The sequence below is a fragment of the Salmo salar genome, chromosome ssa06, assembly GCF_905237065.1.
Source record: "Salmo salar chromosome ssa06, Ssal_v3.1, whole genome shotgun sequence".
NCBI lineage: Eukaryota > Metazoa > Chordata > Actinopteri > Salmoniformes > Salmonidae > Salmo > Salmo salar.
In genome coordinates, this window is record NC_059447.1 from 9,439,089 (window position 1) to 9,511,177 (window position 72,089).

Here is a 72,089-nt window from a genome sequence, read left to right on the forward strand (position 1 = left end):
CAGGACAGTTCTACCACCTGGACAGATAACAACAACACAGGACAGTTCTATCACCTGGACAGATAACAACAACACAGGACAGTTCTACCACCAGGACAGATAACAACAACACAGGACAGTTCTACCACCAGGACAGATAACAACAACACAGGACAGTTCTATCACCTGGACAGATAACAACAACACAGGACAGTTCTACCACCAGGACAGATAACAACAACACAGGACAGTTCTATCACCTGGACAGATAACAACAACACAGGACAGTTCTACCACCAGGACAGATAACAACAACACAGGACAGTTCTACCACCAGGACAGATAACAACAACACAGGACAGTTCTATCACCTGGACAGATAACAACAACACAGGACAGTTCTACCACCAGGACAGATAACAACAACACAGGACAGTTCTATCACCTGGACAGATAACAACAACACAGGACAGTTCTATCACCTGGAGAGATAACAACAACACAGGACAGTTCTACCACCAGGACAGATAACAACAACACAGGACAGTTCTATCACCTGGACAGATAACAACAACACAGGACAGTTCTATCACCTGGACAGATAACAACAACACAGGACAGTTCTATCACCTGGACAGATAACAACAACACAGGACAGTTCTACCACCAGGACAGATAACAACAACACAGGACAGTTCTATCACCAGGACAGATAACAACAACACAGGACAGTTCTATCACCTGGAGAGATAACAACAACACAGGACAGTTCTATCACCTGGACAGATAACAACAACACAGGACAGTTCTATCACCAGGACAGATAACAACAACACAGGACAGTTCTATCACCTGGAGAGATAACAACAACACAGGACAGTTCTACCACCAGGACAGATAACAACAACACAGGACAGTTCTATCACCTGGACAGATAACAACAACACAGGACAGTTCTATCACCTGGAGAGATAACAACAACACAGGACAGTTCTATCACCTGGACAGATAACAACAACACAGGACAGTTCTACCACCAGGACAGATAACAACAACACAGGACAGTTCTACCACCAGGACAGATAACAACAACACAGGACAGTTCTATCACCTGGACAGATAACAACAACACAGGACAGTTCTACCACCAGGACAGATAACAACAACACAGGACAGTTCTATCACCTGGTCAGATAACAACAACACAGGACAGTTCTACCACCTGGACAGATAACAACATCACAGGACAGTTCTATCACCTGGTCAGATAACAACAACACAGGACAGTTCTACCACCTGGACAGATAACAACAACACAGGACAGTTCTACCACCTGGTCAGATAACAACAATTTCACAGGACAGTTTCATCAACTTGACATTTAATGCATCTCCCTGATATGGTATCGCTGCTTTAGGGGCCTCAGTCGCTCCTTTAGAGCACAACAGGAGCCTAATAGCCAGTAAGTGACGTTATCTGAAGGGCAATTCTACGGTAACAGAGACTCCAATTTTTCACTTTAAATGTATGCCAAACAAAAACCTTTGATTTCGAAGTTTAACAAACCATACAACTCTATGCACAAGGGCTACTTTTAACAATTTACCTCTGAAGGTAACCCAGTACTGGTTAAAAAAAATGGTATCAAAGTAGTTTTGTGCCAACAATAAAAAGGGGTTTAAGGCGCACTATGTAGACAGAAATCACTCCGCCAATTCCTGGTTGCAAAAATCTTAGTTTTTCTAATTTCAGTTTGTGACAAAACATGCAAGTATATTGTAAAAAAAAAAATCATTATAAATCAAATCAAATCAAATTGTATTGGTCACATACACATGGTTAGCAGATGTTAATGCGAGTGTAGCGAAATGCTTGTGCTTCTAGTTCCGACCGTGCAGTAATATCTAACAAGTAATCTAACAATTTCACAACAGCTACCTTATACACACACAAGTGTAAACGAATGATTAAGAATATGTACATATAAATATATGGATGAGCGATGACCGTGCGGCATAGGCAAGATGCAGTAGATGGTATAGAGTACAGTATATTCATATGAGATGAGTAATGTAGGGTATGTAAACATGATATAAAGTGGCATTGTTTAAAGTGACTAGTGATACATTTATTACATCCAATTTTTTATTATTAAAGTGGCTAGAGATTTGAGTCTGTATGTTGGCAGCAGCCACTCAGTGTTAGTGATGGCTGTTTAACAGTCTGATGGCCTTGAGATAGAAGCTGTTTTTCAGTCTCTCGGTCCCTGACGCACCTGTACTGGCCTCGCCTTCTGGATGTTAACGGGGTGAACAGGCAGTAGCTCGGGTGGTTGTTGTCCTTGATGATCTTTTTGGCCTTCCTGTGACATCGGGTGGTGCAGGTGTCCTGGAGGGCAGGTAGTTTGCCCCCGGTGATGCGTTGGGCAGACCTCACTACCCTCTGGAGAGCCTTACGGTTGTGGGCGGAGCAGTTGCCGTACCAGACGATGATACAGCCCGACAGGATGCTCTTGTACCATCCAAACTGCTGTGAAATATATTTTCCATAACCAAAAATATTGTATTTTCAGCTGGTGTACAAAACCGAAAGTAAAAGACGCAAAAAACTAAACTTAAGAACTGGAAGCACTGCAATAGCACACATAGAACATATCTACAGTTTTTTTAGACTTGCTTTCAACGACAAATCTATAACTACATTTCTATGTGAATTTGTTCATGTCAACCAGAAAGATACATATTGCAGCTTTAACTGTGTCAATTTTTTTTAACAAATATTTCCTGAGCTTTCCTAGATACAGCACACACACTTAATTCGTATTCCTTATGATTTATTTTTTGACTGTCTGGTTTGACATTTATAAATGTGTTATTCAATATGTTTCTATGGGCTATAGTAGTAAAGGCCAAATTAAATATTTAGTCAAATAATTTTTCTATATTATTTTTTGATACCTACAGTGGTCTTACAATTGAAAATCAAATAGGTAAATGATCCTACCCCCAAAAGGCTTAGACGTCTAGTGGTTAAAGTGCATTTCCTACTGAGCCGACATAAGCAGCGTTTACCGTGAATGCAGTCTCCGTTAACTCGGGAACATTGCGTTTCAATTTTAATCACACTGTAACGCTGAACTTCAGCGAAACAGATTGAATCCAGCCCCTAATGTGATCAGTGTCTACTAATGTTCACTGATTTAACCTCTACTCATGTAAACACACTGACCTTAATTGTGAGTAGACATGTAACTGCACCGCCCTGCAAGGTGAGGAGGCTAAACATTCCTAACAGGAACAATGAAAGTCTTCAATAGGAAATGGCCATGAACACTGAAGTCTGTCTGTGGGCGTTCTAGGTTGGTTTTGTCCTTGATGATTTGGTTTGTTTAAATATATATATTCACTTCACACACACGTGTGTGCACGCACGCACGCACGCACACACACACACACACACACACACACACACACACACACACACACACACACACACACACACACACACACACACACACACACACACACACACACACACACACACACACACACACAACGCGATGTTCCAAGGAATACAACTTTTAATCACACACAAAAAAGGGGGTTTATAATTCAACAGCCTGAGGACATAATAAAGACTGTAAATTGCACTTCTACATTTTCATAAAAACAAAATAAATCACAAATAAAAAGCAGGCTTTTAATGTATACATTTCTTTCATAAGAAACATCTTCAAAACTGTACATGAAGCTTTTCACAAAGCAGTTGGATCCTCTGTTTCAGAAATGTTCATCGTTCACATCTTCTACACATCAGTTCCAGAGAGGGTCTGCTACATTAGAAACCTCACATCGTCTGACTGTTGATGTACGTCTCAGAGAATGGAAGTCTGAGAACATTCCAATGGAACGTCAATGGAACAGTTTTAGAACATTCCAGAACGGTCTTAGGACATTCTGGAACAGGCTATGAACATTCCACAACAACAACAATGTTGGCTTTGAGAAATTAGTCCAACAGTCGCAATGCTGCTTGGCAACATTCAGGAGCACCAGAGCAGGAAGACAGTAGGATCAGAAGGTATCTGTGTGTTGGCCAGTCTGTCTGTCCATCTGTCTGTCTGCCCCCCTCTCAGTTAGTGTCCACGTTAGGCTCAGACCTGGGTCTGCTGTCCATTCCGGAAGAGGCCTGTTGTTGTGGGTGTGGCCAGGTAGCTCCCTGACACTCAGTCTGTGTCCACATGACAGGGGTTAGTCCCACTCTGCTCTGCCTCCTGGTACAGTCTGAGGAAGTCCTTGTATCTTGGGGCACACCCCATCCAGGCCTCCCCGAACCTTACGCTCCCCGTGAACAGGAAGTCTCCGTCCCCCTTCCCCGGGCCGGGCCTCACCCCACACTGCCTGGGCATCCTCACCCTGCCTGTCCACCTCCTCACTCTCACTCCCCCTGACACAAACACCTGAGTCTTCTGTCTGTACAGGCGGCTTATCGCCACGGTGACCGACAACTGCTCCGCCTCCTGCTCCACCCCCTGGATGGTGCCCCTCCCCACTGCAGAGAGGAGAGGAGAGTGATAATATATGTTAGAATACTACAGTACAGTATACTGATACAGTATAACAAATACTACAGCACAGTATACTTATAAAGTATAACAAATACTACAGTATACTGATACAGTATAACAAATACTACAGTACAGTATACTGATACAGTATAACAAATTCTACAGTACAGTATACTAATACAGTATAACAAATTCTACAGTACAGTATACTGATACAGTATAACAAATACTACAGCACAGTATACTTATAAAGTATAAAAAAATACTACAGTATACTGATACAGTATAACAAATACTACAGTACAGTATACTGATACAGTATAACAAATTCTACAGTACAGTATAACAAATAGTACAGTACAGTATACAGATACAGTATAAAGTATAACAAATACTACAGTACAATACAAACTCTGCCATAACCACAAGAGTAACATTTCACATGTAATGGTTAAAGTTTGTAACGTTGTGTGCGACCCAACCAAATGCACATAGAAATATGAATTATAGATCTCTCATTCTCATTGAAAGCAAGTGTAATAAGCAGTAGATCAGTTAGCAACCAGAAAACTGTCATTTTAACCTACTGTACCTTTAATAAGTATACATAAAAGGATGCATAAAGGGTTTGTAAATTGTTCTTACCAAAGTCGCTGGTGCAGACTGCTAACAGCACCTCAGCATCACTGCAGGGCTGACAGGGAGCTGTGGAGAGAGAAGAGACAGAGAAGGATGAGTCCCGGGACAAAAGACAGAGAGAGAGAGAAAGAAGAGATGAGCTGCAGGACAAAAGACAGACAGTTCTACCAGGGATCAAAGTGAGGCCTTCATTATTTAATGTCATACAACCCTATCAAAAAGTAGCCATCAACTCTAGCACTTAACTTCCAACTACTTCAAAAAACAGTCACACAGCAGGTCATTGAAGACACGTGCCGCACACGCACAGGAAGTGGGCTGTGGCCCGTAGGGAGGCACGTGCTGTAATTCATTTCAGCTCTCCCAGATGGTTGCTTATTTACCCAGCAGCCCAGGCAGAACAGGCAGGCCAACAGGGAGGCAGTAGGACGGGAGTCTCCTGTCATGGACTATGACTTTACACCAATCAGAGAGGACCTGGTCCTGTCTGTCTTCCTGTCTGTCTGTCTGTCTGTCTGTCTGTCTGTCTGTCTGTCTGTCTGTCTGTCTGTCTGTCTGTCTGTCTGTCTGTCTGTCTGTCTGTCTGTCTGTCTGTCTGTCTGTCTGTCTGTCTGTCTGTCTGTCTGAGGTACAGGACAGGGGCTACTCATTAAACAGGCCTAGTGCTGGGGGGATGTGTGGGGTAGGGGGAGGATGGGGGAGGTGAGGGGGAGGACGGGGTGTGAGGGGGAGGGAGGATGGGGAGGTAGGATGGGGGAAGTGAGGGGAGAACAGGTGTGAGGGGGAGGTGGCTGCCCCAGGAGGCACCTCACAGGCTACAGAACCCCCCCCCAACACACCCTGCCTGACACTCCAAAACCAATGACAACCAGATGCCCAGGATGAGGAAAGACAAGGCTAAGCTGACCTGGTCTGGCTGGCTGGCTGGCTGGCTGGCTGCACATGGTGTCTTTCTACAAAGTCCACTGGGAACAGACGTTTACGATTGTTGACCTCATGTTCACATAGTTGTAGGCCTGGTTTTGACCTCATGTAAACATGGTTGTAGACCTGGTTTTGACCTCATGTAAACATGGTTATATGCCTGGTTGTGACCTCATGTAAACATGGTTATAGACCTGGTTTTGACCTCATGTAAACATGGTTATAGGCCTGGTTTTGACCTCATGTAAACATGGTTATAGACCTGGTTGTGACCTCATGTAAACATGGTTATAGACCTGATTGTGACCTCATGTAAACATGGTTATAGACCTGGTTTTGACCTCATGTAAACATGGTTATAGGCCTGGTTTCGACCTCATGTAAACATGGTTATAGACCTGGTTGTGACCTCATGTAAACATGGTTACAGGCCTGGTTTTGACCTCATGTAAACATGGTTATAGGCCTGGTTTTGACCTCATGTAAACATGGTTATAGACCTGGTTGTGACCTCATGTAAACATGGTTACAGGCCTGGTTGTGACCTCATGTAAACATGGTTATAGACCTGGTTTCGACCTCATGTAAACATGGTTATAGACCTGGTTTTGACCTCATGTAAACATGGTTATAGACCTGATTGTGACCTCATGTAAACATGGTTATAGACCTGGTTGTGACCTCATGTAAACATGGTTATAGGCCTGGTTTTGACCTCATGTAAACATGGTTATAGACCTGGTTTTGACCTCATGTAAACATGGTTATAGGCCTGGTTTTGACCTCATGTAAACATGGTTATAGGCCTGGTTGTGACCTCATGTAAACATGGTTATAGACCTGGTTGTGACCTCATGTAAACATGGTTATAGACCTGGTTGTGACCTCATGTAAACATGGTTATAGACCTGGTTTTGACCTCATGTAAACATGGTTATAGGCCTGGTTGTGACCTCATGTAAACATGGTTATAGGCCTGGTTGTGACCTCATGTAAACATGGTTATAGGCCTGGTTGTGACCTCATGTAAACATGGTTATAGACCTGGTTGTGACCTCATGTAAACATGGTTATAGACCTGGTTTCGACCTCATGTAAACATGGTTATAGGCCTGGTTTTGACCTCATGTAAACATGGTTATAGACCTGGTTGTGACCTCATGTAAACATGGTTATAGACCTGGTTTCGACCTCATGTAAACATGGTTATAGACCTGGTTGTGACCTCATGTAAACATGGTTATAGGCCTGGTTTCGACCTCATGTAAACAAAACGGAAAGAGAAAGGGAGCGTTTAGAGTGTGGGGTAGTGGTCCGGTTATCCACAATGCTGGCTGACTGGCTGGCTGGCTGACTGGCTGGCTGGCTAGCTGACTAGCTGGCTGACTGTGTATTCTGTCTGTTAGCCCAGGCGGACTGAACACTTCCTCTCTCTCACAGTGCTGAGAACAACTCTCTATTCAAACAGTCCAGTGAAATAATATCAAGGAGACATTCTAATTCAAGGATTCACATGAACAGATATATCTGTTACATTCAGATATAAAAATGGTAACACTTTATACAACACTTTACATACTGGATAAAAACTAATGATTAGCAGTCTTTAAAGTACTTACAAGCCCTATATAAAGTAGACCTTGGTGTTACTGAGACGAGAGCCCCATCTCTACAGCCCTGCGCTGCTCTGCCACCTCTGACCTGTCCACAAACCACTTACAGAGACCATGACCCTGAGGCATGTTTCCAGACAGCGAGATTATTTTTTAGACAGGTTTGTCTGAAGTCCAGATTGAGGTCACTGAAGAGGGGGTGAGGGGAGGGTGAGTTGAAGAGGCGTTGAGGGGAGGGTGAGGAGGGGTCAGAGGTTACCCAGCCACAGGCTCAGGGGCTTAGGAACAGCTGGAGAGGAGGGTGACATCAGAGTACCGACCTCACCCCCCTCGTCCCCAGAGCAACGAGTAGGGAGCAGGGCCTTTAATGAGAGGATTGAGACTGCCACCATAGCATCAGAGAACCTCTAGGATATGGTGCACCACAGGCTCCAAACCCTGACCCTGGGATCTATCCCAAATGGCACCCTATTCCCTTTATACTGCACTACTTTTACCAGGCCCTTAGGGGATAGGTTGCCATTTGCAAGGCAGCTCCAGTTGTTGCAGCTAGGTGCTCTCCTCTCTCTCTCTGGTCTCTCGCTCTCTCTGGTCTCTCTCTCTCTCTCTCTGGTCTCTCTCGCTCTCTGGTCTCTCTCTGGTCTCCCTCTCTCTCTGGTCTCCCTCTCTCTCTGGTCTCTCTCTGGTCTCCCTCTCTCTCTCTGGTCTCCTCTCTCTCTCTGGTCTCCTTCTCTCTCTCTCTGGTATCCCTCTCTCTCTCTCTGGTATCCCTCTCTCTCTCTCTGGTATCCCTCTCTCTCTCTCTCTGGTATCCCTCTCTCTCTCTGGTATCCTTCTCTCTCTCTCTGGTATCCTTCTCTCTTTGGTATCCTTCTCTCTCTCTGGTATCCCTCTCTCTCTCTCTGGTATCCCTCTCTCTCTCTCTGGTATCCTTCTCTCTCTCTCTGGCATCCTTCTCTCTCTCTGGTCTCCTTCTCTCTCTCTCTCTGGTATCCTTCTCTCTCTCTCTGGCATCCTTCTCTCTCTCTGGTATCCTTCTCTCTCTCTGGTCTCCTTCTCTCTCTCTCTGGTATCCTTCTCTCTCTCTGGTATCCTTCTCTCTCTCTGGTCTCCTTCTCTCTCTCTCTGGTATCCTTCTCTCTCTCTGGTATCCTTCTCTCTCTCTGGTATCCTTCTCTCTCTCTGGCATCCTTCTCTCTCTCTCTGGTATCCTTCTCTCTCTCTGGTGTCCTTCTCTCTCTCTGGTCTCCTTCTCTCTCTCTCTCTCTGGTATCCCTCTCTCTCTGGTATCCTTCTCTCTCTCTCTCTGGCATCCCTCTCTCTCTGGTATCCCTCTCTCTCTCTCTGGTATCCTTCTCTCTCTCTCTGGTATCCTTCTCTCTCTCTGGTATCCTTCTCTCTCTCTCTCTGGCATCCTTCTCTCTCTCTGGTATCCCTCTCTCTCTCTCTGGTATCCTTTTCTCTCTCTGGTATCCTTCTCTCTCTCTCTGGTATCCTTCTCTCTCTCTCTGGTATCCTTCTCTCTCTCTCTGGTATCCTTCTCTCTCTCTCTCTGGTATCCTTCTCTCTCTCTCTCTGGTATCCTTCTCTCTCTCTCTGGTATCCTTCTCTCTCTCTGGTATCCTCCTCTCTCTCTCTGGTATCCCTCTCTCTCTCTGGTATCCTTCTCTCTCTCTGGCATCCTTCTCTCTCTCTCTGGTATCCCTCTCTCTCTCTCTGGTATCCCTCTCTCTCTCTGGTATCCTTCTCTCTCTCTCTCTGGTATCCTTCTCTCTCTCTCTGGTATCCTTCTCTCTCTCTCTGGTATCCTTCTCTCTCTCTGGTATCCTTCTCTCTCTCTCTGGTCTCCTTCTCTCGCTCTCTGGTATCCTTCTCTCTCTCTCTGGTATCCTTCTCTCTCTCTCTGGTATCCTTCTCTCTCTCTCTCTGGTATCCTTCTCTCTCTCTCTGGTATCCTTCTCTCTCTCTCTGGTATCCTTCTCTCTCTCTCTGGTCTCCTTCTCTCGCTCTCTGGTATCCTTCTCTCTCTCTGGTATCCTTCTCTCTCTCTCTGGTCTCCTTCTCTCGCTCTCTGGTATCCTTCTCTCTCTCTGGTATCCTTCTCTCTCTCTGGTATCCTTCTCTCTCTCTCTGGTATCCTTCTCTCTCTCTCTGGTATCCTTCTCTCTCTCTCTGGTATCCTTCTCTCTCTCTCTGGTCTCCTTCTCTCGCTCTCTGGTATCCTTCTCTCTCTCTCTGGTATCCTTCTCTCTCTCTGGTATCCTTCTCTCTCTCTCTGGTATCCCTCTCTCTCTCTCTGGTATCCCTCTCTCTCTGGTATCCTTCTCTCTCTCTGGTATCCCTCTCTCTCTCTGGTATCCTCCTCTCGCTCTGGTATCCTCCTCTCTCTCTGGTATCCTTCTCTCTCTCTGGTATCCTTCTCTCTCTCTGGTATCCTTCTCTCTCTCTCTGGTATCCCTCTCTCTCTCTCTGGTATCCCTCTCTCTCTGGTATCCTTCTCTCTCTCTGGTATCCCTCTCTCTCTCTGGTATCCTCCTCTCGCTCTGGTATCCTCCTCTCTCTCTGGTATCCTTCTCTCTCTCTGGTATCCTTCTCTCTCTCTGGTATCCTCCTCTCTCTCTGGTATCCTTCTCTCTCTCTGGTATCCTTCTCTCTCTCTGGTATCCTTCTCTCTCTCTCTGGTATCCTTCTCTCTCTCTGGTATCCTTCTCTCTCTCTCTGGTATCCTTCTCTCTCTCTGGTATCCTTCTCTCTCTCTCTGGTATCCTCCTCTCTCTCTCTGGTATCCTTCTCTCTCTCTGGTATCCTTCTCTCTCTCTCTGGTATCCTCCTCTCGCTCTCTGGTATCCTTCTCTCTCTCTCTGGCATCCTCCTCTCTCTCTCTGGTATCCTCCTCTCTCTCTCTGGTATCCTTCTCTCTCTCTCTGGTCGGGGCTCAGATGTCAGACATGAAACGTTGCCACAGGAATGGCCTGGCATGATCTGAGTCGGAGTCAGCTTTCTCAACCCAGCCAAACACACGCTGTACTGCTCCCATCACAACCACTTCACAGAGAGGGGATGGAGGGATGGGAAGAGCGGTGGAGGGAAGGAGAGGGGGAGATGGTGTCCCCAGCTGCAACATCTGGTCCCAGATGCATTCTCCTCTGATGGAGGGCAACTCAGCAATACCACCCCTCTCTGATCACAACCACTACAGTAGGACGGTGGAAGAGAGGGGAGACAGGACGCATAGATGAAGGGAAGAGGAATGAAATACAAGAGTAGACAGTGGGAGAAATATAGATGTAGGAAAGATATATAGAGAGAGAGAAGGCAGTGAAAGAGAGGAGGCAGAGAAAAGGGAGAAAGCGTGAGGAATAAAGTTCCTTCTCTCAACATCTGGTGTGAGATACATTCCAGAGAGATGGAGAGAGCAACTCAATCCCAGCAGAGCAGGTCTGACAGAGACAACTGGAAAGAAGTGGAGAAAAACAAACAGGGAGAGAGAGACAGAGAGAGAGACAGAGAGTGAGAGAGAGAGAGAAGGAAACCAGAGAGAGAGCGAGAGAGAGAGACAGAGAGAGAGAAGGAGACCAGAGAGAGAGCGAGAGAGAGACAGAAGGAGACCAGAGAGAGAGCGAGAGACAGAGAGGAGACCAGAGAGAGAGAGAGAGAGAGACAGAGAGACAGAGAGAGAGAGACAGAGAGAAGGCGACCAGAGAGGGAGACCAGAGAGAGAGAGAGAGAGAGAGACAGAGAGAGAGAGAGACACAGAGAGAGAGAGAGAGAGAAGACCAGAGAGAGAGCGAGAGACAGAGAGAGAGAAGGAGACCAGAGAGAGAACGAGAGACAGAGAGAGAGGAGACCAGAGAGAGAGAGAGAGAGAGAGACAGAGAGAGAGAAGGAGACAGAGAGAGAGGAGACTAGAGAGAGAGAGATAGACAGAGAGAGAGAGACAGAGAGAGAGAAGAAGAAGGAGACCAGAGAGAGAGAGAGAGACAGAGAGAGAGAAGGAGACAGAGAGAGAGCGAGAGACAGAGAGAGAGAAGGAGACAGAGAGAGAGAAGGAGACAGAGAGAGAGGAGACTAGAGAGAGAGAGAGAGAGACAGAGAGAGAGAAGGAGACAGAGAGAGAGGAGACTAGAGAGAGAGAGATAGACAGAGAGAGAGAGAGAGACAGAGAGAGAGAAGAAGAAGGAGACCAGAGAGAGAGAGAGAGAGAGACAGAGAGAGAGAAGGAGACAGAGAGAGAGCGAGAGAGAGACAGAGAGAGAGAGACAGAGAGAGGAGACCAGAGAGAGACAGAGAGAGAAGGAGACCAGAGAGAGAGAGAGAGAGAGAGAGACAGAGAGAGAGAAGGAGACAGAGAGAGAGAGGAGACAGAGAGAGAGGAGACTAGAGAGAGAGAGAGAGAGACAGAGAGAGAGAAGGAGACAGAGAGAGAGGAGACTAGATAGAGAGAGAGATAGACAGAGAGAGAGAGACAGAGAGAGAGGAGACTAGAGAGAGAGAGAGACAGAGAGAGAGAAGGAGACAGAGAGAGAGGAGACTAGAGAGAGAGAGAGATAGACAGAGAGAGAGAGACAGAGAGAGAGAAGAAGAAGGAGACCAGAGAGAGAGGAGACTAGAGAGGGAGACCAGAGAGGGAGACCAGAGAGAGAGAGAGACAGAGAGCGAGAGAGAGAGAGAGAGAGAGAGAGAGCGAGAGACAGAGAGAGAAAGAGACAGAGAGAGAGACACAGAGAGAGAAGGAGACCAGAGAGCGAGAGAAAACAGAGCCAAACAAGTGCAATCAGATCACCAAGCCCTCCAGACCCTGCTGCCGAGTCGACGACAAGACCCCGGGCTCCCCCCTCCCTCCCTCTCCCCCTGGGCTAGGGACCTGTCGCCACATCGCACCACAAGCTCATACCACAGAAGCACAGAGCGCAGGAAACCAAGCTGGTCATAACAACCCTGAGCGTTAGACTACTATATTAGAACCTGGACCCAGAAGCACGACATTAAGCCCAACCTGAGCCAACTACACTATCTACAACCATTAGACCACTGTGTTAGATCCCCTACATTAAGACCAACTACACTATCTACAACCATTAGACCACTGTGTTAGATCCCCTACATTAAGACCAACTACACTATCTACAACCATTAGACCACTGTGTTAGATCCCCTACATGAAGACCAACCTGAGCCAACTACACTGTCTAGAACCATTAGACCACTGTGTTAGATCCCCTACATTAAGACCAACTACACTATCTACAACCATTAGACCACTGTGTTAGATCCCCTACATTAAGACCAACTACACTATCTACAACCATTAGACCACTGTGTTAGATCCCCTACATTAAGACCAACTACACTATCTACAACCATTAGACCACTGTGTTAGATCCCCTACATTAAGACCAACTACACTATCTACAACCATTAGACCACTGTGTTAGATCCCCTACATTAAGACCAACTACACTATCTACAACCATTAGACCACTGTGTTAGATCCCCTACATTAAGACCAACTACACTATCTACAACCATTAGACCACTGTGTTAGATCCCCTACATTAGGTCCTGACTGTTTATCAGTCTCTATCTGCCCGTTGTGCCAGCTGGTTATGCAGGATATGAACATGTGACCCCAGAAAGCAGTAGAAACAGATGTGAGGTAGATAGAACTCATACGACTCCTTAGTGTGGAAGAAAAGACCAGTCTCTCTGGTCTGGATCTCCTCCCAGCCAGGAGTCATGCAGGGTTGGCAGGTACACAGCATGACGAAAACACGCCTCTGTTTTTAGAGTGAGGCCCTCTCCGTTTGACTGTAGCCCTCTATACAGACAGACCAGGGTACTGTAGGGAGTCAGTGGTTCGCTATGAAACACTCCCCCCAAGTCAACTCACAGCCATGATACACCAGCTTCATAAGACTGACTTGTGGGAAGGGAACTGCGAAATGTCAACATAGAATTGTCAGCGTAACATAATATTACAAAAAACAACACTGAGATTCAGACTTTCTTCAGTGGAAAGATAAATAAACTGAAGATTGAATATCAAAAATGATTTGGAATAGTTATTCTTGTAAATACAGATCTACAAATGGAGATGTTTTCACCAGCAGATGGCTGCATTCAGTACAGAACTACGTCCTGACTACAGACACTAAGACAAATGGAGATGTTTTCACCAGCAGATGGCTGCATTCAGTACAGAACTACGTCCTGACTACAGACACTAAGACAAAGAAAACCACTTCCTAGTCAGTCAATTAAACTGTCAGCTGAATGGCCAGTTGACTCTCTGATCGACCTCCGTCTGGATAATTCACCTGGAATAGTCAGGATATGGTGCCTAATGTCATTGAAACAAAACTTAAAGGGATAGGTCACCAAAATGACAACATTAGTTAGATGGTTCCTTTCCTTGAACGTAGTCTCTGGGCCAACCAGGAGAGTCTGATCCACTGTTAGGATTTGTCTACTTAGCCACTGCCATCAACTGCCATCAAAGGGGAAGTTGAGGATTTTACACCTTGATGCTAGCTGGTTCCTCACTCTGAAAGTAGTCTGTGGACCAGGAGAAACTAGCATCCATGGTTCAGTTGTCTGTCATCAGCCACTACAAACTTCAGTTAACTTTAGCCAAAGAGTTTCTAAACCCAGAGGAGCAACATCGCAAGACTTCCGGGCATGCTTGTGAAACAGACCAAACAGACCAGGTTTGGGGTTTGGGGTTCGAGAAGTCAATGAGAAGTTCATTTTGTGGTTTTGTTTCTCTAAATCTAAAGGCACAACCTAGACTGGATACAATGTCTTAAATAGTTGAACATGTTATTACTCCAACGTTGTGAAAGTGACAAACTGACACACTTTCATTGGTCAAAAACAACTTTATATCAAAGGAGTGCCTAGATAGTTTGTGTGTGTGTTGGTATTGATATGTAGGCTGTGTGTGTTGGTATTGATATGTAGGCTGTGTGTGTTGGTATTGATATGTAGGCTGTGTGTGTTGGTATTGATATGTAGGCTGTGTGTATTGGTATTGATATGTAGGCTGTGTGTATTGGTATTGATATGTAGGCTGTGTGTGTTGGTATTGATATGTAGGCTGTGTGTGTTGGTATTGATATGTAGGCTGTGTGTGTTGGTATTGATATGTAGGCTGTGTGTGTTGGTATTGATATGTAGGCTGTGTGTATTGGTATTGATATGTAGGCTGTGTGTATTGGTATTGATATGTAGGCTGTGTGTATTGGTATTGATATGTAGGCTGTGTGTGTTGGTATTGATATGTAGGCTGTGTGTATTGGTATTGATATGTAGGCTGTGTGTGTTGGTATTGATATGTAGGCTGTGTGTATTGGTATTGATATGTAGGCTGTGTGTATTGGTATTGATATGTAGGCTGTGTGTATTGGTATTGATATGTAGGCTGTGTGTGTTGGTATTGATATGTAGGCTGTGTGTATTGGTATTGATATGTAGGCTGTGTGTATTGGTATTGATATGTAGGCTGTGTGTGTTGGTATTGATATGTAGGCTGTGTGTATTGATATGTAGGCTGTGTGTGTTGGTATTGATATGTAGGCTGTGTGTATTGGTATTGATATGTAGGCTGTGTGTATTGGTATTGATATGTAGGCTGTGTGTGTTGGTATTGATATGTAGGCTGTGTGTATTGGTATTGATATGTAGGCTGTGTGTGTTGGTATTGATATGTAGGCTGTGTGTATTGGTATTGATATGTAGGCTGTGTGTATTGGTATGTAGGCTGTGTGTATTGGTATTGATATGTAGGCTGTGTGTGTTGGTATTGATATGTAGGCTGTGTGTGTTGGTATTGATATGTAGGCTGTGTGTGTTGGTATTGATATGTAGGCTGTGTGTGTTGGTATTGATATGTAGGCTGTGTGTGTTGGTATTGATATGTAGGCTGTGTGTGTTGGTATTGATATGTAGGCTGTGTGTGTTGGTATTGATATGTAGGCTGTGTGTATTGGTATTGATATGTCGGCTGTGTGTGTTGGTATGTAGGCTGTGTGTATTGGTATGTAGGCTGTGTGTATTGGTATTGATATGTAGGCTGTGTGTGTTGGTATGTAGGCTGTGTGTATTGGTATGTAGGCTGTGTGTATTGGTATTGATATGTAGGCTGTGTGTGTTGGTATTGATATGTAGGCTGTGTGTATTGGTATTGATATGTAGGCTGTGTGTATTGGTATTGATATGTAGGCTGTGTGTGTTGGTATTGATATGTAGGCTGTGTGTATTGGTATGTAGGCTGTGTGTATTGATATGTAGGCTGTGTGTATTGGTATTGATATGTAGGCTGTGTGTGTTGGTATTGATATGTAGGCTGTGTGTGTTGGTATTGATATGTAGGCTGTGTGTGTTGGTATTGATATGTAGGCTGTGTGTGTTGGTATTGATATGTAGGCTGTGTGTATTGGTATTGATATGTAGGCTGTGTGTATTGGTATTGATATGTAGGCTGTGTGTATTGGTATTGATATGTAGGCTGTGTGTATTGGTATTGATATGTAGGCTGTGTGTATTGGTATTGATATGTAGGCTGTGTGTGTTGGTATTGATATGTAGGCTGTGTGTATTGGTATTGATATGTAGGCTGTGTGTGTTGGTATTGATATGTAGGCTGTGTGTGTTGGTATTGATATGTAGGCTGTGTGTGTTGGTATTGATATGTAGGCTGTGTGTATTGGTATTGATATGTAGGCTGTGTGTGTTGGTATTGATATGTAGGCTGTGTGTATTAGTATTGATATGTAGGCTGTGTGTATTGGTATTGATATGTAGGCTGTGTGTATTGGTATTGATATGTAGACTGTGTGTATTGGTATTGATATGTAGGCTGTGTGTATTAGTATTGATATGTAGGCTGTGTGTGTTGGTATTGATATGTAGGCTGTGTGTGTTGGTATTGATATGTAGGCTGTGTGTATTGGTATTGATATGTAGGCTGTGTGTATTGGTATTGATATGTAGGCTGTGTGTATTGGTATTGATATGTAGGCTGTGTGTATTAGTATTGATATGTAGGCTGTGTGTGTTGGTATTGATATGTAGGCTGTGTGTATTGGTATTGATATGTAGGCTGTGTGTATTGGTATTGATATGTAGGCTGTGTGTGTTGGTATTGATATGTAGGCTGTGTGTGTTGGTATTGATATGTAGGCTGTGTGTGTTGGTATTGATATGTAGGCTGTGTGTGTTGGTATTGATATGTAGGCTGTGTGTATTGGTATTGATATGTAGGCTGTGTGTGTTGGTATTGATATGTAGGCTGTGTGTATTGGTATTGATATGTAGGCTGTGTGTGTTGGTATTGATATGTAGGCTGTGTGTGTTGGTATTGATATGTAGGCTGTGTGTGTTGGTATTGATATGTAGGCTGTGTGTATTGGTATTGATATGTAGGCTGTGTGTGTTGGTATTGATATGTAGGCTGTGTGTATTGGTATTGATATGTAGGCTGTGTGTGTTGGTATTGATATGTAGGCTGTGTGTGTTGGTATTGATATGTAGGCTGTGTGTATTGGTATTGATATGTAGGCTGTGTGTGTTGGTATTGATATGTAGGCTGTGTGTGTTGGTATTGATATGTAGGCTGTGTGTATTGGTATTGATATGTAGGCTGTGTGTGTTGGTATTGATATGTAGGCTGTGTGTATTGGTATTGATATGTAGGCTGTGTGTATTGGTATTGATATGTAGGCTGTGTGTGTTGGTATTGATATGTAGGCTGTGTGTATTGGTATTGATATGTAGGCTGTGTGTGTTGGTATGTAGGCTGTGTGTATTGGTATGTAGGCTGTGTGTATTGGTATTGATATGTAGGCTGTGTGTGTTGGTATTGATATGTAGGCTGTGTGTATTGGTATTGATATGTAGGCTGTGTGTATTGGTATTGATATGTAGGCTGTGTGTGTTGGTATTGATATGTAGGCTGTGTGTATTGGTATTGATATGTAGGCTGTGTGTATTGGTATTGATATGTAGGCTGTGTGTGTTGGTATTGATATGTAGGCTGTGTGTATTGGTATGTAGGCTGTGTGTATTGATATGTAGGCTGTGTGTATTGGTATTGATATGTAGGCTGTGTGTGTTGGTATTGATATGTAGGCTGTGTGTGTTGGTATTGATATGTAGGCTGTGTGTGTTGGTATTGATATGTAGGCTGTGTGTATTGGTATTGATATGTAGGCTGTGTGTATTGGTATTGATATGTAGGCTGTGTGTGTTGGTATTGATATGTAGGCTGTGTGTGTTGGTATTGATATGTAGGCTGTGTGTATTGGTATTGATATGTAGGCTGTGTGTGTTGGTATTGATATGTAGGCTGTGTGTATTAGTATTGATATGTAGGCTGTGTGTATTGGTATTGATATGTAGGCTGTGTGTATTGGTATTGATATGTAGGCTGTGTGTATTGGTATTGATATGTAGGCTGTGTGTGTTGGTATTGATATGTAGGCTGTGTGTGTTGGTATTGATATGTAGGCTGTGTGTGTTGGTATTGATATGTAGGCTGTGTGTGTTGGTATTGATATGTAGGCTGTGTGTATTGGTATTGATATGTAGGCTGTGTGTATTGGTATTGATATGTAGGCTGTGTGTATTAGTATTGATATGTAGGCTGTGTGTGTTGGTATTGATATGTAGGCTGTGTGTGTTGGTATTGATATGTAGGCTGTGTGTATTGGTATTGATATGTAGGCTGTGTGTGTTGGTATTGATATGTAGGCTGTGTGTATTGGTATTGATATGTAGGCTGTGTGTGTTGGTATTGATATGTAGGCTGTGTGTATTGGTATTGATATGTAGGCTGTGTGTGTTGGTATTGATATGTAGGCTGTGTGTATTGGTATTGATATGTAGGCTGTGTGTGTTGGTATTGATATGTAGGCTGTGTGTATTGGTATTGATATGTAGGCTGTGTGTATTGGTATTGATATGTAGGCTGTGTGTATTAGTATTGATATGTAGGCTGTGTGTGTTGGTATTGATATGTAGGCTGTGTGTATTGGTATTGATATGTAGGCTGTGTGTGTTGGTATTGATATGTAGGCTGTGTGTATTGGTATTGATATGTAGGCTGTGTGTGTTGGTATTGATATGTAGGCTGTGTGTATTGGTATTGATATGTAGGCTGTGTGTATTGGTATTGATATGTAGGCTGTGTGTGTTGGTATTGATATGTAGGCTGTGTGTATTGGTATTGATATGTAGGCTGTGTGTGTTGGTATTGATATGTAGGCTGTGTGTGTTGGTATTGATATGTAGGCTGTGTGTATTGGTATTGATATGTAGGCTGTGTGTGTTGGTATTGATATGTAGGCTGTGTGTGTTGGTATTGATATGTAGGCTGTGTGTGTTGGTATTGATATGTAGGCTGTGTGTATTGGTATTGATATGTAGGCTGTGTGTGTTGGTATTGATATGTAGGCTGTGTGTATTGGTATTGATATGTAGGCTGTGTGTATTGGTATTGATATGTAGGCTGTGTGTGTTGGTATTGATATGTAGGCTGTGTGTGTTGGTATTGATATGTAGGCTGTGTGTGTTGGTATTGATATGTAGGCTGTGTGTATTGGTATTGATATGTAGGCTGTGTGTATTGGTATTGATATGTAGGCTGTGTGTATTGGTATTGATATGTAGGCTGTGTGTGTTGGTATTGATATGTAGGCTGTGTGTGTTGGTATTGATATGTAGGCTGTGTGTATTGGTATTGATATGTAGGCTGTGTGTATTGGTATTGATATGTAGGCTGTGTGTGTTGGTATTGATATGTAGGCTGTGTGTGTTGGTATTGATATGTAGGCTGTGTGTATTGGTATTGATATGTAGGCTGTGTGTATTGGTATTGATATGTAGGCTGTGTGTGTTGGTATTGATATGTAGGCTGTGTGTGTTGGTATTGATATGTAGGCTGTGTGTGTTGGTATTGATATGTAGGCTGTGTGTGTTGGTATTGATATGTAGGCTGTGTGTATTGGTATTGATATGTAGGCTGTGTGTGTTGGTATTGATATGTAGGCTGTGTGTGTTGGTATTGATATGTAGGCTGTGTGTATTGGTATTGATATGTAGGCTGTGTGTATTGGTATTGATATGTAGGCTGTGTGTGTTGGTATTGATATGTAGGCTGTGTGTATTGGTATTGATATGTAGGCTGTGTGTATTGGTATTGATATGTAGGCTGTGTGTGTTGGTATTGATATGTAGGCTGTGTGTGTTGGTATTGATATGTAGGCTGTGTGTGTTGGTATTGATATGTAGGCTGTGTGTATTGGTATTGATATGTAGGCTGTGTGTGTTGGTATTGATATGTAGGCTGTGTGTGTTGGTATGTAGGCTGTGTGTATTGGTATTGATATGTAGGCTGTGTGTATTGGTATTGATATGTAGGCTGTGTGTATTGGTATTGATATGTAGGCTGTGTGTATTGGTATTGATATGTAGGCTGTGTGTGTTGGTATTGATATGTAGGCTGTGTGTATTGGTATTGATATGTAGGCTGTGTGTATTGGTATTGATATGTAGGCTGTGTGTATTGGTATTGATATGTAGGCTGTGTGTGTTGGTATTGATATGTAGGCTGTGTGTGTTGGTATTGATATGTAGGCTGTGTGTATTGGTATTGATATGTAGGCTGTGTGTGTTGGTATTGATATGTAGGCTGTGTGTGTTGGTATTGATATGTAGGCTGTGTGTGTTGGTATTGATATGTAGGCTGTGTGTGTTGGTATTGATATGTAGGCTGTGTGTATTGGTATTGATATGTAGGCTGTGTGTATTGGTATTGATATGTAGGCTGTGTGTGTTGGTATTGATATGTAGGCTGTGTGTATTGGTATTGATATGTAGGCTGTGTGTGTTGGTATTGATATGTAGGCTGTGTGTATTGGTATTGATATGTAGGCTGTGTGTATTGGTATTGAGTAGGCTGTGTGTATTGGTATTGATATGTAGGCTGTGTGTGTTGGTATTGATATGTAGGCTGTGTGTGTTGGTATTGATATGTAGGCTGTGTGTGTTGGTATTGATATGTAGGCTGTGTGTGTTGGTATTGATATGTAGGCTGTGTGTATTGGTATTGATATGTCGGCTGTGTGTGTTGGTATTGTATGTAGGCTGTGTGTATTGGTATTAGTAGGCTGTGTGTATTGGTATTGATATGTAGGCTGTGTGTGTTGGTATGTAGGCTGTGTGTATTGATATGTAGGCTGTGTGTATTGGTATTGATATGTAGGCTGTGTGTGTTGGTATTGATATGTAGGCTGTGTGTATTGGTATTGATATGTAGGCTGTGTGTATTGGTATTGATATGTAGGCTGTGTGTGTTGGTATTGATATGTAGGCTGTGTGTATTGGTATTGAATGTAGGCTGTGTGTATTGGTATTGATATGTAGGCTGTGTGTGTTGGTATTGATATGTAGGCTGTGTGTGTTGGTATTGATATGTAGGCTGTGTGTGTTGGTATTGATATGTAGGCTGTGTGTGTTGGTATTGATATGTAGGCTGTGTGTGTTGGTATTGATATGTAGGCTGTGTGTATTGGTATTGCTATGTAGGCTGTGTGTGTTGGTATTGATATGTAGGCTGTGTGTATTGGTATTGATATGTAGGCTGTGTGTATTGGTATTGATATGTAGGCTGTGTGTATTGGTATTGATATGTAGGCTGTGTGTGTTGGTATTGATATGTAGGCTGTGTGTGTTGGTATTGATATGTAGGCTGTGTGTGTTGGTATTGATATGTAGGCTGTGTGTATTGGTATTGATATGTAGGCTGTGTGTGTTGGTATTGATATGTAGGCTGTGTGTGTTGGTATTGATATGTAGGCTGTGTGTATTGGTATTGATATGTAGACTGTGTGTATTGGTATTGATATGTAGGCTGTGTGTATTGGTATTGATATGTAGGCTGTGTGTATTGGTATTGATATGTAGGCTGTGTGTGTTGGTATTGATATGTAGGCTGTGTGTGTTGGTATTGATATGTAGGCTGTGTGTATTGGTATTGATATGTAGGCTGTGTGTATTAGTATTGCTATGTAGGCTGTGTGTGTTGGTATTGATATGTAGGCTGTGTGTGTTGGTATTGATATGTAGGCTGTGTGTATTGGTATTGATATGTAGGCTGTGTGTGTTGGTATTGATATGTAGGCTGTGTGTGTTGGTATTGATATGTAGGCTGTGTGTGTTGGTATTGATATGTAGGCTGTGTGTGTTGGTATTGATATGTAGGCTGTGTGTATTGGTATTGATATGTAGGCTGTGTGTGTTGGTATTGATATGTAGGCTGTGTGTGTTGGTATTGATATGTAGGCTGTGTGTGTTGGTATTGATATGTAGGCTGTGTGTATTGGTATTGATATGTAGGCTGTGTGTGTTGGTATTGATATGTAGGCTGTGTGTGTTGGTATTGATATGTAGGCTGTGTGTGTTGGTATTGATATGTAGGCTGTGTGTGTTGGTATTGATATGTAGGCTGTGTGTGTTGGTATTGATATGTAGGCTGTGTGTGACCAAAGCAACAACAATAAGAATGTATCTTACCAGACAGTGCTTTAGCCATACTGAACTTCCCCTTTAATGACCAAAGCAACAACAATAAGAATGTATCTTACCAGACAGTGCTTTAGCCATACTGAACTTCCCCTTTAATGACCAAAGCAACAACAATAAGAGTGTATCTTACCAGACAGTGCTTTAGCCATACTGAACTTCCCCTTTAATGACCAAAGCAACAACAATAAGAGTGTATCTTACCAGACAGTGCTTTAGCCATACTGAACTTCCCCTTTAATGACCAAAGCAACAACAATAAGAGTGTATCTTACCAGACAGTGCTTTAGCCATACTGAACTTCCCTTTAATGACCAAAGCAACAACAATAAGAGTGTATCTTACCAGACAGTGCTTTAGCCATACTGAACTTCCCCTTTAATGACCAAAGCAACAACAATAAGAGTGTATCTTACCAGACAGTGCTTTAGCCATACTGAACTTCCCCTTTAATGACCAAAGCAACAACAATAAGAGTGTATCTTACCAGACAGTGCTTTAGCCATACTGAACTTCCCCTTTAATGACCAAAGCAACAACAATAAGAGTGTATCTTACCAGACAGTGCTTTAGCCATACTGAACTTCCCCTTTAATGACCAAAGCAACAACAATAAGAATGTATCTTACCAGACAGTGCTTTAGCCATACTGAACTTCCCCTTTAATGACCAAAGCAACAACAATAAGAGTGTATCTTACCAGACAGTGCTTTAGCCATACTGAACTTCCCCTTTAATGACCAAAGCAACAACAATAAGAGTGTATCTTACCAGACAGTGCTTGTGGCTCCATCCCAGTCAAGGCTCCAGCTCCAGCCCCGGTCCTCTCTGTAACCAGCTCATACTGGAACGAGGTGATCCTCTTACTGATGTCTCTGTGAGGTATGGCCTCTATGAACAGAGACCCCTCCTGGATGCTGAAGCAGGTCACCTTCCCCTGGGCCTGGTCCTGCTCCCTCAGCAGCAGGCGCAGCTTCCCGGCCCGGTCCAGGTAGATGTTAGCCCCGTGGGAGTCCCTAGAGGGCTTGATGCAGACGGAGAGACGGGCGGCTGCCGGGGACAGGGTGTTGGGCCTCAGGTTGACGATGACGGCCCCTGTAGGGTACAGCCAGTCGAGGGAACCCTGGGAACAACGTAGGTAGACCTGCTCCACATCACGGGTGTGGCCCTCATGGGTTAGACCACTGGAAGGGAAGGAGGGGAGGGCAGAGGTCAACAACACATCATACACAGAGACATGGTCACTTGTGATAGGTGTGAAAGAATGATACATTTGGTCTGAAGAAAAACGTTTTTTTTGGGGGGGGGGTGAGAAATGCCAACCATGAACCACTGTCTGTGACTGCCTGTACAACAGTCTGAAAGGGTCTGTATGAATATAGAACAGAGCATAAGATAATCAGTCGTTCACCAGCCAAGGACCGAGCAAAAAAATAAAAAATAGGCCTATAACTTGCCAAAAGAACAGAAAATGTCAGCTTTCTTCTGGTAACCTTTTCTGAAATCCAGCGCAGCTTCAAAGGGAAATAGCAGCTCTTCACGTGATCATGTCCTGCCGCTGATCATACTCAACAGGCAGACTACAGACTGCAGCTCTGTGCTTCAAATGGAACCCTATTCCCTATATAAGGCTCTGGACTAAAGGAGTGCACTGTATAGGGAATAGTGGCTCGGGTCAAAAGTAGTGGACTATATAGGGAATAGGGGCCCTGGTCAAAAGTAGTGCACTACATAGGGAATAGGCTAAGTGTGTGTGTTGCCTGGTGGTTTAATATCCTTAGACAAAGTGTTAAGACTCCTGCGGCTCCGTGCGCTGCACACGGCCGGCAGCATGACCAGTCACGAGCCGCCCTGCCTCGACATGGCTCAACTGACCTCAGCCCCAACACACACGTCTATATGGCACATTGTTCCTTCTGGACTCAGTGCTCTGGCAACACACGACTGACTGCCTGGCAGGCTGCCTCAGGGTCGGAGAGAGGGGAGGGGGAGTCTAGAGACAGAAGTGGATGAACGGAGAGGAGAGGGATAGACTCACAGGCTACATCCCAAATTGCACCCTATTCCCTATATAGTGCCATAGGCCCTGGTCAAAGGTAGTAAACTGTATAGGGAAAACGATGCCATTTTGGACACAGTGGAGTTGACTTAGACAACCAACGGCAGCAACAGTAACCAGGCTGCCAGGAGCCTCTGCTGAATGCAGGTCAATCAGCCAAACCTCCCCTTGCTGCCGGGACAAAAGGACTGGAAGAGACTTGTCCGGGCAGCACTCTGGACAGGACCGACCCCTTGGCGCCAAACAGACAGACAGCACCACCAAACCACTCACTATACATACACACAGTGACAGTCAGTGTCTAAAAATGGAACCCTATTCCCTATTTAGTGCACTAGTCATGACCAGGGCCCATAACCCTATTTCCTATATAGTGCACTAGTCTTGACCAGGGCCCACAGGGCTCTCTAAGGGAATAGGGAACCATTTGGGATGCTAACACAGAATGTAATGCATAATTGTTGAAGTCTTAGACTAGGCCCAAGTCTGTCGTTCACATCATTTATAATTTGAAGTCCAAGACTAGGCCCAAATCTGTCGTTCATATCATTTATAGTCTGAAGTCCTAGACAAGGCCCAAATCTGTCGTTCATATCATTTATAGTCTGAAGTCCTAGACTAGGCCCAAATCTGTCGTTCATATCATTTATAGTCTGAAGTCCTAGACTAGGCCCAAATCTGTCGTTCATATCATTCATAATCTGAAGTCCTTGACTAGGCCCAAATCTGTCATTCATAATCTGAAGCCCTAGACTAGGTCCAAGTCTGTCGTTCATAATCTGAAGTCCTAGACTAGGCCCAAGTCTGTCATTCATAATCTGAAGTCCTAGACTAGGCCCAAGTCTGTCATTCATAATCTGAAGTCCTAGACTAGGCCCAAGTCTGTCGTTCATAATCTGAAGTCCTAGACTAGGCCCAAGTCTGTCATTCATAATCTGAAGTCCTAGACTAGGCCCAAGTCTGTCGTTCATAATCTGAAGTCCTAGACTAGGCCCAAGTCTGTCGTTCATAATCTGAAGTCCTAGACTAGGCCCAAGTCTGTCGTTCATAATCTGAAGTCCTAGACTAGGCCCAAGTCTGTCATTCATAATCTGAAGTCCTAGACTAGGCCCAAGTCTGTCGTTCAAAGCCAAGCCAAGCTATAAGGCAGGAAACTAGCAGCATACGTCTATTACCATGTGGGCGCCATGCCAACAGCAACAGGCTGGTGGTTTGATGTTCTTTGTAGGAATGACCCAATTTAAAATGAAAACGAGATGGTGAAATATGAATAAGGCCCATTGAAGTGAGGACCAAAGGAGGGCACATGTTGGTCATCATAACCCAACCAGCCTCTCCTCTCCTCACCACATTCTCTTTAATTAACTCAGTTTAACTCTTCCACCGTCTCTAGTCTGCATGTAATTAGAAGAGATTAGCTGAGAGGAGAGGTAATGAGCAACAGATTCATTGGTACAGGCTCAAAGTAACTGCTTATTAAGACAACTCCTCGGCTGGCTTAGAAGAGGAAACAACTTTCTCTTCATGCCACTGCACTTCACCCAATTTCACCCACTAGGTTTTATTTATTTATTTAACCAGGTAGGCCAGTTGAGAACAAGTTCTCATTTACAACTGTGACCTTGCCAAGATAAAGCAAAGCAGTGCAACACAAACTGCACAGAGTTACACATAAACAAATGTAAAGTCAATAACACAATAGAAAAGTCTATATACAGTGTGTGCAAATGAGTAAGATTAGGGAGGTAAGGCAATAAATAGGCCATAGTGGCGAAATAATTACAATTTAGCAATTAAACACTGGAGGGATAGATGAGCAGAAGATGAATGTGCAAGTACAGATACTGGGGTGAAAAGGAGCAAAACAATAAATAACAATATGGGGATGAGGTAGTTGGGTGGGTTATTTACAGATGGGCTATGTACAGGTGCAATGATCTGTAAGCTGCCTCCAGCTTCAGTGATTTTTGCAATTCGTTCCAGTCATTGGCAGCAGAGAACTGGAAGGAAAGGCGGCCAAAGCAGGTGTTGGCTTTGGGGGTGACCAGTGAAATATACCTGCTGGAGCGCGTGCTACGGGTGGGTGTTGCTATGGTGACCAGTGAGCTGCGATAAGGCAGGGCTTTACCTAGCAAAGACTTATAGATGACCTGGAACCTGTGGGTTTGGTGACGAATATGAAGCGAGGGCCAACCAACGAGAGCATACAGGTCGCAATGGTGGGTAGTATATGGGGCTTTGGTGACAAAACGGATGGCACTGTGATAGACTGCATCCAATTTGCTGAGTAGAATGTTGGAGGCTATTTTGTAAATGACATCGCCGAAGTCGAGGATTGGTAGGATGGTCAGTTTTACGAGGGTATGTTTGGCAGCATGAGTGAAGGATGCTTTGTTGCGATATAGGAAGCCGAGTCTAGATTTAATTTTGGATTGGAGATGCTTAATGTGAGTCTGGAAGGAGAGTTTACAGTCTAACCAGACACCTAGGTATTTGTAGTTGTCCACATATTCCGAACCGTCCAGAGTAGTGATGCTAGACCGGCAGGCAGGTGCGGGCAGCGATTGGTTGAAGAGCATGCATTTAGTTTTACTTGCATTTAAGAGCAGTTGGAGGCCACGGAAGGAGAGTTGTATGGCATTGAAGCTCGTCTGGAGGGTTGTTAACACAGTGTCCAAAGAAGGGCCAGAAGTATACAGAATGGTGTTGTCTGCGTAGAGGTGGATCAGAGAATCACCAGCAGCAAGAGTGATATCATTGATGTATACAGAGAAAAGAGTCGGCCCGAGAGAATTGAACCCTGTGCCACCCCCATAGAGACTGCCAGAGGTCCGGACAACAGGCCCTCCAATTTGACACACTGAACTGTGTCTGAGAAGTAGTTGGTGAACCAGGCGAGGCAGTCATTTGAGAAACCAAGGCTGTTGAGTCTGCCGATAAGAATGCTGTGATTGACAGAGTCAAAAGCCTTGGCCAGGTCGATGAATATGGCTGCACAGTATTGTCCTTTATTGATGGTGGTTATGATATCGTTTAGGACCTTGAGCGTGGCTGAGGTGCACCCATGACCAGCTCGGAAACCAGATTGCATAGCGGAGAAGGTCTGGTGGGATTCAAAATGGTCGGTGATCTGTTTGTTATCTTGGCTTTCGAAGACTTTGGAAAGGCAGGGTAGGATAGATATAGGTCTGTAGCAGTTTGGGTTTAGGGTGTCTCCCCCTTTGAAGAGGGGGATGACCGCGGCAGCTTTCCAATCTTTAGGGATCTCAGATGATACGAAAGAGAGGTTGAACAGGCTAGTAATATTGGTTGCAACAATTGCGGCGGATAATTTTAGAAAGAGAGGGTCCAGATTGTCTAGCCCAGCTGATTTGTAGGGGTCCAGATTTCGCAGCTCTTTCAGAACATCAGCTTTCTGGATTTGGATGAAGGAGAAGTGGGGGAGGTTGGGGCAAGTTGCTGTGGGGGGTGCAGAGCTGTTGACCGGGGTAGGGGTAGCCAGGTGGAAAGCATGGCCAGCCGTAGAAAAATGCTTATTGAAATTCTCGATTATCGTAGTTTTATCGGTGGTGACAGTGTTGCAGTCGGCAGCTGGGAGGAGGTGCTCTTATTCTCCATGGACTTTACAGTGTCCCAGAACTTTTTGGAGTTTATGCTACAGGATGCAAATTTCTGTTTGAAAAAGCTAGCCTTTGCTTTCCTAACTGCCTGTGTATACTGGATGCATACAAGGGCAGTCAGGTCTGGAGTGAACCACAGGCTATATCTGTTATTAGTTTAAAAAAAAAATTTTATGGGGCATGCTTATTTAAGATGGTGAGGAAAGCACTTTTAAAGAATAACCAGGCATCCTTTACTGATGGAATGAGGTCAATATCCTTCCAGGATACCCGGCCAGGTCGATTAGAAAGGTCTGATCGCTGAAGTGCTTTACCGGAGCGTTTGACAGTGATGAGGGGTGGTCGTTTGACCGCGGACCCATTACGGACGCAAGCAATGAGGCAGTGATCGCTGAGATCCTGGTTGAAGACAGCAGAGGTGTATTTGGAGGGCAAGTTGGTTAGGATGATATCTATGAGGGTGCCCATGTTTAACGGATTTAGGGTTGTACCTGGTAGGTTCCATGATAATTTTTGTGATATTGAGGGCATCTAGCTTAATTTGTCGGACGGCCGGGGTGTTAAGCATATCCCAGTTTAGGTCACCTAACAGTACAAACTCTGAAGATAAACGGCGGGTGGTTCATTTACATATGGTGTCCATGGCAACAGCTGGGGGTTGAGGGGGGTCTATAACAAGCAGCAACAGTGAGAGACTTATTTCTGGAAAGGTGGATTTTTAAAAGTAAAAGCTCAAACTGTTTGGGCACAGACCTGGATAGCATGACCAAACTCTGCAGGCTAACTCCACCCCCTTTGGCAGTTCTATCTTGGCGGAAAACGTAGTTGGGGATGGACATTTCTGAATTTTTGGTGGCCTTCCTAAGCCAGGATTCAGACACGGCTAGGACATAAGGGTTGGCAGAGTGTGCTAAAGCAGTGGAAAAAACAAACTTAGGGAGGAGGCTTCTGATGTTAACATGCATGAAACCAAGGCTTTTACGGTAACAGAAGTCAACAAATGAGAGCGCCTGGGGAATAGATGTAGTACTGGGGGCTACAGGGCCTGGGTTAACCTCTACATCACCAGAGGAACAGAGGAGGAGTAGGATAAGGGTATGGCTAAAGGCTATAAGAACTGGTTGTCTAGTGCGTTCGGAACAGAGAATAAAAGGAGCAGATTTATGGTGTGGTAGAATAGATTCAAGGCATAATGTACAGACAATGGTATGGTAGGATGTGAGTGCAGTGGAGGTAAACCTATGCGTTGGGTGACGATGAGAGCGGTTTAGTCTCTGGAGGCATCAGTTAACCTAGGTGTGGTCTCCGCATGTGTGTGGAGTGGGACGAAAGAGCTATCTAAGGCATTTTGAGGGGGTTTGAGGGCTCTACAGTGAAATAAAACAATAAAAACTAGCCAAGACAGCAGTAGACAAGGCATATTGACGTTAGAGAGAGACATAAAGCAATCACAGGTGTTGATCAGGAGAGGTAAGACAACAACTGGTAAATGACGGAGAATGGGCAGAGCTGGTCAGTTAGGTACGTACAGGACCTGAGTTCCAGCCTGGGGCCAACAGGTAAACAAAATGAGATTGTCTGTAATAGATGATTTATAACCCTCTATATTGTCTGTAATAGATGATTTAACCCACTAGATTGTCTGTAATAGATGATTTAATCCTCTAGATTGTCTGTAATAGATGATTTAACCCACTAGATTGTCTGTAATAGATGATTTAACCCTCTATATTGTCTGTAATAGATGATTTAACCCACTAGATTGTCTGTAATAGATGATTTAACCCTCTAGATTGTCTGTAATAGATGATTTAATCCTCTAGATTGTCTGTAATAGATGATTTATAACCCACTAGATTGTCTGTAATAGATGATTTAATCCTCTAGATTGTCTGTAATAGATGATTTAACCCTCTAGATTGTCTGTAATAGATGATTTAATCCTCTAGATTGTCTGTAATAGATGATTTATAACCCACTAGATTGTCTGTAATAGATGATTTAACCCACTAGATTGTCTGTAATAGATGATTTTTAACCCTCTAGATTGTCTGTAATAGATGATTTATAACCCACTAGATTGTCTGTAATAGATGATTTAACCCTCTAGATTGTCTGTAATAGATGATTTAACCCACTAGATTGTCTGTAATAGATGATTTAACCCACTAGATTGTCTGTAATAGATGATTTAACCCTCTAGATTGTCTGTAATAGATGATTTAACACACTAGATTGTCTGTAATAGATGATTTATAACCCACTAGATTGTCTGTAATAGATGATTTAACCCTCTAGATTGTCTGTAATAGATGATTTAACCCTCTAGATTGTCTGTAATAGATGATTTAACCCACTAGATTGTCTGTAATAGATGATTTATAACCCACTAGATTGTCTGTAATAGATGATTTAACCCTCTAGATTGTCTGTAATAGATGATTTAACCCACTAGATTGTCTGTAATAGATGATTTAACCCTCTAGATTGTCTGTAATAGATGATTTAACCCTCTAGATTGTCTGTAATACATGATTTTTAACCCACTAGATTGTCTGTAATAGATGATTTAACCCACTAGATCGTCTGTAATAGATGTTTTAACCCACTAGATTGTCTGTAATAGATGATTTAACCATCTAGATTGTCTGTAATAGATGATTTAACCCACTAGATCGTCTGTAATAGATGTTTTAACACACTAGATTGTCTGTAATAGATGATTTAACCATCTAGATTGTCTGTAATAGATGATTTAACCCACTAGATTGTCTGTAATAGATGATTTAACCCACTAGATTGTCTGTAATAAATTATTTATGATGACAAATAATGTTTTTACCTCTATAACATCAGCATTTATTTGTATTTATTTAACTAGGCAAGTCAGTTAAGAACAAATTGTTATTTACAATGACGACCTACCCCCAGCAGTAATTTAATACCTACATTGAGCATAATGTCATGTGTTGTCATGTGTTTCTGCCATGCTATGTTGTTGTCTTAGGTCTCTCTTTATGTACTGTTGTGTTGTCTCTCTTGATGTGATGTGTGTTTGGTCCTATATTTTTATTTAATTTATTTGAATTTTAATCCCAACCCCACAGGAGACCTTTTGCCTTTTGGTAGGCCGTCATTGTAAATAAGAATTTGTTCTTAACTGACTTGCCTAGTTAAATAAAATAAATAAATAAAATATTAGAGGCATTAACAAAGTGTCAAACTTCATGAGTTGCCAAAATCAAGTACTAAAGCCTCTTACTATGTCACTATTTAAGCCATGGTGATGCTTCTAAAAAGAGTGACTAGAATTTTAGAACAAGTGAAGGGAAGTAAGAACCGAAAGGGAAAAGTTGCCTTGTGTGCTCAGTTGAGATGTAGAAATGTATACAAGGTAGCCTGTTATAGACGTTGTGAGGAGCCACCTCAAACTGTACTTTTACTGATGCTGGGTGGCTAGGCTATCACTGTGTTCATTCATGAAACAATGTAGACATTTCCACTTGATCATTCAAATGTATCAACATTAAACGTGATCCTAAAAGTGTTCCTTATTAGAACGCTTCGGTTGAAAAAAAGGGTCCATTTCAGTTGAATATGGATGCTTTAAAATATAATTTCATTTCGTTTTAAAGTAATAATCTCAAAACCATGATCATGTTGTGAACATAAAATAAAGACAAAAACATCTCCGCGCTTGGAGTCCTTGACAGAAGTAGCATTCCTCAGACCTGACTCAAGGTGACCATTCAGTAAGAGGGAAACATTTGTGTAATTCACCTCTCTGGAGAGAATAGATAACTCATTCTCTATTTAGTTTATTACATTTTAACAATCTCTAAACCAGTCGGCCTTGGATAAAAACACTGACCGTTCTGTAACTTTAATTTCCACAAAACCAAGCATTCAAATCTAAATGGTAGCCTACAAATAGTTGGTCTGCACAGCTCCTCTTCAATTCGACCATTATGAGCAAGCAGTTCATGAAATAATGAAAGTTATAAAGAAGAACTCTCACCTGCCCTTCCAACTACACTGGTCGCTGGAGTATTGAGAGAACGCTATCCGACACAGCAGGATAACCGATAACAAGTATGCTAAAGTCGGTGTCAGCATGTTTAATCCCACCGCTGTTGCTCCGAGCGCAACACTTTCCTTCTTCTCAACTAAAACAACCGAATCCACCCGCGTAACTCCAACGACATAACGTCCCCATCGGTTCTGGTCGTCTGTTGAAATGTCTTCGAATGTTTTCTTCCCGTAAAAGCCAGTAGAACCGTGGAAAAAGCGTTAGTTCACTTAGAACCATCCACCATATCGTAACGTACAACGGCCAGGGGCTTCTTGAATTCCTCTAGTGGAAGTTCAGAGTGAATTTCTCTGCTCTGAGGTCTTCTCCACGTCACTCCCCTTCACCAAGCACACCCGCACGCCTGCGCAATGCCTTCTCGGATAGATCTTGGAAGTGTGTTTCTACAATTACAAAATCTCACCGAGGCTACTATCTACTTACTATAGTCTTCCCTGTGGCTCAGTTGGTAGAGCATGGTATTTGCAACGCCAGCATGGTGTGTGCAACGCCAGGGTTGGGGGTTCGATTCCCATGGGGGGCCAGTACAAAAAAACAAAAAAATTCATTAAATTAATGAAATGTATGCATTCACTACTGTAAATCGCTCTGGATAAGAGCGTCTGCTGAATGACTAAAATGTAGAAATTGAAAGTATGGGTAAATTGACTGAGTAATCTGTGGTTCATTATCTCACAGTTTTCCTTTCCAAAAGTGCCCCTCATCATTCCAATTCCACTTGATATTTGTTGTCAGTCATTCGTTATGATGACATATGTGGGTACAACCATATTGTTGTTACATTTGATGGGCTGTCATAAATATATGTGTGTACAACTATATTGTTCTGTTACATTTGATGGGCTGTCATAAATATAGTCCTCTGGGAAGTTTTTCTTTTGAAACAAGATATAACTGTGTTTTTCCACTGAACTACACACACACACACACACACACACACACACACACACACACACACACACACACACACACACACACACACACACACACACACACACACACACACACACACACACACACACACACACACACACACACAATCATGTATATTTTTTATCTGAAACCCGTTGGACAGGAAACTAGAGCTGTTTGAGACAAGGGAACTAGAGCTATTTGAGACAAGGGAACTAGAGCTATTTGAGACAAGGAAACTTGAGCTATTTGAGACAAGGAAACTTGAGGTATTTGAGACAAGGGAACTAGAGCTATTTGAGACAAGGGAACTAGAGCTATTTGAGACAAGGAAACTTGAGCTATTTGAGAAAAGGAAACTAGAGCTATTTGAGACAAGGGAACTAGAGCTATTTGAGACAAGGGAACTAGAGCTATTTGAGACAAGGAAACTTGAGCTATTTGAGAAAAGGAAACTAGAGCTATTTGAGACAAGGGAACTAGAGCTATTTGAGAAAAGGAAACTTGAGCTATTTGAGAAAAGGGTACTTTTAATCTCTGATTTCTTTGGACATGTGTGTGTGTGTGTGTGTGTGTGTGTGTGTGTGTGTGTGTGTGTGTGTGTGTGTGTGTGTGTGTGTGTGTGTGTGTGTGTGTGTGTGTGTGTGTGTGTGTGTGTGTGTCCTCTATATTAATACAGTATTTGTATTGGTCTTGCTACATTGTTGCAGCATGTTGTCAGGGCATACTGACTAGACCCTAGCTGTTGTAATGTAACCATGATGCATGTTGGGACACGCTGTCTGGGAGTCAACCCCACAACAATGACACCTGCCTCCACAGCCACACTGACACCTGTATAGCTTTAACAACTATTATGAATGTGTGAAACCGAGGTTAGAAAGAGTGAGAGACCGACATGTACAGTTGAAGTCGGAAGTTTACATACACTTTGGTTGGAGACATAAAAACTCGTTTGTCAACCACTCCCCAAATTTCTTGTTAACAAACTATGGTTTTGGCATGTCGGTTAGGACATCTACTTTGTGCATGACACAAGTAATTTTTCCAACAATTGTTTACAGACAGATTATTTCACTTATAATTCACTGTATCACAATTCCAGTGGGTCAGAAGTTTACATACACTAAGTTGACTGTGCCTTTAAACAGCTTGGAAAATTCCAGAAAATTATGTCATGGCTTTAGAAGCTTCAGATAGCCTAATTGACATCATTTGAGTCAATTGGAGGTGTACCTGTGGATGTATTTCAAGGCCTACCTTAAAACTCAGTTCCTCTTTGCTTGACATCATGGGAAAATCTAAAGAAATCAGCCAAGACCTCAGAAAGAAATTGTAGACCTCCACAAGTCTGGTTCATCCTTGGGAGCGATTTCCAAACGCCTGAAGGTACCACGTTCATCTGTATAAACAATAGTACGCAAGTATAAACACCATGGGACCACGCAGCCGTCATACCACTCAGGAAGGAGATGCATTCTGTCTCCTAGAGATGAACGTACTTTGTTGCGAAAAGTGAAAATCAATCCCAGAACAACAGCAAAGGACCTTGTGAAGATGCTGGAGGAAACAGGTACAAAAGTATCTATATCCACAGTAAAACGAGTCTTATATCGACATAACCTGAAAGGCCGCTCAGCAAGGAAGAAGCCACTGCTCCAAAACTGGCATAAAAAAGCCAGACTACGGTTTGCAACTCCACATGGGGACAAAGATCGTACTTTTTGGAGAAATGTCCTCTGGTCTGATGAAACAAAAATATAAGTGTTTGGCCATAATGATCATTGTTATGTTTGGAGGAAAAAGGGGGATGCTTGCAAGCCGAAGACCACCATCCCAACCGTGAAGCACGGGGGTAGAAGCATCATGTTGTGGGGGTGCTTTGCTGCAGGAGGGGCTGGTACACTTCACAAAATAGATGGCATCACGATGCAGGAAAATTATGTGGATATATTGAAGAAACGTCTCAAGACATAAGTCAGGAAGTTTAAACTTGGTCACAAATGGGTCTTCCAAATGGACAATGACCCCAAGCATACTTCCAAAGTTGTGGCAAAATGGCTTAAGGACAACAAAGTCAAGGTATTGGAGTGGCCATTACAAAGCCCTGACCTCAATCCTATAGAAAATGTGTGGGCAGAACTGAAAAATTGTGTACGAGCAAGGAGGCCTACAAACCTGACTCAGTTACACCAGCTCTGTCAGGAGGAATGGGCCAAAATTCACCCAACGTATTATTGGAAGCTTGTTGAAGGCTATCCGAAATGTTTGACCCAAGTTAAACAATATAAAGGCAATGCTACCAAATACTAAGTGAGTGTATGTAAACTTCTGACCCACTGGACATGTGATGAAAGAAATAAAAGCTGAAATAAATCATTCTCTCAACTATTATTCTGACATTTCACATTCTTAAAATAAAGTGGTGATCCTAACTGACCTAAAACAGGGAATTATGACTAGGATTAAATGTCAGGAATTGTGAAAAACAGTTTAAATGTCCTTGGCTAAGGTGTATGTAAACTTCCGACTTCAACTGTATATATCAACGACTTGGCGAGGGCACTAGAACAGTCTGCAGCTCTGACGGTTACTCTTAGTAAAACAAAAATAATGGTGTTCCAAAAATGGTCCTGTTGCCAGGACCACAAATACAAATTCCATCTAGACAAAGTTGCCCTAGAACACATGAAAAACTATACAAACCTCGGCCTAAACATCAGCATCACAGGTAACTTCCACAAAGCTGTGAACGATCTGAGAGACAAGGCAAGAAGGGCCTTCTACGCCATCAAAAGGAACATAAAATTCAACATACCAATTAGGATCTGGTTAAAAACACTTGAATCAGTTATAGAACCCATTGCCCTTTATGGTTGTGAGGTCTGGGGTCCGTTCCCCAACCAAGAATTCACAAAATGGGACAAACACTAAATTGAGACTCTGCATATTGAATTCTGCAAAAACGTCCCCTGTGTACAATGTAAAACACCAAATAATGCATGTAGAGCAGAATTAGGCCGATACCCACTAATTAACAAAATCCAGAAAAGAGCTGTTCAATTCTACAATAACCTAAAAGGAAGCGATTCCCAAAACTTCCTTAACAAAGCCCTCACCTACAGAGAGCTGAACTTGGAGAAGAGACCCGTAAGCAAGCTGGTCCTGGGGCTCTGTTCACAAACACAAACAGACCCGACACAGCCCCAGGACAGCAACATAATTAGACCCAACCAAATCATGAGAAAACAAAAAGATAATTACTTGACACATCGAAAAGAATTAACAAAGAAACTGAGCAAACTGGAATGTTATTTGGCCCTAAACAGAGAGTACACTGTGGCAGAATACCTGACCACTGTGACTGACCCAAACTTACAGAAAGCTTTGACTATGTACAGACTCAGTGAGCATAGCCTTGCAATTGAGAGAGGCTGCCGTAGGCAGAACTGGCTCTCAAGAGAAGACAGGCTATGTGCACACTGCCCACAAAATTAGGTGGAAACTGAGCTGCACTTCCTAACCTCCTGCCAAGTGTATGACCATATTAGAGACACATATATCCCTCAGATTGCACAGACCCATAAAAAATTCAAAAAACAACCCAATATTGATCAATTCCCATATTTATTGGGTGAAATACCACAGTGTGCCATCACAGCAGCAATATTTGTGAGCTGTTGACACAAGAAACCAGTGAAGAACAAACACCATTGTAAATACAACCTATATTTATGTTTATTTATTTTCCCTTTTGTACTTTAACTATTTGCTGGTTTAAAGTGGGACAGTAGTTAGTTGGTTTAAAGTGGGACAGTAGTTAGTTGGTTTAAAGTTGGACAGTAGTTAGTTGGTTTAAAGTGGGACAGTAGTTAGTTGGTTTAAAGTGGGACAGTAATTAGTTGGTTTAAAGTGGAACAGTAGTTAGTTGGTTTAAAGTGGGACAGTAGTTAGTTGTTTTGAAGTGGGACAGTAGTTAGTTGGTTTAAAATGGGACAGTAGTTAGTTGGTTTAAAGTGGGGCAGTAGTTAGCTGGTTTAAAGTGGGACAGTAGTTAGTTGTTTTAAAGTGGGACAGTAGTTAGTTGTTTTAAAGTGGGACAGTAGTTAGCTGGTTTAAAGTGGGCCAGCAGTTAGCTGGTTTAAAGTGGGACAGTAGTTAGCTGGTTTAAAGTGGGACATTAGTTAGTTGTTTTAAAGTGGGACAGTAGTTAGTTGTTTTAAAGTGGGACAGAGGTTAGCTGGTTTAAAATGGGACAGAGGTTAGCTGTTTTAAAGTGGGACAGAGGTTAGCTGTTTTAAAGTGGGACAGAGGTTAGCTGTTTTAAAGTGGGACAGTAGTTAGCTGGTTTAAAGTGGGACAGTAGTTCGCTGGTTTAAAGTGGGACAGAGGTTAGCTGGTTTAAAGTTGGACAGTAGTTAGTTGTTTTAAAGTGGGACAGTAGTTCGCTGGTTTAAAGTGGGACAGTAGATAGTTGTTTTAAAGTGGGACAGAGGTTAGCTGGTTTAAAGTGGGACAGTAGTTAGCTGTTTTAAAGTGGGACAGAGGTTAGCTGGTTTAAAGTGGGACAGTAGTTAGTTGTTTTAAAGTGGGACAGAGGTTAGCTGGTTTAAAGTGGGACAGTAGTTAGTTGTTTTAAAGTGGGACAGTAGTTAGCTGGTTTAAAGTGGGACAGTAGTTAGTTGTTTTAAAGTGGGACAGTAGTTAGCTGGTTTAAAGTGGGACAGTAGTTAGTTGTTTTAAAGTGGGACAGTAGTTCACTGGTTTAAAGTGGGACAGTAGTTAGTTGTTTTAAAGTGGGACAGTAGTTAGCTGGTTTAAAGTGGACAGTGTTAGTTGTTTTAAAGTGGGACAGTAGTTAGCTGGTTTAAAGTGGGATAGTAGTTAGTTGTTTTAAAGTGGGACAGTAGTTCACTGGTTTAAAGTGGGACAGTAGTTAGTTGTTTTAAAGTGGGACAGTAGTTAGCTGGTTTAAAGTGGGACAGTAGTTAGTTGTTTTAAAGTGGGACAGTAGTTAGCTGGTTTAAAGTGGGACAGTAGTTAGTTGTTTTAAAGTGGGACAGTAGTTAGCTGGTTTAAAGTGGGATAGTAGTTAGTTGTTTTAAAGTGGGACAGTAGTTCACTGGTTTAAAGTGGGACAGTAGTTAGCCGTCCTCCTCCTCTTGTCTTGTTATTCCAGTTGTGTTATCTCCATTCAGTTCCCTGTGTTTGTTTTTTTCTTTTCCCTTTGACTGACTGACATACTGCAGCTGAAAGGCAGGTTTTCTCCTAACCCTCACCTGTCACATATCTCTAACAGGGAGAAGGAGAGGGAGTGAGGGGGAAGGAGGGGAGAGAGAGAGAAGGAGGGGGAGAGAGAGGGAATGAGGGGGAGAGAGAGGGAATGAGGGGGAGAGAGGAGGAGAGAGAGGGAAGGAGTGGGAAGAAGGGGAGAGAGATGGAAGGAGGGGGAGAGAGGGGGAAGGAGGGGAGAGAGAGGAAAGGAGGAGTGGGAAGGAGAGGTAGAGAGGAGGAGAGAGAGGGAAGGAGAGGGAGAATGAGGGGGAGAGAGGGAGAAGGAGGGGAGAGAGAGGGAAGGAGGGGGAGAGAAAGGGAAGGAGAGGGAGAGAGAGGGAAGGAGAGGGAGAGAGAGGGAAGGAGAGGTAGAGAGGGAAGGAGGGGGAGAGAGAGGGAAGGAGGAGTAGAGAGAGGGAAGGAGGGGAGACAGGGGAAGGAGAGGAGAGAGAGGGAAGGAGGGGAGAGCGGGGGAAGGAGCAGGAGAGCAGGGAAGTAGGAGAATTGGGCAAGAGCGAGGGAAAAACAGAAACCAAGAAGGATAAGTACGCACAGAAAGAGAACTAGTTAATGACTACCTGTTGGTAGTTGTAGACTGAAACTTGTCAGAGCAGCACAGACTTCCTATTGAGTAGTGATGAGGGATACATGAGAAGGTAGGCATGTTTTGGTTAATATGATGTAGCCTGGACAGGACAGGGGGGAAAACAATGTAGTTCTGACTAGCTGTGAGTAGTGAGAGGGAGGGGGAGAGGGGGAACAGATCAGTTTGGGGGAGGTGTGAGAGAGAAGGAAAGAGAAAAGAGAGGAAGGACAGAGCGAGAGTGTGGAAAGAGAGAGAGAGAGAGAGAGAGAGAGAGAGAGAGAGAGAGAGAGGGGGGGACAGAGAGAGGGACAGAGAGAGGGACAGATAGAGGGACAGATAGAGAGGGAGAGAGAGAGAGAGAGGGAGTAGAAAAAGAAAGCGGGAGAGTGGGGGACAGAGAGAGAGAGGGGGACAGAGAGAGAGAGGTTGACAGAGAGAGAGAGGGGGACAGAGAGAGAGAGGGGGACAGAGAGAGAGCGGAAAGGGGGACAGAGAGAGAGAGAGGGGGACAGAGAGAGAGAGGGGGACAGAGAGAGAGGGGGGACAGAGAGAGAGAGGGGGACAGAGAGAGAGAGGGGGACAGAGAGAGAGGGGGACAGAGAGAGAGGCGGGGACAGAGAGAGAGAGGGGGACAGAGAGAGAGAGGGGGACAGAGAGAGAGGGGGGACAGAGAGAGAGAGGGGGACAGAGAGAGAGAGGGGGACAGAGAGAGAGGGGGGACAGAGAGAGAGAGGGGGACAGAGAGAGAGGGGGACAGAGAGAGAGAGGGGGACAGAGAGAGAGGGGGGAGGTTGTTATTTCAGGGTAGCTGTTGTTGTCCTGCTGTCTCCTGCTGTGACTGTGAGGGAGTCACTGTGCCCACAGTCAGCCCCAAGCTGAGAAAGCACCAGTAAACGGGATTGCACCGCTGGCAGGATGTGACTGTGTGTGTGTGAGTGTGTGTGTGTGTTCTGTCAAAGCCTATCCTTAAACACCTCAAAGTTATGAGAAGAAGTAGCTTTTCTGGTTTCTCCCGGACCGTTCACTGTATGTGGTGAAAGGAGAAAACAGGCGTGTGTGTGTGTCTGTGTGTCTGTGTGTGTGAGAAAGAAGGACTTGAATCCCAGTCAAAAATGAATCAGATTGTTTTCTGTTTGTTCAGCTACAGAGTCTTCAGAAAGTATTCACACCCCTTGACTTTTTCCACATTGTGTTGTGTTACAGCCTGAATTTAAATGGATTACATTTATTTATTTTTTGTCACTGGCCTGCACACAATACCCAATCATGTCAAAATAGAATTATGTATTTTGAAATGTGTACAAATTAATAAATGAAAAGCTGAAATGTGAGTCAATAAGTATTCAACTCCTTTGTTATGGAAACGCCTAAATAAGTTCAGGAGTAAAAATGACCTTAACAAGTCACATAATAAAATGGCTTGCGAAAGTATCCACCCCCTTCACATTTTTCCTATTTTGTTGCCTTACAACCTGGAATAAAAATAGATTTTTGGGGGGTTTGAGTCATTTGATTTACATAACATGCCTACCACTTTGACGATGCAAAATATTTTTGATTGTGAAACAAACAAGAAATAAGACAAAAAAATGAAAACTTGAGAATGCATAACTATTCTCCCCCCAAAGTCAATACTTTGTAGAGCCACCTTTTGCAGCAATTACAGTTGCAAGTCTCTTTGGGTATGTCTCAATAAACTTGGCACATCTAGCCATTGGGATTTTTGCCCATTCTTCAAGGCAAAACTGTTCCAGCTCCTTCAAGTTAGATGGGTTCCGCTGGTGTACAGCAATCTTTAAGTCATACCACAGATTCTCAATTGGATTGAGGTCTGGGCTTTGACTAGGCCATTCCAAGACATTGAAATGTTTCCCCTTAAACCACTTGAGTGTTGCTTTAGCAGTATGCTTAGGGTCATTGTTCTGCTGGAAGGTGAACCTCCGTCCCAGTCTCAAATCTCTTGAAGACTGAAACAGGTTTCCCTCAAGAATTTCCCTGAATTTAGCACCATCCATCATTCCTTCAATTCTGACCAGTTTCCCAGTTCCTGCCGAGGAAAAACATCCCCACAGCATGATGCTGCCACCACCATGCTTCACTGTGGGAATGTGGTTCTCGGGGTGATGAGAGGTGTTGGGTTTGCGCCAGACATAGTGTTTTCCTTGATGGCCAAAAAGCTACATTTTAGTCTCATCTGACCAGAGTCTCCCACATGCCTTTTTTGGCGAACACCAAATGTGTTTGCTTATTTTTTTCTTTAAGCAATGGCTTTTTTTCTGGCCACTCTTCCTAAAGCCCAGCTCTATGGAGTGTAAGGCTTAAAGTGGTCCTATGGACAGATACCCCAATTTCCGCTGTGAAGCTTTGCAGCTCCTTGAGGGTTATCTTTGGTCTCTTTGTTGCCTCTCTGATTAATGCCCTCCTTGCATGATCCGTGAGTTTTGATGGGCGGCCCTCTCTTGGCAGGTTTGTTGTGGTGTCATATTCTTAAAATGTTTAAATAATGGGTTTAATGGTGCTCTGTGGGATGTTCAAAGTTTCGGATATTATTTTATATCCTATCCCTGATCTGTACTTCTCCACAACTTTGTCCCTGACCTGTTTGGAGAGCTCCTTGGTCTTCATGGTGCCGCTTGCTTGGTGGTGCCCCTTGCTTTATGGTGTTGCAGACTCTGGGGCCTTTCAGAACAGGTGTATATATACTGAGATCATGTGACAGATCATGTGACACAGACTGCACACAGGTGGACTTTATTTAACTAATTATGTGACTTCTGAAGGTAATTGGTTGCACAAGATCTCATTTAGGGGCTTCATAGCAAAGGGGGTGAATACACATGCACAAACTTAATTTTTTTCATTTCACTTCACCAATTTGGACTATTTTGTGTATGTCCATTACATGAAATCCAAATAAAAATCAATTTAAATTACAGGTTGTAATGCAACGAAATATAAAAAATGCCAAGTGGGATGAATACTTTTGCAAGGCTCTGTATATTTCATGGACTCACTCTGTGTGCAATAATAGTGTTTAACATGATTTTTGAATGACTACCTCATCTCTGTACCCCACACATACAATTATCTGTAAGTTCCCTCAGTCAAGCAGTGAATTTCAAACACAGATTAAAACCACAAACACCAGGAAGGTTTTCAAATGACTCGCAAAGAAGGGCACATATTGGTTGGTCAAAATAAAGTAGACATTGAATATCTCTTTGAGCATGGTGAAGTTATTAATTACACTTTGGGTGGTGTATCAATATCCTCAGTCGCTACAAAGATACAGGTGTCCTTCCTATCCTTCCTCTGTGGCCGGATAGGATGGAAACCACTCAGGGATTTCACAATGAGGCCAATGGTGACTTTAAAAGAGTTGCAGAGTTTAATGGCTGCGAGAGGAGAAAACTGAGGATGGATAAGACAGAGTGAAAAGAAGGAAGTCTGTACAGAATAAAACTATTCATCCTGTTTGCAACAAAGCACTAAAGTAAAACTGCAAAACAAGTGGCAAAGCAATTCACTTTTTGTCCGATGTTTGGGGCAAATCCAATACAACACATTACTGAGTACCACTCTCCATATTTTCAAGCATAGGGATCATGTTATGGGTATGCTTGTAATCGTTAAGGACTGGGGAGTTTTTTAGGATGAAAAATAAACAGAATGGAGCTAAGCACAGGCATCTACTTGAAAATCTATGGCAAGACCTGAAAATGGTCGTCTAGCAATGGTCAACAAACAATTGAAAAGAGCTTGAAGAATAATGGAAAGTTTACTGTGCAAATGTTGCACAATCCAGGTGTAGAAAGCGCTTAGAGACTTACCCAGAAAGACTCACAGCTGTAATAGTTGCCAAAGGTGCTTTTACAAAGTATTGACTCGGATGTGAATACTTATGTAAATGAGATATTTCTGTATTACATTTTTTAACCATTTTATAAAAACATGTTTTTGCTTTGTCATTATGGGGTATTGTGTGTAGATGAGTGAGAAAAACATATATTTAATCAATTTAGAATTTAAGGCTGTAAAACAACAACTTTTTGAAGAAGTTAAGGGGTATGGATACTTTTTGAAGGCACTGTATATCTGCTGAACGCCAATATTGATTAATAGGGCTTGGATCCCGCTAGCGGGATCAAAATCGACAACATCCGGTGAAGCTGGAGCGCACCAAATTCAAATGACAAAATTGTAATATTAAACATTCATGAACATACAAGTGTCTTACATCATTTCAAAGCTTAGCTTCTTATTAATCCAACCATGTTGTCAGATTTCAAAAAGGCTTTACGGCGAAAGCATACCATGCAATTATCTGAGGACAGCGCTCCACATCAAAATACTTTTCCAAACCAGCACAGGCGTCACAAAATCACAAATAGCGATAAAATAAATCACTTACCTTTGAAGATCTTCCTCTGTTTGCAATCCCAAGGGTCCCAGCTACACAACAAATGGTTGTTTTGTTCGACAAAGTCCTTCTTTATATCCCAAAAATGTCTGTTTAGTTGGTGCACTTGATTCAGTAATCCACTTGTTCAACTTGCATACAGTACAAACGAATCCAAAAAGTTACTGGTAAATTTCCTCCAAACAAGTCAAAAGATGTTTCTAATTAATCCTCAGGTACTCTAATATCTAAATAAACAATCAAATTGAAGACGGAGAATAGTATGTTCAATAGGGATGATAAATTCTACTCTACTGTACCCTACTGTACTGTACTGTACTGTACTGTACTCTACTATACTATACTCTACTCTACTCTACTCTATTATACTCTACTCTACTGTACTCTACTCTACTTTACTGTACTCTACTCTACTCTACTTTACTGTACTCTACTCTACTCTACTCTACTCTACTCTACTCTACTCTACTGTACTGTACTCTAATTTATTCTACTCTACTCTACTCTATTCTACTCTACTCTACTGTACCCTACTCTACTGTATTCTGTTCTACTCTACTCTACTGTTCTCTACTGTACTCTACTGTACTGTACTGTACTGTACTCTACTCTACTCTACTCTACTCTACTCTACTCTACTCTACTATACTCTACTCTACTGTACTCTACTTTACTCTACTCTACTCTACTATACTATACTATACTGTATTGCACTCAAATGTATTCTACTGTACTCTACTCTACTCTATTCTACTCTACTCTACTCTAACCCCCCAGGTTGATGAACAACAACAGGTGTATTGCTGTAGGCTAACCCCTGTAACACCTAACAGTCTGCTTTATCTCCAGAGTAAGTCCATAGTTTCATTAAATCTTATCTCTGACAGATAGACTAGAATCCTCAAGCATGTCAATAACTCTGTGGTATGTGGCACTCAGAAGATAGAAGATAGTTTGTGTGTGCTTTCGTGTGTACGTGCATGTGTGTGTGTTCTGGAATGCACTCATAAGATAGAGCAAGACTGATATCACAGGGAGGGATGGAGGGATGCAGGGATGCACGAGGGAGGGAGGGAGGGAGGGAGGGAGGGAGGGAGGGAGGAGGGCAGACAAATAGACAGACAGGCAGGCAGGTAGACAGGGATGGAGGAGGGCAGGCAGACAGGAAGGCAGGCAGACAGACAGACAGACAGACAGACAGACAGACAGACAGACAGACAGACAGACAGACAGACAGACAGACAGACCACCTGTCAACAACCTCAGCTCTCCTCCATGACCCCACAGCCTGTCAGTCCGTCTGTAAGAAACAGCTGGCCAGAATGCAGCTACCATCATTTATCACATTCCTCTAGATAAACTAGAACACTGTCAGTCTGTCTGTCTACACTGAACAAAAATATAAGCACAACATGTAAAGTGTTGGTCCCATGTTTCATGAGCTGAAATAAAATATGCCCGAAATTTTCCATATGCAAAAAAAGGTATTTCTTACATTTTTTGCACAAATTTGTTTACATCCCTGTTAGTGAGCATTTCTCCTTTGCCAAGATAATCCATCCGCCTGATAGGTGTGGAATATCAAGAAGTTGATTAAATAGCATGATCATTACACAGGTGCACCTTGTGCTTGGGACAATAAAAGGCCACTCTAAAATGTGCACAAATGTCTTATGTTTTGAGGGAGCGTGCAATTGGCATGCTGACTGCAGGAATGTCCACCAGAGCTTTTACCAGATAATTGAATGTTCATTTCTCTACCATATGCCGCCTCCATGTGTGGTGGCACTGCATGAGGCAAATGGTGGTCACACCAAATACTGACTGGTTTTCTGATCCACGCCCCTACTTTTTTTTTTTAAGGTATCTGTGACCAACAGATGCATATATGTATTCCCAGTCATGTGAAATCCATAGATTAGGGCCTAATGAAATTATTTCAATTGACTAATTTCCTCATATGAACTGTAACTCAGTTCAAAGACTAAAGTCTTTGAAATTGTTGCAAGTTGTGTTTACATTTTTGTTTAGTGTAATACCCTTTCACACTACTGAGCTGAGCTAAACCGAGCCGAGCCAATGCTGTGCTGACCTGAGCTGAGCTGAGCCGAGCCGAGCCGACCTGCTAATGCATCCACTCTAGTTGCTGGTTCTGTGCCGAAAAAGCCAATGTGAAAGATATCATCTGGGCCAGCACATTACGGGTCAGGGGCCATATTTACTGTATCAAGCGTCTCTGAGTAGGAGTGATCACTTTAATTAGCCTTTTACATTATTGTTATTATTAATATTATTATTTTACTGTTTTGCCTTTTCCATTGTAATAACTGGACTGGGTGACCTGATCCTAGAATCAGTTTAGCCTTTTCCATTGTAATGACTGGACTGGGGGATCTGATCCTAGATTAGTTTAGCCTTTTCCATTGTAATAACTGGACAGGGGGATCTGATCCTAGATTAGTTTAGTCTTTTCCATTGTAATAACTGGACTGGGGGACCTGATCCTAGAGTCAGTTTTGCCTTTTCCATTGTAATAACTGGACTGGGGGATCTGATCCTAGATCAGTTTAGCCTTTTCCATTGTAATGACTGGACTGGGGGATCTGATCCTAGATCTCTATTGCCTTTTCCATTGTAATAACTGGACTGGGGGACCTGATCCTAGATCAGTTTAGCCTTTTCCATTGTAATGACTGGACTGGGGGATCTGATCCTAGATCTCTTTTGCCTTTTCCATTGTAATAACTGGACTGGGGGACCTGATCCTAGATCAGCTTAGCCTTTTCCATTGTAATAACTGGACTGGGGGACCTGACCCTAGATCAGTTTAGCCTTCTCAATTGTAATGACTGGACTGGGGGATCTGATCCTAGAATAAGCATTCCTAATCTGAGATGCTCTATAAACTCAGTTGGCCAGGATAATGTAAAAAGGGTATATGTGTAAGTGCCAGGCATCTCTAATGAAAGGTATGGTATTATATCCCTCCTGACACCTTGTACTGCTGACACACACACACACACACACACACACACACACACACACACACACACACACACACACACACACACACACACACACACACACACACACACACACACTGGACAATGACAAGGAGTGGCAAGGAGTGGAATGTTAGCTAAAGATACTGGTACTCAGCCCGGCAGTGGGCCTTGCTCTATGGTTTATATCTGAGGCAGTAAGGCCTCCACTCAGCCCAGCAGTGGGCCTTGCTCTATGGTTTATATCTGAGGCAGTAAGGCATCCACTCAGCCCGGCAGTGGGCCTTGCTCTATGGTTTATATCTGAGGCAGTAAGGCATCCACTCAGCCCAGCAGTGGGCCTTGCTCTATGGTTTATATCTGAGGCAGTAAGGCCTCCACTCAGCCCGGCAGTGGGCCTTGCTCTATGGTTTATATCTGAGGCAGTAAGGCATCCACTCAGCCCGGCAGTGGGCCTTGCTCTATGGTTTATATCTGAGGCAGTAAGGCATCCACTCAGCCCAGCAGTGGGCCTTGCTCTATGGTTTATATCTGAGGCAGTAAGGCATCCACTCAGCCCAGCAGTGGGCCTTGCTCTATGGTTTATATCTGAGGCAGAAAGGCCTCCACTCAGCCCGGCAGTGGGCCTTGCTCTATGGTTTATATCTGAGGCAGTAAGGCATCCACTCAGCCCGGCAGTGGGCCTTGCTCTATGGTTTATATCTGAGGCAGTAAGGCATCCACTCAGCCCGGCAGTGGGCCTTGCTCTATGGTTTATATCTGAGGCAGTAAGGCATCCACTCAGCCCGGCAGTGGGCCTTGCTCTATGGTTTATATCTGAGGCAGTAAGGCATCCACTCAGCCCGGCAGTGGGCCTTGCTCTATGGTTTATATCTGAGGCAGTAAGGCATCCACTCAGCCCGGCAGTGGGCCTTGCTCTATGGTTTATATCTGAGGCAGTAAGGCATCCACTCAGCCCGGCAGTGGGCCTTGCTCTATGGTTTATATCTGAGGCAGTAAGGCATCCACTCAGCCCAGCAGTGGGCCTTGCTCTATGGTTTATATCTGAGGCAGTAAGGCCTCCACTCAGCCCAGCAGTGGGCCTTGCTCTATGGTTTATATCTGAGGCAGTAAGGCATCCACTCAGCCCAGCAGTGGGCCTTGCTCTATGGTTTATATCTGAGGCAGTAAGGCATCCACTCAGCCCAGCAGTGGGCCTTGCTCTATGGTTTATATCTGAGGCAGTAAGGCATCCACTCAGCCCAGCAGTGAGACAATATGGGAGGGGGAAAGTGACATATTTGGAGAATGCAGCAGCTGTTAAATTCTCCCTCTGAAATTCTCCGAAGTCCATGCAATCCTGACGAGACAAAGCAATCATCTTGCTCCAGCCATGTTGAAATCTGTGTACTGAATGTGTTTAAATGCTGTCATTTTGCCAGTGTGTGTGTGCGTGTGTGTGCGTGTGTGTGCGTGTGTGTGCGTGTGTGTGCGTGTGTGTGCGTGTGTGTGCGTGTGTGTGTGTGTGTGTGTGTGTGTGTGTGTGTGTGTGTGTAATGTATGTACTGTATCATGTACGTACTGTATGTGTGTGTCGGTTGGAGGTCAGCGGTTGGAGGTCAGCAGTTGGAGGTCAGCGGTTGGAGGTCAGCGGTTGGAGGTCAGAGGTTGGAGGTCAGCGGTTGGAGGTCAGCGGTTGGAGAACAGCGGTTGGAGGTCAGCGGTTGGAGAACAGCGGTTGGAGGTCAGCGGTTGGAGGTCAGCGGTTGGAGGTCAGCGGTTGGAGATCAGCGGTTGGAGGTCAGCGGTTGGAGTTCAGCGGTTGGAGTTCAGCGGTTGGAGAACAGCAGTTGGAGGTCAGCGGTTGGAGGTCAGAGGTTGGAGGTCAGAGGTTGGAGGTCAGCGGTTGGAGGTCAGCGGTTGGAGGTCAGCGGTTGGAGGTTGTGGAGGCCTCACTAGAAGAGTGACTAGCAGACATCCATGCTGCATCAGGCCTTAATGCCTTCAAGCTGGGCCTGATCTCTCTCTCACACACACACACACACACACACACACACACACACACACACACACACACACACACACACACACACACACACACACACACACTCCCAGCGGCCCATATACATCTACAGGATCTACAGCTCTAAGACTCCCAGGAGGTTTTGGGTCAGAGTCTCTCTGACAGGCCACTCATCCAAGCAGGTGGAGATTTAGGCTTAGAGAAAGCAAAGCAATAAAAGGGAATTCAACTGGGCTTCTGTGATCTGCCCTCAGATTTCAGGATGAGAGGGTTTAGGATGAGTCATTCAACCACCACTCATGGTGCATGGGCAAGTTACTGCAGCTTTACAGTGATTAGTACTACATAGAGTTACTGCAGCTTTACAGTGATTAGTACTACATAGAGTTACTGCAGCTTTACACTGATTAGTACTACATAGAGTTACTGCAGCTTTACACTGATTAGTACTACATAGAGTTACTGCAGCTTTACACTGATTAGTACTACATAGAGTTACTGCAGCTTTACAGTGATTAGTACTGCAGAGAGTTACTGCAGCTTTACAGTGATTAGTACTATAGAGAGTTACTGCAGCTTTACAGGGATTAGTACTACATAGAGTTACTGCAGCTTTACAGGGATTAGTACTACAGAGAGTTACTGCAGCTTTACAGGGATTAGTACTACATAGAGTTACTGCAGCTTTACACTGATTAGTACTACAGAGAGTTACTGCAGCTTTACAGTGATTAGTACTACATAGAGTTACTGCAGCTTTACAGTGATTAGTACTACATAGAGTTACTGCAGCTTTACACTGATTAGTACTACATAGAGTTACTGCAGCTTTACACTGATTAGTACTACATAGAGTTACTGCAGCTTTACACTGATTAGTACTACATAGAGTTACTGCAGCTTTACACTGATTAGTACTACATAGAGTTACTGCAGCTTTACAGTGATTAGTACTGCAGAGAGTTACTGCAGCTTTACAGTGATTAGTACTATAGAGAGTTACTGCAGCTTTACAGGGATTAGTACTACATAGAGTTACTGCAGCTTTACAGGGATTAGTACTACAGAGAGTTACTGCAGCTTTACAGGGATTAGTACTACATAGAGTTACTGCAGCTTTACACTGATTAGTACTACAGAGAGTTACTGCAGCTTTACAGTGATTAGTACTACATAGAGTTACTGCAGCTTTACAGTGATTAGTACTACATAGAGTTACTGCAGCTTTACACTGATTAGTACTACATAGAGTTACTGCAGCTTTACTGTGATTAGTACTGCAGAGAGTTACTGCAGCTTTACAGTGATTAGTACTATAGAGAGTTACTGCAGCTTTACAGGGTTTAGTACTACATAGAGTTACTGCAGCTTTACAGGGATTAGTACTACAGAGAGTTACTGCAGCTTTACAGGGATTAGTACTACATAGAGTTACTGCAGCTTTACACTGATTAGTACTACAGAGAGTTACTGCAGCTTTACAGTGATTAGTACTACATAGAGTTACTGCAGCTTTACAGTGATTAGTACTACATAGAGTTACTGCAGCTTTACACTGATTAGTACTACATAGAGTTACTGCAGCTTTACACTGATTAGTACTACATAGAGTTACTGCAGCTTTACAGTGATTAGTACTACAGAGAGTTACTGCAGCTTTACACAGATTAGTACTACAGAGAGTTACTGCAGCTTTACACTGATTAGTACTACAGAGAGTTACTGCAGCTTTACAGGGATTAGTACTACATAGAGTTACTGCAGCTTTACACTGATTAGTACTACAGAGAGTTACTGCAGCTTTACACTGATTAGTACTACATAGAGTTACTGCAGCTTTACAGTGATTAGTACTACAGAGAGTTACTGCAGCTTTACACTGATTAGTACTACAGAGAGTTACTGCAGCTTTACACTGATTAGGACTACAGAGAGTTACTGCAGCTTTACACTGATTAGTACTACAGAGAGTTACTGCAGCTTTACAGGGATTAGTACTACATAGAGTTACTGCAGCTTTACACTGATTAGTACTACAGAGAGTTACTGCAGCTTTACAGGGATTAGTAGAACATAGAGTTACTGCAGCTTTACAGTGATTAGTACTACATAGAGTTACTGCAGCTTTACTGTGATTAGTACTACAGAGAGTTACTACAGCTTTACACTGATTAGTACTACATAGAGTTACTGCAGCTTTACACTGATTAGTACTACAGAGAGTTACTGCAGCTTTACACTGATTAGTACTACATAGAGTTACTGCAGCTTTACACTGATTAGTACTACAGAGAGTTACTGCAGCTTTACACTGATTAGTACTACAGAGAGTTACTGCAGCTTTACAGTGATTAGTACTACAGAGAGTTACTGCAGCTTTACAGTGATTAGTACTACATATAGTTACTGCAGCTTTACAGTGATTAGTACTACATAGAGTTACTGCAGCTTTACAGTGATTAGTACTCAGAAGAGTTACTGCAGCTTTACAGTGATTAGTACTACATAGAGTTACTGCAGCTTTACAGTGATTAGTACTCAGAAGAGTTACTGCAGCTTTACAGTGATTAGTACTACAGAGAGTTACTGCAGCTTTACAGTGATTAGTACTACAGAGAGTTACTGCAGCTTTACAGTGATTAGTACTCAGAAGAGTTACTGCAGCTTTACAGTGATTAGTACTACAGAGAGTTACTGCAGCTTTACAGTGATTAGTACTACAGAGAGTTACTACAGCTTTACACTGATTAGTACTACATAGAGTTACTGCAGCTTTACACTGATTAGTACTACAGAGAGTTACTGCAGCTTTACACTGATTAGTACTACATAGAGTTACTGCAGCTTTACACTGATTAGTACTACATAGAGTTACTGCAGCTTTACACTGATTAGTACTACATAGAGTTACTGCAGCTTTACTGTGATTAGTACTGCAGAGAGTTACTGCAGCTTTACAGTGATTAGTACTATAGAGAGTTACTGCAGCTTTACAGGGTTTAGTACTACATAGAGTTACTGCAGCTTTACAGGGATTAGTACTACAGAGAGTTACTGCAGCTTTACAGGGATTAGTACTACATAGAGTTACTGCAGCTTTACACTGATTAGTACTACAGAGAGTTACTGCAGCTTTACAGTGATTAGTACTACATAGAGTTACTGCAGCTTTACAGTGATTAGTACTACATAGAGTTACTGCAGCTTTACACTGATTAGTACTACATAGAGTTACTGCAGCTTTACACTGATTAGTACTACATAGAGTTACTGCAGCTTTACAGTGATTAGTACTACAGAGAGTTACTGCAGCTTTACACAGATTAGTACTACAGAGAGTTACTGCAGCTTTACACTGATTAGTACTACAGAGAGTTACTGCAGCTTTACAGGGATTAGTACTACATAGAGTTACTGCAGCTTTACACTGATTAGTACTACAGAGAGTTACTGCAGCTTTACACTGATTAGTACTACATAGAGTTACTGCAGCTTTACAGTGATTAGTACTACAGAGAGTTACTGCAGCTTTACACTGATTAGTACTACAGAGAGTTACTGCAGCTTTACACTGATTAGGACTACAGAGAGTTACTGCAGCTTTACACTGATTAGTACTACAGAGAGTTACTGCAGCTTTACAGGGATTAGTACTACATAGAGTTACTGCAGCTTTACACTGATTAGTACTACAGAGAGTTACTGCAGCTTTACAGGGATTAGTAGAACATAGAGTTACTGAAGCTTTACAGTGATTAGTACTACATAGAGTTACTGCAGCTTTACTGTGATTAGTACTACAGAGAGTTACTACAGCTTTACACTGATTAGTACTACATAGAGTTACTGCAGCTTTACACTGATTAGTACTACAGAGAGTTACTGCAGCTTTACACTGATTAGTACTACATAGAGTTACTGCAGCTTTACACTGATTAGTACTACAGAGAGTTACTGCAGCTTTACACTGATTAGTACTACAGAGAGTTACTGCAGCTTTACAGTGATTAGTACTACAGAGAGTTACTGCAGCTTTACAGTGATTAGTACTACATATAGTTACTGCAGCTTTACAGTGATTAGTACTACATAGAGTTACTGCAGCTTTACAGTGATTAGTACTCAGAAGAGTTACTGCAGCTTTACACTGATTAGTACTACATAGAGTTACTGCAGCTTTACACTGATTAGTACTACAGAGAGTTACTGCAGCTTTACAGTGATTAGTACTACAGAGAGTTACTGCAGCTTTACAGTACTACATAGATGTGTAAGTAGTTTGGGACAGAGTAATGGTGTGCAAATAACAGTCGTTGAAAATGAGTGCAGTGTTGCTCTTGTAATTCCACAAGTAGTTTTGTTGTTGTTATAGGAGGAGGGCTAACATTCAACGCCAATGGCACACACACCCACTAGGCACACCCACTAGACACCCCCACTAGGTGGAAATACTTCCTCTTCCAGAATTATAGATGGTCTTCATCGCACCATCCCTCCGTTCCTCTCTCCTTCCCTTCCTCTATTTCTCTTTCTCTCCCTCCATCTCTCCTTCCCCCTCCCTGCCTCCATCTCACCTTCTCTCCCTCCATCTCTCCTTCTCTCCCTCCATCGCTCCTTCCCTCCTTCCATCTTTCCTTCCCTACATCCATCTATCCTCCCCCCTCCATCTCTCCTTCTCTCCCTCCCTCCATCTATCCTCCCTCCATCTCACCTCCCACTCCAACTCTCCTTCCCCCTTCCATCTCTCCTTCCCTCCCTCCAGCTCTTCTTCTCTCCCTCATCTATCCTCCCCCTCCATCTCTCCTTCTCTCCCTCCATCTATCCTCCCCCTCCATCTCTCCTTCCCTCCCTCCATCTCTCCTCCCCTCCAACTCTCCTTCCCTCCCTCCATCTCTCCTTTTCCCCTCCAACTCTCCCTCCCTCCCTCCATCTCTCCTCCCCCTCCAACTCTCCTTCTCTCCCTCCATCTATCCTCCCCCTCCATCTTTCCTTCTCTCCTTCCATCTATCCTCCCCCATCTCTCATTCCCTCCCTCCATCTCTCCTCCCCCTCCAACTCTCCTTTCCCCCTCCATCTCTCCTTCCCTCCCTCCATCTCTCCTCCCTCCCTCCCTCCCTCCCTCCCTCCCTCCCTCCCTCCCTCCATCTCTCCTCCCCCTCCAACTCTCCTTCCCTCCCTCCAGCTCTCCTTCTCTCCCTCATCTATCCTCCCCCTCCATCTCTCCTTCTCTCCCTCCATCTATCCTCCCCCTCCATCTCTCCTTCCCTCCCTCCATCTCTCCTCCCCTCCAACTCTCCTTCCCCCTCCATCTCTCCTTTTCCCCTCCAACTCTCCCTCCCTTCATCTCTCCTCCCCCTCCAACTCTCCTTCTCTCCCTCCATCTATCCTCCCCCTCCATCTTTCCTTCTCTCCTTCCATCTATCCTCCCCCATCTCTCATTCCCTCCCTCCATCTCTCCTCCCCCTCCAACTCTCCTTTCCCCCCTCCATCTCTCCTTCCCTCCCTCCATCTCTCCTCCCCCCCTCCAACCCCCTCCCTCCCTCCCTCCCTCCATCTCTCCTCCCCCTCCAACTCTCCTTCTCTCCCTCCATCTATCCTCCCCCCTCCATCTCTCCTTCTCTCCCTCCATCTCTCCTCCCCCTCCATCTCTCCTTCCCCCTCCCTCCCTCCCTCCCTCCCTCCCTCCCTCCCTCCCTCCCTCCCTCCCTCCCTCCCTCCCTCCCTCCCTCCCTCCCTCCCTCCCTCCCTCCCTCCCTCCCTCCCTCCCTCCCTCCCTCCCTCCCTCCCTCCCTCCCTCCCTCTATCTCTCCTCTCCCTCCAACTCTCCTTCTCTCCCTCATCTATCCTCCCCTCTCCATCTGTCCTTCTCTCCCTCCATCTCTCCTTCCCTCCCTCCATCTCTGCTTCTTTCAGGATTAGGGGATCAGAGTTTTCTTGTTTGGAACACTCATTCTGTGATTTGCTGCATCAGCTCAGGAGACTGCTAGTCACAATGGACTTCTGCCATTAAACCCTCTGATGCTGCCTGACAGCCGTGACTGACTCAAAGAGTTGGAGGGGAGGTGGGGGAGGAGGAGGATGGGGGGGAGGAGGAGGAGGAGGAGGAGGGAAGGAAAGGAGGGAAGGAAAGGAGGGAAGATGGGGGATGCACAGCGTCTTGCTGCCTTCACTCCCAAGCCGTGGATTCTCTGGCTGGCTGGTGTCTCTCACAAGTTTCAAGTGAGTGTGTGTACGTGTGTGTGTGTGTGTGTGTGTGTGTGTGTGTGTGTGTGTGTGTGTGTGTGTGTGTGTGTGTGTGTGTGTGTGTGTGTGTGTGTGTGTGTGTGTGTGTGTGTGTGTGTGTGTACGTGTGAATGTGTGTGAGTGAGTGTGTATGAGTGTCTTCTGTCTCTGGCCCAGGGCCAGAGAAAATCAGCTCCTCATTTCTGCCAGTGGCCCTGGCCTCCTCCTCTCATCTCTGGCCTCCTCCTCTCATCTCTGGCCTCCTCCTCAAATCTCTGGCCTTCCCCTCTTATACAGAGCCTTGCAAAAGTATTCATCCCCTTGGCATTTTTTCTATTTCGTTGCATTACAACCTGTAATTTAAATGGATTTTTATTTGGATTTCATGTAATGGACATACACAAAATAGTCCAAATTGGTGAAGTAAAATGAAAAAAAAATTACTTCATAAAATAAATACTAAATACAATGGAAATATGTATTCATATGTATTCACCCCCTTTGCTATGAAGCCCATAAATAAGATCTGTTGCAACCAATTACCTTCAGAAGTCACATAATTAGTTACATAAAGTCCACCTGTGTGCAATCTAAGTGTCACATGATCTGTCACATGATCTCCGTATAGATACACCTGTTCTGAAAGGCCCCAGAGTCTGCAACACCACAAAGCAAGGGGCACCACCAAGCAAGCGGCACCATAAAGTCCAAGGAGCTCTCCAAACAGGTCAGGGACAAAGTTGTGGAGAAGTACAGATCAGGGATAGGTTATAGAATAATATCCGAAACTTTGAACATCCCAAGGAGCACTATTAAATCCATTATTAAAAAATTGAAAGGATATGGCACCACAACAAACCTGCCAAGAGAGGGCCGCCCACCAAAACTCATGGACCAGGCAAGGAGGGCATTAATCAGAGAGGAAACAAAGAGGCCAAAGATAACCCTGAAGGAGCTGCAAAGCTCCACAGCGGAGATTGGAGTATCTGTCCATAGGAACACTTTAAGCCTTACACTCCACAGAGCTGGGCTTTAGGAAGAGTGGCCAGAAAAAAAGCCATTGCTTAAAGAAAAAAATAAGCAAACACGTTTGGTGTTCACCAAAATGCATGTGGGAGACTCCCCAAACATATGGAAGAAGGTCAGACTCTGGTCAGATGAGACTAAAATTTAGCTTTTTGGCCATCAAGGAAAACGCTATGTCTGGTGCAAACCCAACAACTTGAAGGAGCTGGAACAGTTTTGCCTTGAAGAATGGGCAAAAATCCCAGTGGCTAAATGTGCCAAGCTTATAAAGAAATACCCCAAGAGACTTGCAGCTGTAATTTCTGCAAAAGGTGTCTCTACAAGGTATTGATTTTGGGGGGGTGAATAGTTATGCACGCTCAAGTTTTCTGTGTTTCTATCTTATTTCTTGTTTGTTTCACAATAAAAAAATATTTTGCGTCTTCAAAGTGGTAGGCATGTTGTGTAAATCCAATGATACAGACCCCCCCAAAAATCTATTTTAATTCCAGGTTGTAAGGTAACAACATAGGAAAAATGCCAGGGAGGGGGATTACTTTCGCAAGCCACTGTATCTGGCCTCCTCTCATCTCTGGCTTCCTCCTCTTTTCTCTTTCTCCTCTGTTCCTCCAAGATTAAAACTCTCTCTCATCTCAGCATTCAAACAACGATGAGAACATTTAACAGTCAATATACTCCAAGATGTATATTTCAACTGAACTACTGTGCCAGCACCCTGGATTCAATCTTTGCCAGTATTTAGTTCCTGGAAAAGGAGAAACACATTTTTTATGATGCACAAACATTGCAGGGGACATCGTCTGTGTTCGATCAGTGACGCAGTCATCAGACAGTCCTCAGGAGCCCCTCCACACACGCACATACACACACTGTATATATACAATACTAGTCAAAAGTTTGTACACTCCTACTCATTCAAGGGTTCTTCATTATTTGTACTATTTTCTACATTGTAGAATAATAGTGAAAACATCAAAACTATAAAATAACACATATATGGAATCATTTAGTAACCAAAAAAAAGTGTGAAGCTGGTTATGACTTATGAAGCTGGTTGAGAGAATGCCAAGGGTGTGCAAAGCTGTCATTGAGGCAAAGGGTGGCTCCTTTGAAGAATCTAAAATGTAACATATCATTTGATTTGTATAACAGTTATTTGGTTACTACATGATTCCAAATGTGTTATTTCATAGTTTTGATGTCTTCACTATTATTCTACAATGTAGAAAATTGTAAAAATAAATAAAAACCCTTGAATGAGTAATAAGTTTGTCCAAACTTTTGACTGGTACTGTATATACACACACACAGGCCCTAGTAGTCAATCCATCATCTACATGACAGGGATTGTTTCATACATTGTGATACTGTACAGATACATGACAGGGATTGGTTCATACATTGTGATACTGTACAGATACATGACAGATATTGGTTCATACATTGTGATACTGTACAGATACATGACAGAGATTGGTTCATACATTGTGATACTGTACAGATACATGACTGGGATTGGTTCATACATTGTGATACTGTACAGATACATGACAGAGATTGGTTCATACATTGTGATACTGTACAGATACATGACAGAGATTGGTTCATACATTGTGATACTGTACAGATACATGACAGAGATTGGTTCATACATTGTGATACTGTACAGATACATGACAGAGATTGGTTCATACATTGTGATACTGTACAGATACATGACAGAGATTGGTTCATACATTGTGATACTGTGCAGACACATGACAGAGATTGGTTCATACATTGTGATACTGTACAGATACATGACAGAGAATGGTTTCTACACTATGATACTATACAGGTATGCCGGCGATGACAGAAGTTTCTACATAAATCAATGGACCACAACCATGTCAATGTGTTCTATTTTTGGAAGTCAGAGATCTGGTATTTGAAGAGGTACCTGTTCAAACAAACACACATCCTGCAGTGTTCTGGATCTCCTGAGAGATTTCCAATGTTTCCATAATGCTTGTGACTGCAAAACAGTCACAAGCATTATGATTAACAATAAACATCTTCGTGAAATACCACGGAAAAAACAAACCAGTCTGGCGCATCAACAAATAATACGTAACACAAACAATCTTTCACAAAGACATGATGGGGAACAGAGGAATAAATACATGAAGGTTGATTGGGGAATGAAAACCAGGTGTGCAGGGAACAAGACAAAACAAATGGATACATGAAAAACGGAGCGGCGATGGCTAGAAAGCCTGTGACGTCGACCGCCGAACGCCGCCCGAACAAGGAGAGGAGCCGACTTCGGCGGAAGTCGTGAGAGTACCCCCCCGACGCGCGGCTCCAGCGGTGCATCGACACTGACCTCGAGGACGACCCGGAGGGCGAAGCGCAGGGCGATCCGGCTGGCGACGGTGGAATTCAGCAGCAGTTTAGGGTCCAATACATCAGCCACCGGAACCCAGCACCTCCCCTCCGGACCGTACCCCTCCCACTCCATGAGGTACTGAAGGCCACTCGCCCGACGCCTCGAATCCAGGATAGAATGGACGGAGTACGCCGGGGCCCCCTCAATGTCCAGAGGGGGCGGAGAAACCTCCCGCACCTCAGACTCCTGGAGTGGACCAGCCACCACCGGCCTGAGGAGAGACACATGGAACGAGGGGTTAATATGGTAATCGGGGGGAAGCTGTAACCTGTAACATACCTCGTTCACTCTCCTCAGGACTTTGAATGGCCCCAAAAACCGCGGGCCCAGCTTCCGGCAGGGCAGGCGCAGGGGCAGGTTTCGGGTCGAGAGCCAGACCCTGGCCCCCGGTGCGAACACCGGGGCCTCACTGCGGTGACGGTACGTGCTGGTCTTTTGGCGCAGCACGGCCTGCTGGAGGTGACCATGTGCGGCTTCCCAGGTCTCCTGCGTGTGTCTGAACCAATCGTCCACCGCAGGAGCCTCGGTCTGACTCTGATGCCACGGTGCCAGAACCGGCTGGTACCCCAATACACACTGAAAGGGGGAGAAGTTAGTGGAGGAGTGGCCTAGCGAGTTCTACGCCATCTCTGCCCAGGGCACGAACGCCGCCCTCACCCCCGGCCGGTCCTGGCAATAGGACCGCAGAAACCTGCCCACATCCTGGTTCACTCTCTCCACCTGCCCATTACTCTCGGGGTGGAAACCCGAGGTGAGGCTGATCAAGACCCTCAAACGTTCCATGAACGCCCTCCAGACTCTCGACGTGAACTGGGGACCTCGATCAGACACTATATCCTCAGGCACCCCGTAGTGCCGGAAGACGTGTGTAAACAGGGCCTCCGCAGTTTGTAGGGCCGTAGGGAGACCGGGCAGAGGGAGGAGACGACAGGACTTAGAGAAACGATCCACAACGACCAGGATCGTGGTGTTTCCCTGTGAGGGAGGAAGATCCGTTAGAAAATCCACCGACAGGTGTGACCAAGGCCGTTATGGAACGGGTAAGGGATGTAGCTTACCTCTGGGCAGGTGTCTAGGAGCCTTACACTGGGCGCACACCGAGCAGGAGGAAACATAAACCCTCACGTCCCGAGCCAAGGTGGGCCACCAGTACTTCCCAGTCAGACAGCGCACCATCCGACCGATCCCCGGATGACCAGAGGAGGGTGATGTGTGGGCCCATAGATCAACTGGTCACGGACAGCAGATGGAACGTACTGACGCCCGACGGGACACTGGAGTGGAGCGGGCTCTGTACGCAATGCCTGCTCAATGTCCGCGTCCAGCTCCCACACGACCGGCGCTACCAGGCAGCAGGCTGGGAGAATGGGAGTCTGATCCATGGGCCGCTCCTCTGTGTCATACAGCCGGGATGGTGCGTCTGCCTTCACATTCTGGGAACCTGGTCTGTAGGACAGGGTAAACACAAAACGGGTAAAGAACATGGCCCAGCTTGCCTGACGAGGATTCAGTCTCCTAGCTGCCCGGATGTAGTCCAGATTGCGGTGGTCAGTCCAGATGAGGAAAGGGTGTTTAGCCCCCTCAAGCCAATGTCTCCACGCCTTCAAAGCCTTTACCACAGCCAACAGCTCCCGGTCCCCCACATCATAGTTCCGCTCCGCCGGGCTGAGCTTCATCGAGAAGAAAGCACAGGGGCGGAGCTTCGGTGGCGTGCCCGAGCGCTGAGAGAGCACAGCTCCGATCCCAGCCTCGGACGTGTCCACCTCCACTATGAATGCCAAAGAGGGATCCAGATGGGCCAGCACGGGAGCCGAGGTAAACAGAGCTCTTAGGTGCCCAAAAGCCCTGTCTGCTTCAATCGACCACTGCAGACGTACAGGACCCCCCTTCAGCAGTGAGGTAATGGGAGCAGCCACCTGGCCAAAACCCCGGATAAATCTCCGGTAGTAATTGGCAAACTCTAAAAATCGCTGCACCTCCTTTACCGTGGTGGGAGTCGGCCAATTACGCATGGCTGCTATGCGGTCACTCTCCATCTCCACCCCTGATGTGGAAATACGATACCCTAGGAAGGAGACAGCCTGCTGAAAGAACAGGCATTTCTCAGCCTTGATGTACAGGTCATGCTCCAACAGTCGTCCAAGTACCTTGCGCACCAAGGACACATGCTCGGCGCGCGTAGCGGAGTATATCAGAATGTCATCGATATACACCACTACACCCTGCCCGTGCAGGTCCCTGAAAATCTCGTCTACAAAGGATTGGAAGACTGATGGAGCATTCATCAACCCGTACGGCATGATGAGGTACTCATAATGCTCTGAGGTGATACTAAACGCCGTCTTCCATTCGTCTCCCTCCCGGATACGCACCAGATTATACGTACTCCTGAGATCCAGTTTAGTGAAGAAGCGCGCCCCGTGCATTGACTCAATCGCCGTGGCTATATGAGGTAGCGGGTAACTGAACCTCACCGTGATTTGATTGAGACCTCGATAGTCAATGCACAGGCGCAGACCTCCATCCTTCTTCTTCACAAAAAAGAAACTCGAGGAGGCGGGTGAAGTGGAGGACTGAATGTACCCCTGACGCAGGGATTCGGAGACATATGTCTCCATAGCCACTGTCTCCGCTTGCGACAGGGGATACATGTGACTCCTTGGAAGTGCAGCGTCTACCAGGAGATTTATCGCACAGTCCCCCCATCGATGGGGTGGTAATTGAGTCACCTTCTTTTTACAGAAGGCGAGAGCCAATCGGCATATTCTGGAGGAATGCGCATGGTGGAGACCTGGTCTGGACTTTCCACCGTGGTAGCACCAACGGAAACCCCTACACACCTCCCCGAGCACTCTCGCGACCACCCCGTGAGAGCCCTCTGTTGCCAGGAAATGGTGGGGTTATGACGAGCCAACCAGGGAAGGCCTAGTACCACAGGAAACGCAGGAGAGTCAATGAGAAAGAGACTGATTCTCTCCTCGTGACCCCCCTGCGTCTCCATGGCCAGGAGACGGTGGCTTCCCTGAATAACCCGGACCCTAATGGTTGACTATCCAGAGCGTGAACCGGGAAAGGTCTATCTACAGGAATAATGGGGATCCCGAAACTAAGAGCTAACGCTCTGTCGATATAATTCCCAGCTGCACCTGAATCGACGAGCATCTTATGCTGGGAATGCGGGGAGAACTCAGGGAAACAAACAGTGGACAACAGAGGACTCTTGATGAGAGTAGTGCAAACTCACCTGGGGTGACGCCAGAGTGCCCTGCCTGCTGCCTCGACTCCCAAAGGGACCAACCCGGGACCGACCGGCAGTGTGCCCTCTGAGGCCACAGATGGTGCACGTGAAGGCCCCTCCTCCAGCCTCCCTGCCCGCAGCCCCTCCCAACTCCATGGGCACCGGAGCGGGTGTGCTGGGAGATGGAACCGACAGAGCCCCCTCAGGACTTCCACGGATGATCAGCAGGTTATCCAACCGGATGGACAGATCCACCAGTTGGTCAAAGGTGATGGTGGCATCCCTGCAGGCCAACTCCTGTCGGACATCCTCACGCAGGCTGCATCGATAGTGGTCGATGAGGGCCCTGTCGTTCCATCCTGCTCCGGCGGCCAAGGTCTGGAACTCCAGCGCGAAATCCTGTGCGCTCCTCGTCCCCTGCCTCAAATGGAAGAGTTGTTCCCCTGCCGCTCTACCTTCGGGCGGATGGTCAAAGATGGCCCGGAAGCGGCAGGTGAACTCCTCGAAGTGGTCCAATGCCGCGTCTTCCTCTCCCCACACGGCGTTTGCCCACTCCAGAGCTCTCCCCGAGAGGCATGAGACGAGGGCGGATACTCTCTCCCTTCCTGAGGGAGCTGGGTGAATGGTGGCCAGGTATAGGTCCAGTTGTAAAAGGAACCCCTGGCACTGTGCTGCCGTCCCATCATACTCCCTGGGAAGGGAGAGACGCATCCCACTGGAGCTGGATCTGGACGGGACGGGTAGAGGTAACCCCGGTTGAGCTGGTCGAGGCGGTGGAGAGACTTCCTGTCTCTCCCAGCGGTCCATGGTCTGGACAACGCGATCCATCATGGCACCGAGATGGTGTAGCATAGCCGCATGTTCCTGGATGCGCTCCTCGACTCCTCTGACCGGGGTACCTGCTCCTGCTTACTCCATGGTAGGTGAAAGATTCTGTCAGGTGTGTGCGTACTGGTAGCGAGGTCAGGTGCAGGAGAGCAGAAATTTGTGAACAGGCGCACACTTTACTGAGGCAAAAGTGCAAAATGCGCAAAACAGTCACAAGCATTATGTTTAACAATAAACATCTACGTGAAATACCACGGAAAAAACAAATCAGTCTGGCGCGTCAACAAATAACACGTAACACAAACAATCTTTCACAAAGACATGATGGGGAACAGAGGAATAAATACATGTAGATTGATTGGGGAATGAAAACCAGGTGTGCAGGGAACAAGACAAAACAAATGGATACATGAAAAATGGAGCGGCGATGGCTAGAAAGCTGGTGATGTCGACCGCCGAACGTCGCCCGAACAAGGAGAGGAGCCGACTTCGGCGGAAGTCATGACAGTAACATAACAACATGTGGAAAAAGTCAAGGGGTCTGAATACAAAAACATAAATGTAACCCCTAAAGTGTTGGTCCCATGTATCATGAGCTGAAATAAAAGATCCCAGAAATGTTCCATATGCACAAAAAGCTTATTTCTCTTGAATTTGGTCACAAATTTGTTTACATCCCTGTTAGTGAGCATTACTTCTTTGCCAAAATAATCCATCCACCTGACAGTTGTGGCATATCAAGATGCTGATTAAACAGCATGATCATTACACAGGTACACCTTGTCCTGGAGACCCAAAAAAATGCCAATCTTGAATTGTGCAGTTTTATCCCACAACACAATGCCACAGATGTCTCAAGTTTTGAGGGAGCTGAATGTTCACCAGAGCTGTTGCCTGAGAATTTGGCAGTACGTCCAACCGGCCTCACAACCGCAGACCACGTGTAACCATGCCAGCCCAGGACCTCCACATCTGGCTTCTTCACCTGCAGGATCCTCTGAGACCAGCCACCCGGACAGCTGATGAAACTGAAGAGTATTTATGTACGTAATAAATACTTTTTGTGGGGAAAAACTCATTCTGATTGGCTGGGCCTGCCCAGTCATGTGAAATCCATAGATTAGGGCCTATTTTATATATTTCAATTGACTGATTTCCTTATATGATCTGTAACTCAGTAAAATCATTGAAATAGTTGTGTTTATATTTTTGTTCAGTATATATACAAACACACGGTTCCCCCAGGAAAACACACAAACACACACTTGCCCACACACAAAAACACATCAGGGAAGCACCTTTGCTGCAGACCAGACCCTTTCATTTTAACTACACTAAGATGGCTCATATAGAGAGAGAGAGAGAGAGAGAGAGAGAGAGAGAGAGAGAGAGAGAGAGAGAGAGAGAGAGAGAGAGAGAGAAGGGCTGGAGAACAGTTGTTCCATTGTCTTCATCCATCCACATTCTGCTAAAGTTTTATATAAGAACGCTCAGTTCACTGTGAGAGCCAACCAACAAACTCATTTAGATCATACAGCCTGAGCCTGCCTAGTGAGAACTCTACAACTCCTGTTTGTCATCTAAATACTCCAGAGTGGTACTGTGGTTGTCAGAGCTCCGGTCAGTCTGATGCAGACAGAGGGGTCTTTAACATCTCATGGCACCCTCTCAATAGGTCTCATTCTCCCTGTAAGGGGAGCTCTCTGTCGGAAACACACAGTTCCGATGGTGGTGTTATCCATTCACTCTGAAGGTGATACCTGTGTGTGTGTGTGTGTGTGTGTGTGTGTGTGTGTGTGTGTGTGTGTGTTTACAGCTGTGAGTGGTGACAGCCCTGGTAATAGAGGTGACAGGTTCATGTGAAAGGTAGGGGTCGTGGGAATGATAGGGGTCAATGGAGGAGATGTCAGGTTTATTAGGAGGTTATCATGGTTCAGTGGGTCTAATGTTTTATAGGGCTCCTGAGTGGTGCTGAGTCACTACAGACCCTGGTTCCATTCCAGGCTGTATCACAGCGGTCTAAGGCCCTGCATCTCAGTACTAGAGGAGTCACTACAGACCCTGGTTCCATTCCAGGCTGTATCACAGTGGTCTAAGACCCTGCCTCTCAGTACTAGAGGAGTCACTACAGACCCTGGTTCCATTCCAGACTGTATCACAGTGGTCTAAGGCCCTGCATCTCAGTACTAGAGGAGTCACTACAGACCCTGGTTCCATTCCAGACTGTATCACAGTGGTCTAAGGTCCTGCATCTCAGTACTTGAGGTGTCACTACTGTCATGACGTTGGCCTGTGGGTAAGATTTATGACCCCCCCCCCATAAATACCTTTCTCCCTTCCCCTCTCTTTCTGACCCTACTGAAGGACTTGAATAGCCTGTGTTAAATATAGAGAGTCTGGGAACATCAAACAAATGGGGAAAAGGAACCATATTTTGGTAATAAAACCAGTTGGAAATATGCTTGGGAACGTAATGAGTATGGATGTCAGTTCGGTTGTCATCTGAGACATTATGACTGATGACAGGACGACATAAACTGTACCTGAGAAAGTATACACCCTCTAGTTATCAGAGTAACATGAAATTGTTATGCAATTGAAATGTTTGATATTGAACTTGTTTGTTAGGAGATTAAATGTAATTTTAGCTTCCAAATGAGAGAATTGGGTTTTCATAAGGAAAGTGCCCTGCTTGATCAGTGGCCCACCCCTGTGAAGAGACAGGGGTTATAAACGATGAAACACATCCTTCCCCCTCTCCACTATATAAGCCTTTGACGAAAAGATAACCACGTTGTTCCAGTACGTGAGGTCTGCAGCCTCTACGTTAGAAGGACACACATGTCAAGTACAGAACTAAGCCAACCTCGGCGTGAGCTTTGGTGGCGAATGATATGAACTTTGAGCTTATTCACTACAGAAGTGATACTTCCTAGCCGTTGAGTTAGCAGCGGCCGCTGTAGACGTGGGCTAGGAAAGGACGGACGACGGATCCAGTCTAACAGACGGACGAAGATACCACCACGTATCCAATTTACCACCAGAGACATTCTTCCGAGGACAGGAAGATCTGTTGGCCAACCCGGCCAGCATCTACGACCAATCTACCGAAGCGCAGCTCAGAGTAAATATTTATTGCATTTTCCTTTTCCAAATGGGCGGTAATTTAGAATGCATAAGATAATGTATTTACGATAGCATAGCTGCTGTTTCTTCGTTCCTAAGTCTTCCCGCTCTTTCATTCAAGCCCAACCCCCTTTCCTTTGTGTAACCAGCCATCATACAGGTTCCGTCCACCAGGACGTTTTCTGTATGACATCATTTGTATTCCGTGTATATGTAATTCTGTGTGATTAGTTTAGGTATTTAGTAAATAAATCATTAAACCCAATTTGGTATTGCTGATTCAACTTGTTAGCCAGGGTTCGTGAAGATAGCCAAGAATTTACAACTTTCATTATGAGACTGAAAATAAGATAAGGGTTAATATTGACTGCTATCGATGTAAAGTATTACTAAGTATTTTAAGAGTTTATTCGGAAGATAACGGCTCTATAAACGTTCTTCCGTGGTGCCCCGACTTTCTAGTTAATTACATTTACATGATTAGCTTAATCAGGTAATATTAATTAGAGAAAGAATTTTATAGGTTAGCATGTCATATCACTTAATCCGGCATAGCCAAAGACACGACACTACATACCCTGGTTCCATTCCAGGCTGTATCACAGACTGCCGTGATTGGGAGTCCCATAAGGCGGCGCACAATTGGCCCAGTGTCGTCCAGGTTAGGGGAGGGTTTGGCCGGTGTAGGCTGTCATTGTAAATAAGAATTTGATCTTAACTGACATCCCTAGTTAAATAAAGGTTAAATAAAATAAAATACTTTTAAAAAGTAGTACTTACAAAATGGCTGTACACGGTGTATTAACCAGGGTCTGAGGGTAGACTGTCATAGACTTCTGTACTACATGGTGTAGTAACCAGGGTCTGAGAGGAGACTGTCATAGACTTCTGTACTACACGGTGTAGTAACCAGGGTCTGAACGGAGACTGTCATAGACTTCTGTACTACACGGTGTAGTAACCAGGGTCTGAACGGAGACTGTCATAGACTTCTGTACTACACGGTGTAGTAACCAGGGTCTGAGAGGAGACTGTCATAGACTTCTGTGCTACACGGTGTAGTAACCAGGGTCTGAGGGGAGACTGTCATAGACTTCTGTACTACACGGTGTAGTAACCAGGGTCTGAGAGGAGACTGTCATAGACTTCTGTACTACATGGTGTAGTAACCAGGGTCTGAGGGGAGACTGTCATAGACTTCTGTACTACACGGTGTAGTAACCAGGGTCTGAGGGGAGACTGGCATAGACTTCTGTACTACATGGTGTAGTAACCAGGGTCTGAGAGGAGACTGTCATAGACTTCTGTACTACACGGTGTAGTAACCAGGGTCTGAGAGGAGACTGTCATAGACTTCTGTACTACACGGTGTAGTAACCAGGGTCTGAGGGGAGACTGTCATAGACTTCTGTACTACACGGTGTAGTAACCAGTGTCTGAGAGGAGACTGTCATAGACTTCTGTACTACATGGTGTAGTAACCAGGGTCTGAGGGGAGACTGTCATAGACTTCTGTACTACACGGTGTAGTAACCAGGGTCTGAGGGGAGACTGGCATAGACTTGTGTACTACATGGTGTAGTAACCAGGGTCTGAGAGGAGACTGTCATAGACTTCTGTACTACATGGTGTAGTAACCAGGGTCTGAGAGGAGACTGTCATAGACTTCTGTACTACACGGTGTAGTAACCAGGGTCTGAGGGGAGACTGTCATAGACTTCTGTACTACATGGTGTAGTAACCAGGGTCTGAGGGGAGACTGTCATAGACTTCTGTACTACACGGTGTAGTAACCAGGGTCTGAGGGGAGACTGTCATAGACTTCTGTACTACACGGTGTAGTAACCAGGGTCTGAGAGGAGACTGTCATAGACTTCTGTACTACATGGTGTAGTAACCAGGTTCTGAGGGGAGACTGTCATAGACTTCTGTACTACACAGTGTAGTAACCAGGGTCTGAGGGGAAACTGTCATAGACTTCTGTACTACACGGTGTAGTAACCAGGGTCTGAGAGGAGACTGTCATAGACTTCTGTACTACATGGTGTAGTAACCAGGGTGTGAGGGGAGACTGTCATAGACTTCTGTACTACACGGTGTAGAAACCAGGGTCTGAGAGGAGACTGTCATAGACTTCTGTACTTGTCATGCAACTCTAACATGCAGGAGGGGTGAAGTCAGGCGCAGGAGACTAAGGTACATGGAAAAACACGTTTAATAAACACCACTCCAACAGTGCCATAAATACAAGGCAGGGTACAATAAATCCAGCAAACCCGTATGCCTAAACAACCGAAACAGCAGAGGAAAACCCAAATCCCCAACCTACAAAAAATTGCACAAATAATCCCGCACAATCCCAACCCAAAACAGACAGACTAAAATACCCCCACTAATGAACTAACTCAAAACAGGTGCTAACATAAAACAGACATCACCAAATGAAAATGAAAAGGAGATCGGTGGCAGCTAGTAGGCCGGCGACCGCCGAGCGCCTAGCACCGCCCGAACGGGGAGAGGCGCCACCTTCTGTAGACGTTGTGACAGTACTATATGTTTTTAGAGACTCACAGAGCAATGACAAGAACATGGAAAGTCATATAGTAAGTATACATAATGAGAATGATTCCATAAAACACTTAGTCACCGTTAGTCACAATTAATCACAGTTAGTCACAGTTAGTCACGGTTAGTCACAGTTAGTCACCATTAGTCACAATTAATCACAGTTAGTCACAGTTAGTCACTGTTAGTCACAATTAATCACAGTTAGTCACAGTTAGTCACTGTTTGTCACAATTAATCACAGTTAGTCACAGTTAGTCACGGTTAGTCACGGTTAGTCACCATTAGTCACAATTAATCACAGTTAGTCACAGTTAGTCACTGTTAGTCACAATTAATCACAGTTAGTCACAGTTAGTCACTGTTTGTCACGGTTAGTCACCATTAGTCACAATTAATCACAGTTAGTCACAGTTAGTCACGGTTAGTCACGGTTAGTCATGGTTAGTTACAGTTAGTCACAGTTAGTCACCGTTTGTCACAATTAATTTCTGTTAGTCACGCTTAGTCACAGTTAGTCACAGTTAGTCACAGTTAGTCACAGTTAGTCACGGTTAGTCACGGTTAGTCACAGTTAGTCACAGTTAGTCACGGTTAGTCACGGTTAGTTACAGTTAGTCACGGTTAGTCACCGTTTGTCACAATTAATCACCGTTAGTCACGGTTAGTCACAATTAGTCACAGTTAGTCACAGTTAGTCACCGTTAGTCACCGTTAATCACCGATAATCACCGTTAGTCACCGTTAATCCCCGTTAATCACTGTTAGTCACCGTTAATCACCGTTAATCACCGTTAATCACCGTTGGTCACCGTTAATCACCGTTAATCACCGTTATTCACCGTTAGTCACCGTTAATCACCGTTAGTCACCGTTAGTCACCGTTAGTCACCGTTAGTCACCGTTAGTCACCGTTAATCACCGTTAGTCACCGTTAGTCACCGTTAGTCACCTTTAATCACCGTTAGTCACCGTTAATCACCGTTAGTCACCGTTAATCACCGTTAATCACCGTTAGTCACCGTTAACCACCGTTAATCACCGTTAGTCACAGTTAATCAATTCAAACTATAACACCATTTCTTCTTTCAGGGGACACATTGTCTCTCAGCAGTCTAGTGGAGAACAGAACAGAGTTGCACAATCAGGATGATTTCAACATGTTCTTACATTCGCTTTCCACTTCACTACTATGATCTGAAAGAAATCAATTGCATGTTTTTCAGTTTTGTTCGGCTGTTCTCTCTGATCAGTTGTGAGTGTGAGACCTGTATTGTTCGGCTGTTCTCTCTGATCAGTTGTGAGTGTGAGACCTGTTTTGTTGGGCTGTTCTCTCTGATCAGTTGTGAGTGTGAGACCTGTTTTGTTGGGGTGTTCTCTCTGATCAGTTGTGAGTGTGAGACCTGTTTTGTTGGGGTGTTCTCTCTGATCAGTTGTGAGTGTGAGACCTGTTTTGTTGGGGTGTTCTCTCTGATCAGTTGTGAGTGTGAGACCTGTTTTGTTGGGCTGTTCTCTCTGATCAGTTGTGAGTGTGAGACCTGTTTTGTTGGGGTGTTCTCTCTGATCAGTTGTGAGTGTGAGACCTGTTTTGTTCGGCTGTTCTCTCTGATCAGTTGTGAGTGTGAGACCTGTTTTGTTGGGCTGTTCTCTCTGATCAGTTGTGAGTGTGAGACCTGTTTTGTTCGGCTGTTCTCTCTGATCAGTTGTGAGTGTGAGACCTGTTTTGTTGGGGTGTTCTCTCTGATCAGTTGTGAGTGTGAGACCTGTTTTGTTGGGGTGTTCTCTCTGATCAGTTGTGAGTGTGAGACCTGTTTTGTTGGGGTGTTCTCTCTGATCAGTTGTGAGTGTGAGACCTGTTTTGTTCGGCTGTTCTCTCTGATCAGTTGTGAGTGTGAGACCTGTATTGTTCGGCTGTTCTCTCTGATCAGTTGTGAGTGTGAGACCTGTTTTGTTGGGCTGTTCTCTCTGATCAGTTGTGAGTGTAATAGCCGCTCCATTCATAACCACGCTTTGCTTTTGTTTTGATCGAGTTGCATTCCCTGATTTCCCTCAACCTCCCCTTCCCCTGTTGACCATCTGCTCTAACTGTGTTTAAAAGTGTTAAGAAGTGATGAGTTTTCTTTTTTCATCACGGCCAGAGTTCAGCCACAGTCTGAACAAAGTATCACATTAGAATGTAGTACTTCATTTAATGAACTTAGTGCCTGACTCAATTTTCTCTCTTCCTGAAAATGGGATTCCTCCTCCAGCAAATTCAACACCATCAAACCAGCATAGAGAAATTGATTCTGGCAGCCATACTGCAAGGAAACCTCTGTGTGTGTGTGTGTGTGTGTGTGTGTGTGTGTGTGTGTGTGTGTGTGTGTGTGTGTGTGTGTGTGTGTGTGTGTGTGTAAAATAAACGGACTGAAAGGGGAATTCTGAAAGACGTATTCAGCAGTCATATTAAAGGAAACATTCTTCTGAGATTTAGGGGCTTTTAGCTATGTTTCTAACAGGGAGCAGAGAGGTGGACACACCCACACACATAAACACTCATACACACACCCACACACACAGTCGGCCCTCGGTAGAAAACGGACACATTTCAATATCATTTTGTTCTCTGGCATCCTGTAAGAGGATTGTCTTTCGTTTTTGAGGTCTCAACAACAACTTACATTACTGAGCTTGGCAACGGTCAGCGCCAAGGCCTTGCATAATTCTCTCTCTCTCTCTCTCTCTCTCTCTCTCTCTCTCTCTCTCTCTCTCTCTCTCTCTCTCTATCTCTCTCTCTCTCTCTCTCTCGCCCTCTCCTTCTGTTGTCCTACAGAATAACAACAGAACATGCCAGGACAGGACAGGACCTGAACCATCCCATGACATTAGTTAGTTCGTTTCTAAGAATTAGGAGTGACAAACAAATAACCTGTTAGGTCTGTGACTTACTGGATCTGTGCTGAGGTCATCATGGCCGGGACGGGAGCCAACCGGGGCTGTGGTGAATAGCCTTGCTATTGAGAAAGGCCGCCGTAGGCAGACCTGGCTCTCAAGAGAAGACAGGCTATGTACAGACTCAGTGAGCATAGCCTTGCTATTGAGAAAGGCCGCCGTAGGCAGACATGGCTCTCAAGAGAAGACAGGCTATGTGCACACTGCCCACAAAATGAGGTGGAAACTGAGCTGCACTTCCTAACCTCCTGCCAAATGTATGACCATATTAGAGACACATATTTCCCTCAGATTACACAGATCCACAAAGAATGAAAAAAAACAAATCTAATTTTGATAAATTGCCATATTTATTGGGTAAAATACCACAGTGTGCCATCACAGCAGCAATGTCTCTTCTACAGTAATGTTCTGGTTACAGGGAGGCCATTTTCCTCTCTCTCTCTCTCTCTCTCTCTCTCTCTCTCTCTGTCTTTCTATCTCTAGCTCTCTCTCTCTCACTCTGCCTCTCTCTCTCTCTGCCTCTCTCTCTCTCTCTCTCTCTTTCTGTCTTTCACTCACTCTCTCTGTCTTTCACTCACTCCCTATCTCTCTGTCTGTCTGTCTGACTTTCTCTCTCACGGTCGCTTTCTCGTATACTCTCTCTCTTTCCCCCCCTTCTCCCTCTCTCTCTGTCTGTCTCTTTCAGTCTCTTGGTTGGCTCTCATAGTGAACCGAACATTCTTATATAAAACTTTAGCAGAATGTTATTGTAGAAGAGTATATATATATATATATATATATAATTGAGACTAAATATTTTTCCTGTCTCTCTTTCCCTCTCTCCCTCTCTCTCTCCCTCTCTCCTATCTCTCTCTTCCTTCTCTCCCTTCCTTCCTCTCTCAATTCCATTTAATTTCAATGTAACTATTGGAAAACATTGTATAAACTCCCTATCAATCTTCATTTACTTCATCAGGTCAAGCCAATTAAGAACAGCTATGAACAGAGTGCTTGTGTGCTCAATAATTCACACTAATTCCTCATGAGAACTCTACAAAACAAGACAGAGGGACATGGCTGGTACAGACTTCAGAGTAAAGCTCTGTCTCCTAGGTACCAGGCTGTAGATTAAAGCAAGGTAACTGCTGACTGTGTGGAACATGGAAGACCTCTGACTAAAGCTCTGTCTCCTAGGTAACAATGAGGTCCTCAGGCTAAAGCTTGTCTCCTAGGTAACATGGAGGACCTCAGACTAAAGCTCTGTCTCCTAAGTAACATGGAAGACCTCAGACTAAAGCTCTGTCTCCTAGGTAACAATGAGGTCCTCAGACTAAAGCTTGTCTCCTAGGTAACATGGAGGACCTCAGACTAAAGCTCTGTCTCCTAAGTAACACGGAGGTCCTCAGACTAAAGCTCTGTCTCCTAAGTAACACGGAGGTCCTCAGACTAAAGCTCTGTCTCCTAGGTAATGCGGAG

At 44.4% G+C, this 72,089-nt stretch overlaps 1 protein-coding gene across 1 annotated transcript; it reads right to left on the reverse strand.

Annotated features, from left to right (window-relative positions):
- Positions 1-3,541: 3,541 nt before the first annotated feature.
- LOC106606275 (meteorin-like protein) lies at positions 3,542-32,367 on the reverse strand. The gene is made up of 4 exons (XM_045719714.1): positions 32,000-32,367; positions 23,074-23,486; positions 5,192-5,251; positions 3,542-4,530 (listed from the first exon to the last, which is right to left on the reverse strand). Exons 1-4 carry the CDS (start codon positions 32,095-32,097, stop codon positions 4,205-4,207), a joined length of 897 nt encoding a protein of 298 aa, XP_045575670.1. The 5' UTR covers positions 32,098-32,367; the 3' UTR covers positions 3,542-4,204.
- Positions 32,368-72,089: the final 39,722 nt, after the last annotated feature.

Bases quoted from the DNA above. Each gene is read 5' to 3' on its own strand.
- LOC106606275 (XM_045719714.1), bottom strand. From the start codon at position 32,097: ATGCTGACACCGACTTTAGCATACTTGTTATCGGTTATCCTGCTGTGT. The intron at 5,252-23,073 runs GTAAGATACACT...CTCTCTCCACAG, and splicing joins GGAGCCACAAGCACTGTCTG to CTCCCTGTCAGCCCTGCAGT. The intron at 4,531-5,191 runs GTAAGAACAATT...TCCTCTCTGCAG, and splicing joins AGTCTGCACCAGCGACTTTG to TGGGGAGGGGCACCATCCAG.